At 41.4% G+C, this 72,089-nt stretch overlaps 1 protein-coding gene and 1 pseudogene across 3 annotated transcripts in view; both read left to right on the top strand.

The window, feature by feature from the left end:
- The first annotated feature begins 13,933 nt into the window (after positions 1–13,933).
- Positions 13,934–51,721, top strand: LOC127144148 (uncharacterized; annotated as a pseudogene).
- A 15,895-nt stretch (positions 51,722–67,616) lies between these two features.
- LOC127144288 (uncharacterized) overlaps positions 67,617–72,089 on the top strand; it is a 9,094-nt gene continuing 4,621 nt past the window's right edge. Inside the window, exons 1-2 of one of the 3 annotated variants that reach the window (XR_007815907.1) lie at positions 67,617–68,299; positions 68,399–68,718. Coding sequence is in view for 1 of the 3 variants with exons in the window: in XM_051080020.1 (XP_050935977.1) it covers positions 69,912–70,980 (1,069 nt within the window). In the remaining 2 variants the exon portion in view is untranslated. Of the gene's footprint in view, positions 68,300–68,398; positions 68,719–69,815; positions 70,981–72,089 lie in introns of those variants that run through there. The other 2 variants (XR_007815909.1, XM_051080020.1) reach the window with 2 other exon arrangements.

The following is a 72,089-nucleotide window of genomic DNA, read 5'->3' as shown; positions in this document are numbered from 1 at the left end:
TGCTCTGGACTCAGTTTCCTCGTCTAAGGGTATAAATCAGTCCCCGACGGTTTCTTCCCCTTGCTTCGTATTGCTCATAAGTCTTTCAATCCTCGGGGCTCGTACTACGAGGTATGCAATCCACACTCCTGGCATGCTCCCTAAGATGGTTTTCGAAGGTATTGGTTGGGAAGCGAGCTCGTTGAAGGGAGATCTAAGGTGTGACCCAAAACGGTTCAAAAGATGGCCAATGCTTCCAATGAGTGGCAAACGCTCGTCCGGAGTAAAAAAACCACTTGAGCTCGAGGACTTTCGTTGTTCGTTCCGAGAAAATGCCTGCGAGAATGCCCCATACTCAATTTCCTCCGTTGTTTCTTCCCTTTGCTTCGTATTGGTCATAAGTGTTTCGATCTTCGAGGCTCGTACTTCGAGGACTTCAACCAACACTCCTGGCATGCTCCCTAGCACATTTTTCCAATGTGTCGGGATGCGAGCTCGTTGGAGGGAGAACTAAGGTGTGACCCAAAACGGTCCAAAAGATGGCCAATGCTTCCAACCAGTGGCGAACAATCGTTCGATGTAAGAAACCACTGGAAATGCACTTGCAGCAAAAGAAACGGGCTGAGTTTGAGGACTTTCAGTGTTTGTCCCAGGAAAACGCGAGTGAGAATACCCCGGACTAGGTTTTCTCGTCCTAGGTAAAAAGCGATCCTCCAATGATTTCTTTCCTTTGCTTCGTATTGGTCATAAGTGTTTCGATCTTCGGGGCTCGTACTCCAAGGACTTCAACCCACACTCCAGGCATTGTCTCTTACACGTTTTCTCAAGGTATAGGTTGTGAAGCTAGCTCGTTGGAGGGAGAACTAAGGTGCGACCCAAAACGTTCCAAAAGATGGCCAATGCTTCTAACGAGTGGTGAACGCTCGTCCGGTGTTAGAAACCACTGGAAATGCACTTGCAGCGAAGGAGACGGGCTAAGCTCGAGGACTTCTAGTGTTTGTCCAAAGAAAATGCGAGCGAGAATGCCCCAGACTCAGGTTTCTCTTCCTGGGGTAAAAAGCGGTCCCCCGACTGTTTCTTCCTTTCGCTTCGTATTGGTCATAAGTCTTTCGATCTATGGGGTCATACTCTGAGGACTTTAACCCACACTCCTTGCAAGCTCCCTGACACGTTTTCTCAAGGTATAGGTCGGGAAGCGAGCTCGTTGAAGGGAGAACTAACGTGCAACCCAAAACTGTCCAAAAGATGGCCAATGCTTCCAGCGAGTGGCGAACCCTCGTCCGATCAGAAAGCATTGGAAATGCACTTGCAGCGAAGGAAACGGGCTGAGCTCGAGGACTTTCAGTGTTCGTCCCAAGAAAACGCGAGCAAGAATGCTCTGAACTCAGTTTTCTCGTCTTGGGTAAAAAGTGATCCTCCAATGATCTCTTCCCTTTGATTCGTATTGGTCATAAGTATTTTGATCTTCGGGGCTCGTACTCCGAGTACTCCAACCCACACTTCTGGCACGCTCCCTGACACGTTTTCTCAAGGTATAGGTTAGGAAGCGAGCCCATTGGAGGGAGAACTAAGGTGCGACCAAAAACAGTCCAAAAGATGGCCAATGCTTCCAACAAGTGGCGAACGCTCGTCCTGTGTCAGAAACCACTAGAAATGCATTTGCAATGAAGGAAACGCGCCGCGCTCGACGACTTCCGGTGTTCGTCCAAAGAAAATGCGAGCGAGAATGTCCTGGACTCTGTTTTCTCTTCCTGGGGTAAAAATCGGTCCCCCGAATGTTTCTTCCCTTCGCTTCATATTGGTCATAAGTCTTTCGATCCTTGGGGCTCGTACTCCAAGGACTTTAACCCACACTCCTGGCAAGCTCATTGAAACGTTTTCCTAAGGTATAGGTCTGGAAGCGAGCTCGTTGGAGGGAGAACTAAGGTACGACCTAAAACGGTCTAAAAGATGGCCAATGCTTCCAACGAGTGGCGAACGCTCGTTCGGTGTCAAAAACCACTGGAAATGCACATGCAGCGAAGGAAACAAGTTGAGCTCAAGGACTTCCGGTGTTCATCCCATAAAAATGCGAGTGAGAATGTCCCGGACTCAGTTTTTTCGTCCTGGGGTAAAAAGCGGTCCCATGACGATTTCTTCCCTTTGCTTCGTATTGGTCATAAGTTTTTCGATCTTTGGTGCTCATACTCCAAGGACTTCAATCCACACTCCTCACATGCTCCCCGACACGTTTTCCAAAGGTATAGGTTGGGAAGCGAGCTCGTTGGAGGGAGAACTAAGGTGCGACACAAAACGGTCCAAAAGATTACCAATGCTTCCAACGAGTGGCCAACGCTCGTCCGGTGTCAGAAACCACTAGAAATGCATTTGCAGCAAAGGAAATGGGCAGCGCTCGAGGACTTCTGAAGTTCTTCACAAGAAAATGCGAGCGAGAATGCCCCTGACTCAGTTTTCTCGTCCTAGGGTACAAAGCGATCCTCCGACGGTTTCTTCCCTTTGCTTCGTATTGGTCATAAGTTTTTCGATCTTCAGTGCTCATACTCCGAGGATTTCAATCCATACTCCTCGCATGCTCCCCGACATGTTTTCCCAAGGTATAGGTCGGGAAGCGAGCTCGTTGGAGCGAGAACCAAGGTGCGACCCAAAACGGTCCAATAGATGGCCAATGATTCTAACGAGTGGTGAATGCTCGTCCAGTGTAAGAAACCACTACAAAAGGCACTTGCAGCGAAGGATTCGGGCTAAGCTCGAGGACTTCCGGTGTTCGGCCCAAGAAAACGCAAGCGAGAATGTCCCGGACTCAATTTTCTCGTCCTGGGGTGAAAAGCGATCCTCGACAGTTTCTTCCTTTTACATCGTATCGGTCATAAGTCTTTTGATCTTCGTGGCTCATACTCCGAGCACTTCAACCCACACTTCAGACATGCTCCCGAACATGTTTTCCCAAAGTATAGGTTGGGAAGCGAGCTCGTTGAAGGGAGAACCAAGGTGCGACCCAAAACAGTCTAAAAGATGGAAAATGCTTCCAACGAGTAGTGAACGCTCGTCCGATGTCAGAAACCACAAGAAATGCACTTGTAGCGAAGGAAACGGGCTGAGGTCGAGGACTTCTGATTTTCGTCTAAAGAAAATGCCAGCGATAATGCCCCGGACTCAGTTTTCTCATCTTAGAGTAAAAAGCAGTCTCCGAACGGTTTCATCTCTTTGCTTTCTTATTGGTCATAAGTCTGTCGATCTTCTGGGCTTGTACTCCGAGAACTTCAACCCACACTCCTGGAATGATCCCTAACATGTTTACCCAAGGTATCGGTCGGAAGCGAGCTCATTGTAGGGAGAACTAAGGTGCGACCCAAAACGGTAAAAAATATGGCCAATGCTTCCAACAAGTCGCGAACGCTCCTTCGGTGTCTGAAACCACTGAAAATATACTCGTAGTGAAGGAAACGAGCTTAGCTCGAGGACATCCGGTGTTCGCCCCAAGAAAATGCGAACGACAATGTCTCGAACTCCATTTTCCCGTCGTGACGTAGAAAGCGGTCCCCCGACGGTTTCTTCAATTTGCATCGTATCGATCATAAGTCATTCGATCTTTGGGGCTCATATGCCAAGGACTTCAACCCACACTCCTGGCATGCTCTCTGACACGTTTTGCTATGGTATAGGTCGAGAAGCGAGCTCATTGGGGGGAGAACTAAGGTGTGATCCACAATGGTCTAAAAGATGGCTAACGCTTCCAACGAGTGGCAAACGCTCGTTGGTGTTAGAAACCACTGGAAATGCACTTGCAGCAAAGGAAACGGTCTGAGCTCGAGGACTTCTGGTGTTCGTCCTAAGAAAATGCAAGCGATAATGCCCCAGACTCATTTTCCCATCATGGGGTAAAAAGTAGTCCCTCCGACGGTTTCTTCCCTTTTCATCGTATCGGTCATAAATCTTTCGATCTTCGGGGCTCGTACTTCAAGGACTCCAACCGAAACTCCTGGCATGCTCCCTGTGACGTTTTCCCAAGGTTTCTTACATTTGCTTCGTATTGGTCATAAGTCTTTTGATCATCAGGACTCATACTATGAGGACTCCAACCCACACTCCTAACATGCTCCCTTACATGTTTTAGGTGGTATAGGTCGGAAAGAGAGCTCGTAGGAGGGAGAAATAATATGGGACCCAAAACGGTCCAAAAGATGGCCAATGCTTCCAACGAGTGGCGAACGCTCGTCCAGTGTCAGAAACCACTGGAAATGCACTTTTAACGAAAGAAACAGGCTGAGCTCGAAAACTTCTGGTGTTCATCCCATTAAAATGCGAGCGAGAATGCCCCGCCTTCAGTTTTCCCATCATGGGGTAAAAAGCGGTCCCCCCGACGGTTTCTTCCCTTTGCATCTTATCGGTCATAAATCTCTCGATCTTCGGGGCTCGTACTCCGAGGACTTCAACCAACACTCCTGACATGCTCCCAGACACATTTTTCCAAGATATAGGTCGAAAAGTGAGCTCGTTGGACGAAGACTAAGGTGCGATCCAAAACAGTCCAAAAGTTGGGCAATGCATCCAAAGACCAGCGAACGTACGTCCGGTGTCAAAAACCACTAAAATGCACTTGCAGCAAAGGAAACGGGCCGAGCTTGAGGACTTCCCATGTTCGTCCCAAGAAAACGCGAGTGAGAATGCCTCGAACTCAGTTTCCTCGTCCTGGGTGTTTAGCAGTACCCCGACAATTTCTTCCCTTTGCTTCGTACTGGTCATAAGTCTTCCGATCTTCGGGACTCTAACTCCCAGGACTTCAACCCACACTTTTGGCATGCTTCCTGACATGTTTTCCCAAGGTATAGGTCAAAAAGTGAGCTCGTTGGAGGGAGAACTAAGTTGCGACCTAAAACGGTTCAAAAGATGGCCAATGCTTCCTTAGAGTGGCGAACGCTCGTCCGGTGTCAGAAACCACTAGAAATGCACTTGCAGCGAAGGAAACGGGCTTAGCTCAAGGACTTCAATTCTTTGCTCTAAGAAAATGCAAGCGAGAATGCCCCAGACTCAGTTTCCTCGTTCTGGGGTAAAAAGCAATCTCCCGATGGTTTTTTTCGCTTTGCTTCGTATTGGTCATAAGTCTGTAGATCTTCAGGGCTCGTACTCCAAGGACTCAACCAACACTAGTAGCATGCTTCCTGACACATTTTCCCAAGGTATAGGTCGGGAAGCGAGCTCGTTGGAGGGAGAACTAAGATGCGTCCTGAAACGATCCAAAAGATGGCCAATGCTTCCAACGAGTGGCGAACGCTCGTTCGGTGTTAGAAACCACTGAAAATTCACTTGCAGTAAAGGAAACAAGATAAGCTCGAGGACTTTTAGTCTTTGTCCCACGAAAATGCGAGCGAGAATGCCCTGGATTCAGTTTTCTCGTTCTGGGGTAAAAAGCAGTCTCCCGACGGTTTCTTCCCTTCGCTTCGTATTGGTCGTAAGTCTTTCGATCTCAAGGGCTCGTACTCCGAAGACTTCAACCCATGCTACTGACATGCTCCCTGACATGTTTTCCCAAGGTATAGGTTGGGAAGAGAGCTCGTTGGAGGAAGAACTAAGTTGCGACCCAAAAAGGTCCAAAAGTTGGCCAATGTTTCCAATGAGTGGTGAACGCTCGTCCGATGTCAGAAACCACTAGAAATGTACTTGCACGAGGAAACGGGCTGAGCTCGAGGACTTCCGGTGTTCGTCCCAAGAAAATGCATGTGAGAATGCCTCAGGCTCAGTTTTCTCGTCCTAGGGTGAAAAGCAGTCCTCCGGCGGTTTCTTCCCTTTGCTTCGTATTGGTCATAAGTCATTCGATCTTTGGGGCTCGTACTCCGAGGACTTCAACCCACTCTTTTGGCATGCTACCTAACACGTTGTCCCAAGGTATAGGTTGGGAAGCAAACTCGTTTGAGGGAGAACTAAGGTGCGACTAAAAATAATCTAAAAGTTGGCCAATGCTTCCAACGACTGGTGAATGCTCGTCCGGTTTTAGAAACCACTAGAAATGCACTTCCAGCGAAGAAACGGGCTGAGCTCAAAGACTTCCCTTTGCTTCACATTGGTCACAAGTCTTTCGATCTTTAGGGCTCGTACTCCGAGGACATCAACCCACACTCCTAACATTCTCCCTGACACGTTTTTCGAAGGTATAGGTCGGGAAGCGAGCTCATTGGAGGGAGGACTAAGGTGCGACCCAAAACGTTCCAAAAGGTGGCCAATGCTTCCAACTAGTGGCGAACGCTCGTTCGATGTCAGAAACCACTGGAAATGCACTTGCAGCGAAGGAAACGGGCTGAGCTTGAGGACTTCCAGTGTTCATCCCAAGAAAACGCGAGCGAGAATGCCCCGGACTCAGTTTTCTCGTCTTGGGGTAAAAAGCGGTCCCCCGACGGTTTCTTCCCTATGCTTCGTATTGGTATAAGTCTTTCGATCTTCGAGGCTCGTACTCTGAGCACTTCAACCCACACTCCTGGCAGGCTCCTTGACACATTTTCCCAAGGTTTTGGTTGGAAAGCGAGCTCGTTGGAGGGAGAACTAAAGTGCCACCAAAAACGGTCCAAAAGATGGTCAATGCTTCCAACGAGTGGTGAACGCTCGTCCGGTGTCAGAAACCATTGGAAATGAACTTGCTGCAAAGGAAACGAGCTGAGCTCAAGGACATCTGCTGTTGGTCCCAAGAAAACGCGAGCGAGATGGCCCTGGACTCAGTTTCCTCGTCCGGGGGTAAAAAGCGATCCCCCGACGGTTTCTTCCTTTTGCTTCGTATTGGTCATACGTCTTTCGATCTTCAAGACTCGTACTCTGAGGACTTCAACCCACACTTCTGTCATGCTCCCTGACACGTTTTCACAAGGTATAGCTTAGGATGCGAGCTTGTTCGAGGAGAACTAAGGTGCGACCCAAAAGGGTCTAAAAGATGGCCAATACTTCCAACGAGTGGCGAACACTCGTCCTGTGTTTGAAACAACTGGAAATACACTTGCAACGAAGGAAACAGGCTAAGCTCGAGGACTTTTGGTGTTAGTTCCAACAAAACAGGAGCGAGAATTCCTCGGACTCTGTTTTCTCGTCCTGGGTAAAAAGCGCTCCCCCGACATTTTCATCGCTTTGCTTCGTATTGGTCATAAGTTTTTCTATCTTCGAGGCTCGTACTCCGAGGACTTCAACCCACACTCATCGCATTCTCCCTGACATGTTTTTCCTAGGTCTAGGTCAGGATGCAAGCTCGTTGGAGGAAGAACTAAGGTGCGACCCCAAACGGTCCAAATAGTGGCCAATACTTTCAACGAGTGGGGAAAGCTCGTTCGGTATCAGAAACCACTGGAAATGCACTTGCAACGAAGGAAAGGGGCTAAGCTCAAGGACTTCCAATGTTCGAACCAACAAAATGCGAGCGAGAAAGACTCAAACTCAGATTCCTCGTTCGAAGCTAAAAAGCGGTCCTGCGAGGGTTTCTTTCCTTTGCTTCGTATTGGTCATAAGTCTTTCGATGTTCGAGGCTCGTACTCCAAGGAGTTCAACCTACACTCCATGCATGCTCCCTGTCACGTTTTCCCAAGGTATAGCTATGGATTCCATCTTGTTGGAGGGAGAACTAAGGTGCGACCGAAAACAGTCCAAAAGATGGCCAATACTTCCAACAAGTGGCGAACGCTCGTCGGGTGTCAGAAACCACTGAAAATGCACTTGAAACGAAGGAAACGAGCTAAGCTCGAGGACTTCTGGTGTTCGTCCCAAGAAAACGCGAGCGAGAATGCCCCAAACTCAGTTTTCTCGTCCTAGGGTAAAAAGCGATCCTCCGACAGTTTCTTCCCTATGCTTCGTATTGGTCATAAGTCTTTTGATCTTCGGGGCTCGTACTCCAAGGGCATCAACCAACACTTCTGGCATGCTCCTTGACATGTTTTCCCAAGGTATAGGTCGGGATGCGAGCTCGTTAGAGGGAGAACTAAGGTGCGACCCAAAACGGTCCAAAAGATGGCCAATGCTTCCAACGAGTGGCGAACGCTCGTCCGGTGTCAGAAACCACTGGAAATGCACTTGCAATGAAGGAAATGGGCTAAGCTCGAGGACTTCCGATGTTTGTCCCATGAAAACTTGACCTAGAATGTCCCAGACTCAATTTCCTCGTCTGGGGGTAAAAAGCGGTCTTCCGACGGTTTCTTACCTTTGTTTCATATTGGTCATAAGTCTTTCGATCTTTGAGGCTCGTACTCCGAGGACTTGAACCCACACTTCATGCATGCTCCCTGTCACGTTTTTCCAAGGTATAGGTTAGGATGCGAGCTCGTTGGAGGAAGAACTAAGGTGCGATCCAAAACGGTCCAAAAGATGGCCAATGCTTCGAACGAGTGGCAAACGCTCGTCCGGTGTCAGAAACCACTGGAAGTGCACTTGTGAAAGGATGTAATTTGAGGTAATTCGTTCTTAAAATGACAGGTTTTTATGGATGTAAGTATGCAAAACAAGAATTTATTCCTAGTCTAAAGTAAAAGAATACAAGAATAGAGAAATACTAGATGAAATATGAGGGTTAGGGATTACCTCAATTACCTTTCAAAGTTATCTTTTCAACCCATCGTACCTTTATGGAAATCGAGAGTAGTATGGGGAAGAAGGGTGTCGAACCATAGAGAGCACTTAGGATTCAAAACTTCAAGACTCACAAACAAGGTCGATTAGTAGCTTCATGATCTAAAGGAAAATTAGAAACACAAAAAGGGGGGGTTTGTGGAAGTAATTTTTGAACTATAGTAAAGAACGGGTATTAAGGAATGATTAGCGACAACAAGTAATTCAAGTAAAGTTCTTCTTTCGAGTTTAGTAGAGGGACTTTTTCTTGGGTAATTATCATGTTTCTTATCATTGAAAAAGAAAGAAGATTAATTAATCTTTTCTTGAATTTACAAGAATGGAATTTTTACAAAAAGAAAGTAACCAAATCTCTATTAAAACATGATTAATTTCAGCGACCAAAGCATGTTCAAAACGAGGCAAAATTTATCCTATTCAAGATTTGCTAAGGAGGGGATAACCACTACCCTTAGCAAAATTAATGCCCATTTCAAACTTGTTATGCAAGAATCAATTAGTAGAAAATTAAAGACAATCTCAAAAATTAATTCAACATGACAAACCATTGCAAATCAAAATTTAAGTTCAGCACTTTAAGAATTTGTAAAGAAATTTCAATCAAAAATTGATGGGGAAAACTTATTTGTTTCATTGAAATTTCAAAAGAAATTGCAAAGGGAAACAAATAATCAAATAAAAAATTGAAAAGATATAGAAAGGAATTTAATTCTCAAAGAAAACATGGTAATTTAACCCAAGAAAAAGTCTCAAAAGATTATCTTAGCCCATGAAGATTGATGAAATTCTTGAAGAAATGTTGAGGAAAGAATCCATTTATTTAACAAAAGTAATCTTTATTAATAGAGTTCCAAGAATTTGCTACAAGAATTGAATGAGAAAGAGAGTTTTTTTTTTTTTACTTGGAATTTCTTATCTCCCTCTCAAAAAATATAGAAGGGAAAATGGGAGAAAAAAGTGGAATTAGTTTTAAAAACAGCCAGCCACGTGGCGCGATCTGGTTTGTCAAATTTCTCGGTTTTGCCCTTGAACTTGTTTTTTACCGTTCTTCTTCGTTATAACTCTGATTTAAGTGATTTCAATGCGTTGGACTCGTATCGGGGTGAAGTTTAATATTCTGCATAAAAATGACATTTTACTGAGTAAATGGATAAAGGTTGGGAAAAATTAGTCTAATAATGTTAGGTCTAAAATAGCCCTAACAACTTGCAACGAAGAATATGGGCTAAGCTCGAGGACTTCAAATCTTCATCCCAAGAAAACGCGAGCGAGAATGCTTCAGACTCAGTTTCTATGTTCGGGGGTAAAAAGCGGTCCACCGACAGTTTCTTCCCTTTGCTTCATGTTGGTCATAAGTCTTTCGATCTTTGAGGCTCAAACTCCGAGGACTTTAACCCACACTCCTGGCATGCTCCCTGTCACGTTTTCCCAAGGTATGGGTTGGGATGCGAGCTCGTTGGAGGGAGAACTAAGGGGCAACCCAAAACAGTCCAAAAGATGACTAATGCTTCTAACGAGTGGCGCACGCTCGTCTCGAGTCAGAAACCACTGAAAATGCACTTGTAGCGAAGGAAACGGGCTAAGCTCGAGGACTTCTAGTGTTCTTCCAAAGAAAACGCGAGCGAGAATACCCCAGGCTCGGTTTCCTCGTCCAGGGGTAAAAAGCGTTTCCCGATGGTTTCTTCCCTTTGCTACATACTGGTCATAAGTCTTTCGATCTTCGAGGCTCGTATTCCGAGGACTTCAACCCACACTCCTAGCATGCTCCCTGACACATTTTCCTAAGGTATAGGTCGGGATGCGAGCTCGTTGGATGGAGAACTAAGGTGCGACTCAAAACGGTCCAAAAGATGGCCAATGCTTCCAACGAGTGGCGAACTGTCTCCCGGTGTCAGAAACCACTGAAAATACACTTGTAGCGTAGAAAATGGGATGAGCTCGAGGACATTTAGTGTTCGTCCCAAGAAAATGCGAGCGAGAATGTCCCGGACTCAATTTCCTCGTCTCGGGTAAAAAGCGGTCCCCCGACGGTTTCTTACCTTTTCTTCGTATTGGTGATCAGTCTTTCAATCTTTGAGGCTCGTACTCCAAGAACTTCAACCCACACTCCATGCATGCTCCCTATCACGTTTTCCTAAGGTATAGGTTGGGATGCGAGCTCGTTGGAGGGAGAATTAAGGTGTGATCCAACACGGTCCAAAAGATGGCCAATGCTTTGAACGAGTGGCGAACGCTCGTCCGGTGTCAGAAACCACTGGAAATGCACTTGCAGCGAAGGAAATGGGTTGAGCTCGAGGACTTCCAGTATTCGTCCCAAGAAAATGCGTGATTGAATGCCACGACTCAATTTTCACGTCCTGGGGTAAAAAGCGGTCCCCCAACGTTTTCTTCCCTTTGCTTCGTACTGGTCATAAGTCTTTCGATCTTTGGGGCTTGTACTCCGAGGACTTTAACCCACACTCCTGGTATGCTCCCTGACACATTTTCCCAAGGTATAGGTCGAGAAGCGAGCTCGTTTGAGGGAGAACTTAGGTGCGACAAAAAACGATAAAAAAGATGGCCAATGCTTCCAAGAGTGGCGGACGCCCGTTCGGTGTCAGAAACCACTGGAAATGCACTTGCAGCGAAGGAAACGAGCTGAGCTCGAGGATTTCCTGTGTTCGTCCCAAGAAAAAGCGATCGAGAATGACCCAGACTCCATTTTCTTGTCCTAGGTAAAAAGCGGGTCCCCAACGATTCACTACTACAAAACTGGGTTTACTTGACGCTTTTACAATTGATATACTTGACAGCTTTAAGAAAAACTGTCAAATAACATAAAAGAGCGTCAAGAATAAGAGAGATTGAAAAAACCCAAATTTTTTGTCATTTTCTTTTAAATACTTGATAGGTTAAAATTGTCAAGATTATTTTTAATTACTTGACATATAAAAAATTGTCAAGTAATATATTTTTTTTTTCAATTAAAAGTTTTCCTCTTCTAATTTTTACTTTCCCAACCTTTTTCCCTCAATTTTGTAAAAAAATTAAACCCTAACAATTAATTTTTCCTTTTCTAATTTTACTTTCCCAAAATTTTCCCCCAATTTTGTAAAAAGATTAAACCCTAACAATTAATTTTTCCTCTTCTAATTTTACTTTCCCAAATTTTTTCCCCAATTTTGTAAAACAATTAAACCCTAACAATTTTCCCTCTTCTAATTTTACATTCTCAAAAATTTTCCCCCAAATTTTGTAAAAGGAATTAACCTAACTTTTTCCCCCTCCCAATTTTTCTATCTCCCTTATGCAAGAAGGCTCCCCCAAAGCTACTACCACCGCTCGCAAACTGCCGGTCGTCTGCCGTCGATTGTCTGAAGGTTCGTCTACCGCCCACGTACAACGTAACTCACCGAGCGTTGAAGGTTCGTCTGCCACCCCACAATGCAACCCGCTCGTTTGTCGCTCCACAACGCAACTCACTCGTCTAACGCTTCGTCTGCTGCTGCCGCTACACGCTTGTTCTTCCACAACCCGCTGTCGCAACAAGCCGCTACACCTTTCGTCTTCCGTAACACGCCGCCGCAACCCGCCCTGCTGCAACACAAAATCGTCGCCGTCAAATTCTTCATTGTTTTCCTCCTAATTTTATCGATAAGTCATTGTAATTAGATGATTTGTTTTGATGTCATTTATTTTTTTCATTTTTTATTTAGTTTCATGGTAATTTTTGCATCTATTTATTATTTGTTTTTTATTTTGTTTGGTGTTGGAGATTGAGAGGATATGAAGTTTCTTGATGTTGGAGATTTAGTGTTTACTTTACCCCACTGTGTGTATTGGCCAATACGACTTTGTTATTGTATTATTTTCAATTAAGTTTATAAAGGAAATCATGGACCACCAAGCTTTTCTATTTGGGAGATCATTGAAGTTATCTTATAGGGGAAATCATGGACCACCAAGCTTTTCTATTTGGATGGATATTGAAGTTATCTTATATTGAAGTACTCACTAGAAACGTTTTAGAAAACCTAAAAAACCAATCAAAATAAGCACTTATAGTATGTATTTTGATATTCCTTTATGAAGAAGGTAGAGTATCTATTTAGAATTTGTTTTAATAATTGCATTTGTTTGCATGCAAGTTCTTATTCCTTTGTATTTTGATTGTTGGATTTTAATGTTATAGATTTGGTTATTATAGATTTGGTTATGGCCTATAGTAACTTGTATTTTTTTTGTTAGTAGGAGTTGCTAAAATCTTGTATTTCTTGTATTCTTTCATATCATGAATTTCTTGTATTCTTTCATATATTATAATTCAAATTGATAATCATTACTCAATAAATTCTCTTAGGACTTACACTTATGGATAGATCATGGATGTACAAGAGTAGGTTATCCAAAGATTAGGAATTGGGTGTAGAAAACTTCATAAGTTTTGGATTTTCTAATAAAAAAGATGCCTCTATTCGTTGTCCTTGTTTGAAATGTGGGAATTGTTAAAAGCAAAGTCGTACTACTATTAGAGATCGCTTATATGTCAATGGAATAAATGAAAGTTATAAAATTTGGTTTTGGCATGGCTAACAACTACCTGAGTCACCCTTATACGAGGAATCTTCTAAGTTTGACACTCATATGTATGAAGAGAATGATGTTGGAAGTATAAATGAAATGATTGAAGTTGCTCATGAGGAGTATTCAAAAAAACCAAATGAATTTGAGAAATTGCTTAATGATGCCGAAAAACCACTATATGAAGGATGCAAAAAATTTACCAAGTTGTCCACATTAGTGAAGTTGTATAATTTAAAAGTTAGGTATGGATGGAGTGATATTAGCTTTTCGGAATTACTGAAAACTTTAAAGGAAATTTTGCCTACTTCCAATGAGATCCCAACATCCATGTATGAAGCGAAGAAAACTTTAGGTGCATTAGAAATGAGTTATGGAAAGATTCATGTATGCCCTAATTATTGTTGTTTGTATAGAAAAGAACACGCTAATGCAACTGAATGTCCTAAATGTGGTGAATCAAGGTGGAAGTATGCTAATAATGAAAACAGATGGAAAAACAGATTCCTGGAAAAGTTGTATGGTATTTTCCAGCGATTCCACTTTTCAAAAGATTGTTTCGAAGTACTGACAATGCTAAAAATTTGATTTGGCATTCTAATGAACGAGTAATTGATGGAAAATTACGACATCCTGCAGACTCTCTAGCTTGGAAATTAATAGATTTGAAGTGGCCAGACTTTGGTTTTGAACCTAGGAATATTTGTTTAGCATTGTCAACGGATGGAATCAACCCACACGGTGAAATGAGTTCTAAATATAGTTGTTGGCCTGTAGTGATAGTTATTTATAATTTTCCACCATGGTTGTGTATGAAAAGAAAGTTCATGATGTTATCAATGTTGATATCGGGTCCAAGGTAACCAGGGGATGACATTGGTACGTACTTAGCACCACTCATCGAGGATTTAAAACTCTTATGGGAAAGTGGTGTTGAATGTTATGATGCTAATCAAGAAGAAATATTCAATTTAAGGGTTGTTTTGTTATGGACAATAAATGATTTTCCTGCATATGGAAATCTTAGTGGATTTAGTGTGAAAGGGTATAAGGCATGCCCAATTTGTGGAGATAATACACCCGCTATATGACCAAAATATGGGAAGAAAATGGCATACCTTAGACATCGAAGATTTCTAGCATGAAACCATCCATACCGGCGTAAAAAAAAGTCATTTAATGGTGAAAAGGAGCTTAAAACAATTTCAGAACCTTTGTCTGGAGAGGCTATATGTTCAAGAATAAAAGACCTTGAATTTCCAAAAGGAAAGAAGAAGACAAAAAAACAACCTATAAAAGGAAGTGCAAGAAGTTGTTGGAACAGAGTGTCTTCGTTTTTTGAGCTACCATATTGGAAAGATCTTCATGTTAGACATTGTCTAGATGTGATGCACATTGAAAAAAATATATTTATGATTATATTGGGTACGCTTCTTGATATTCCTGGAAAAAGTAAGGACGACTTGAATGGTAGACGTGATTTAGACCATTTGAAAATTCGATCAGAGCTTGCACCTATAAACGGTGAAAAAAAATTATTCATTCCTCCTGCTTGTTATACTTTTACAAAGGAAGAAAAACGTTGTGTTCTGAAGACATTGTCAGAAGTAAAGGTACCAGAAGGTTATTCTTTCAATATTAAAAACCTTATGTCGATGAATGATTTAAAACTTAATGGTTTAAAATCTCATGACTGTCACGTGCTCTTACAACAATTATTTCCTATTGCAATAAGATCTATGCTCCCAAAACATGTTTGGTATGCCATCATTCGGTTGTGTATATTTTTCAATCTGATATGTAATAAAGTCGTCGATGTGCAACAATTGGAAAAGTTGGAAGAAGATATTGTGGTGACTATGTGTTTGCTAGAGAAATACTTTCCTCCTTCATTTTTCACCATTATGATGCATCTCACTGTACACATTGTTAGAGAAGTCAAACTTTGTGGGCCTGTATATCTTAGATGGATGTATCCCTTCAAAAGATACATGAAAGTTCTAAAAAACTATGTGAGAAATAGACTTCGTCCAGAGGGTTGTATTGCGAAAGTTATATAGTAGAAGAAGCTATTGAGTTTTGTTCAGACTTCTTATCTGGGGTTAATCCTATTGGGCTAGGCATTGATAGATTATATGCATCTTTAGACAATTCAAGCTTTGGTTGACCATTATCAGCAGGAGTTTCCTTCAAACCTGAACAAGATCTTCTATACCAAGCTCATCGGTATGTTTTGGCTAATACAATTGATGTGCAATCATATATAGAGTAAGTTAAAGTTTCAATTACCTTGTCTTTAGTTTTTTATTTAATTAATGACATAAACTTAACTATATATTACAATGTTTCAATGCTCAACTAAACACGTGGAGGTACCACAATTGAAATACCCAAATAAGGTTCATCAAAAATGGATTCAAGAAGAACACAATCGAACTTTTATATCTTGGTTCAGAGAAGAGGTAAAATTTTAAACTTACTTACTGATATTTTTTTGTGATGGATTTTGTAATTACGTTAAGATACTTGTCTTGGTAGGTTTCATCTGAGATTGGGATGGGAAATGTTGAAATTTCAGATAACTTAAGATGGATTGCTCATGGCCCTCATCCATTTGTCATTAAGTATAATAGTTATGCCATTAATGGATGTCGCTATCACACGGAGTCTTATGGTAAGAATCGAAGTGTTCAAAATAGTGGAGTTAGTTTAGTGGCCAAAACAATGCAAGTGTCTAGTTCGAATGATAAAAATTCCATCATTGGAGATATGTCCTTTTATTGAGTGATTCAAGACATATGGGAACTTAATTACAATATGTTCAATGTTGCAGTGTTTAGATGCGATTGGGTTGAGAACAATGATGGTATGAAGATTGATGACCTTGGTTTTTTCTTAGTTGATTTAAAAAGAATAGGTCATAAGTCTGATTCATTTATAATGGCAACCCAAGCAAGACAAGTTTTTTACGTTGAAGATCCAGGTGATGCTAGATGATCAATTGTGCTTACTCCACCACAGAGAGATTGTGAAGATCAATCAAATGACGATGAACTTGGAGATATCATGTTACATTTTCAAGGAGTACCTAGTGATATGCCACATATCGATGGAGGTAACGATTTGGATGAGAATATGTCAACATATGTACGATCAGACTGTGAAGGCACATGGATTCCTAAATAACACATTGTGGGTGGGTTTGTACTTATTATGTACGTATATGCTATGTTTGGTTTGTATATGCCTAGTATGCCTAATATAATCTTCATCTTTCTTTGACAGGATATTCTCTTTACACATTGAGCCAACGATAGTAAGAGACGATCAAGATAAGGAGGTCGGTGGAGGTAAGATTGATGGATTAGTTATTGGAGTGGTTGATGGATATGTAGAAAAACCTAAACAACAAAGAAAGTGGGGACCAACGATTATGTTTGATGTGACACATGTTTGAATCGAAGGTGAGAGAAAATTGGTTGAATACAACGAAGATGGCGTACCCATAGGAGAAAATAGGGCGAAGCTTAACTCCTTTATCAGGTTGTGTGTACACTACCACATCTCCATTATCTATGCAACATGGATAGATGTGCCTGCAGAATTGAAGGAAAAGATATATACCATAGTTGAGGTAAATTTAATTATAGTTTTTGTACAAGTTTATTTAAATTGGCAATATGACACTAACTGGCTTTTAATCTCATGCTGCATTTATAATCGACAGTAGATCTAAGAAGAGCATTCTTAAGACTGCGGGAACAACATTCTGTCAATTTAAGCATTGGTTGACGAAGAAGTATATCTTTCCTTTCAAGAATGAACCTGAACTCTTGAAACGACCACCATACATGTATTCTTATATTGACCAAAAATAGTGGAAAGAATTTGTTAGATTTAGACTATGTCCACATTTTGAGGTATCATTGATTTATATTTTTTGTATTAAATATTTGTTAAGAAACTTTATAAAACTCCAAAACAATGTTATATTGTGTAGGACAAAAGAAAACTTCAACAAGAGAGACGAAAGAAGAATAAGTATAACCATAGACTTTCAAGAAAAGGTTATGCTAATCTTCGAGAGGAATTGGTAAGAAATAGTTTATGTTTGCATTAGTCGTAAAAGCTTCTTAATCAATGTAATGAATGTATATGTTGAAATGTAGAAAAATATACCTTCAAAAGAAAGTGAGCTTGACCGAGCTAGCATGTGGAAGAAGGCTCGTGTAGATAAGAAGGGACAATACGACAATGAAGATGTCCAAGAAGTTGTGAATCGTATAGTAAGACACATTACAATTTTACATTCTTTAAAGTTTTAAAGTTTTATGAAATTAAATTATATTTTTGTGCATTTTTAGGATGAGATCTCCAAAACTTGTGCTGATAAAGAGCCGTTTTCGAATGATGTTTTGACACAAGCTTTGGGTACACGAGAGAGTAGTGGACGTGTATGTGGAGTTGGCGGGTTTGTCACCCCAACTACTTATTTTCACACAGCAAAACGCTCAAAGAAATGGTATGAAGAAATTGAGAAGCTTAGTGAAGAGAATGAAAAGCTTAGTTTGAGAGTTCAAGAATTAGAGAATATTCACATATCAACAAAATTTACATCGACGTCTACACATGGATCTTGCTCCAGACCAAGATTGGAATACGATATTCAATGTAAAAAAAATCTGGAAAAGGAGGTAGTTAAAGAGGAGGTGAATGTACATGTGATTATTTTGAATGATCTACAAGAGGATGCTATAAAGGTAATTAGTTATGTTTTGGCACAACTTGATGCATGAGTTTCTATAAGTCTTATTAAGTTTATTAATGTTGGATTTATGTCTTTCTTAGGTTCGTAATGAAAAAGAATTTGTATGTGAGTCCAATATCAAGATGCCACTACCATCGAAGACAATACTCAGATTTGCTGAAAAGGTAATGGACAAAGATTCAGGGATTCGTTACCAACTACCATTCTCGTTGTTTGGTATTGGTAGGAAGACGTGTGTTCTTCGAGAAGATATTATTGATTTTTGTAACATGCGAGAAGTGAAGACTTTGACATTGGTTGCATATATGGCATAAGTACTCATTCATCCACTTCAATCTTTTTATATAAATACTTGTTTATTGATTTCTTTATCTTTCTTAGGTATTTGCATTCACAAGATGAACTTTCAAATTACATCTTCGTTGATCCATCCCTTATATCTATTGGACACAACACCCAAGAAGTTAGAGCTCGCAATCTTTGCAGTAGATTAAATGGCTTCAAAACCAAACCAACTCGTTCTGGCTCCATTCAATCCAGGGTAAGTAATTACTATACTAATTAATGAATTATATGAAGACAATCTTGTGGTGGTGGCAGTGGGGGGGGGGGATATGAAATTAAGTTATACGAAAACAATCTACTTTATTCTTTCTATATAGTGGTCATTGGGCACTTCTAGCTATTAACGCATACGATGAGACAATCTATTATCTTGACTCACTTCGAACAACATTAAGAGTAGATATTAGATATGTCACTGACACGTAAGTAAGCTTTCTTCATATATGATGTTTTCCATCTTAAAGTTTACTTCATTATAACGTCTAGTTGTTTCTTGGTATTAGGGCTATTACTATCTTCCGATCTCATAAGAATATTCAAACAAGCCGTAAACAACCAATATGGAAAACAGTGAAGGTAAGTGTACACATATTTCTTGGCAATATGCATTATATTGGGTAGTATGTGAATATTTCTTGACAATATGCACTATATTGGATACTATGTAATTGTTTCTTGGCAATATGAATACTATGTGGTTGTTTCTTGGCAATATACATTATATTGGGTAGTATGTGATTGTTTCTTGACAATATGCACTATTTTGGATACTATGTAATTGTTTCTTGGCAATATGAATACTATGTGGTTGTTTCTTGGCAATATGCATTATATTGGGTAGTATGTGATTGTTTCTTGACAACATGCACTATTTTGGATACTATGTAATTGTTTCTTGGCAATATGAATACCATGTGGTTGTTTCTTGGCAATATGCACTATATTGGGTACTATGTGTGGTTTCTTGGCAATATGCATTATATTGGGTACTATATGTATTTACAATGTCCTTTGCAAGTTGGAGTAGTTGAATTTGGATACTATGTGATCAGATACATGAGAGATATAATAATGACCAATGGGAGCATAGTAGTCACAGATTTGGTAAGTTGTGTTTAAATGATTGTTTGAATTATTTTATATATTAAATTCAAGTAATCAAAGTATTAACTTCAATATTTTGGGTTTTATATCAGATTGATACTAGGACCTCATACAGTCAACTCGAGTTGGACGAAGTACGAATGGAGCTTGCTGATTTTTTGGGTGACCACATGTGAAATGGTCCTAACTAAGTTCTTTTTGGGTTAGATAGACAAATTTTGTTGATACTGGATATAAGTGAACTAGTTTTATTGTTATTTTGTTGATACTGAATATAGGTGAACTAGTTTTGTTGATATTTTGTTAATAATGGGATATAGGTGAACTAGTTTTGTTGATATTTTGTTGATAGTGGGATATAGGTGAACTATTTTTGATATGGTAACGACACCTTTAGGCTACATATATATTTTGTTTATATATCGACACATTGATGGAAAGTTTAGCCTATTGTTAGAAGTTTGGGCTACACACATATATATATATGTCGCAATTAACTATGTAATCACCAACTTATATATGTGGTTTATTGATATATATATATGCAATTTCTTTGATGAAAGGTTTGAGTTGATTTCAAATTTTCAATTGATGTGTATTTTAATATTGTCGGACTTCAAAATAGGTGAATGATGAAATATATGGATATTTCAAAATATATAATTTTTTATTTGAACAAACCTTATATACTTGATACCTATAAACTGTCAAGTATAATTTCACTTGACGTGTAAAACATGTAAAAAATAAAACCCTATTATTCTTGAGACAGGATTATTTGACACATAAACATTGTCAAGTATAATTCTATAACTGACGTATTTTAAATGTCAAGTATAATTATACTTGACACTTCGAAACTGTAAAAAATAAACCCCTTATTCTTGACACTGGATTAGTTGATGCATAAAAGCTGTCCAGTAAACCTTCCTTATTCTTGACACTGGATAGTTGACACATTGAAAAGCGTCAAGTAAACCAATACTTGATAGTTCAAAAGCATCAACTAACCACAGTTTGTAGTAGTGATTTCTTTGCTTTGCTTTATATTGGTCATAAGTCTTTCAATCTTCGGGACTCGTACTGCGACGACTTGAACGCATACTCCTGGAATGCTCCCTGACAAATAAGGTATAGATCGGGAAGAGAGCTCGTTGGAGGGAGAACTAAGGTGCGACCCAAAAGCTCTAGAAGATAGCCAATGCTTCCAACGAGTGGCGAACGCTCGCCCGATGTCAGAAACAACTAGAAATGCACTTACAGAAAAGGAAATGGGATGAGCTCGAGGACTTCTTGTGTTCGTCTCAAGAAAACGCAAGCGAGAATGCCTGGACTTAGTTTTCTCGTCCTAGGGTCAAAAGTAGTCCCCCGACGGTTTCTTCCCTTTGCTCCGTATTGGTCATAAGTCTTTCAATCTTCGAAGCTCGTACTCTGAGGACTTCAACCCATACTTCTAGCATGCTCCCTTGCACGTTTTCCCAAGGTATAGGTCAGGAAGTGAGCTTGCAGGAGGGAGAACTAAAGTGCGACCTAAAACGATCCAAAAAGTATCCAATGCTTCGAACGAGTTATGAACGCTCGTCAGGAGTCAGAAATCATTGAAAATGCACTCTCAACAAAGAAAAGGGGCTAAGCTCGAGGACTTTCGGTGTTCGTCCCAAGAAAATGCGAGCAAGAATGCCCCGGACTTAGTTTTCTCGTCTTGGATTAAAAGCATTCCCCCGACGGTTTCTTCCCTTTGCTTCGTATTGGTCATAAGTCTTTCGATCTTCGGGGCTCGTACTCTAAGGACTTCAACCCACACTCCTAGCATGCTCCCAGACATGTTTTCCCAAGGTATAGGTTGGGAAGCGAGCTCGTTCGAGGAGAACTAAGGTGCAACCCAAAACGGTCCAAATGATTGCCAATGCTTTCAACGAGTGGCGAATGCTCGTCTGGGTGTGAAACCACTGGAAATGCACTTGCAGCGAAGGAAACAGGCTGAGCTCAAGGACTTTCGGTGATCGTCCTAAGAAAACGCGAGCGGGAATGGCCCGAACTCAGTTGCGTCATCCTGGGGTAAAAAGCGGTCCCTAACGGTTTCTTCCCTTTGATTCGTATTGGTCATAATTCTTTCGATCTTTAGGGCTCGTACTCCGAGGACTTCAACCCACACTCCTGGAATTCTCCCTCACACGTTTTTCCATGGTATAGGTTGGGAAGCGAGCTCGTTGGAGGGAGAAATAAGGTGCGACCCAAAACGGTCCAAAAGGTGGTCAATGCTTTTTACGAGTGGAGAACGCTCGTACGGTGTCAAAAACTACTGGAAAAGTGCTTGCAGCGAAGGAAACAGGTTGAGCTCGAAGACTTCTAGTGTTCGTCTCAAGAAAACACGAGCGATAATGGCCTGGACTCAGTTTTCTCGTCCTATGGAAAAGGAGGTCCCTCGATGTTTCTTCCCTTTGCTTCGTATTTGTCATAAGCCTTTCGATCTTCGGGGCTTCTACTCTGAGGACTTCAACCCACACTTCTAGCATGCTCCCTGACACGTTTTCACAAGGATCAGGTTATGAAGCGAGCTCGTTGGAGTGAGAACTAAGGTGCGACCCAAAACGGTTCAAAAGATGGCCAATGCTTCCAACGAGTTGTGAACGCTCGTCCGCTGTCAGAAACAACTGGAAATGCACTTGCAGCGAAGGAAATGGGCTGATCTCGAGGACTTCTGGTGTTCGTTCAAAGAAAACACGAGTGCGAATGGCACGGACTCAGTTGCCTCGTCCTAGGGTAAAAAGCGGTTCCCCAACGGATTCTTCCCTTTGCTTCATATTGGTCATCAATCTTTCGATCTTCAGGGTTCATACTCCGAGGACTTCAGCCCACACTCCTGGCACGCTTCCTGACACGTTTTCCCAAAGTATAGGTCAAGAAGCAAGCTCATTGGACGGAGAACTAAGGTGCGACCCAAAACAGTCCAAACAATGGCCAATGCTTCCAACGAGTGGTGAACGCTCATCCGGTGTAAGAAACCACAGAAAATGCGAAGGAAATAGGCAGAGCTCGAGCACCTCCGGTGTTCGTTTCAAGAAAACGCGAGCAGGAATGGCACAGACTCAGTTTCCTCGTCCTGGGGTAAAAAGTTATCCCCCGATGGTTTCTTCCATTTGCTTTGTATTGTTCATAAATCTTTCGATCTTTGGGGCTCGTACTTGGAGGACTTCAACCCACAGTCCTAGAATTCTCGCTGGCATCTTTTACCATGGTATAGGTAGGGAAGCGAGCTTGTTGGAGGGAGAACTAAGGTGCAACCCAAAACTGTCCAAAAGATGGTCAATGCTTCCAACGAGTGGAGAACGCTCGTTCGATGTCAGAAACTTCTGGAAATGTGCTTGCAGTGAAGGAAACGGGCTGAGCTCGTGGGCTTCCGTTGTTTATCCCAAGAAAACGCGAGCGAGAATGGCTCAGACTCAGTTTTCTCGTCCTAGGGAAAAAAGAGATCCCTCGACGTTTCTTCCCTTTGCTTCTGGTAATAAGTCTTTCGATCTTTGGGACTCCTACTCCGAGGACTTCAACCTACACTTCTGGCATGCTCCCTGATATGTTTTCTCAAGGTATAGGTAGGGAAGTGAGCTCGTTGAAGGAAGAACTAAGGTGCGACCAAAAATAGTCCAAAAGATGGCCAATGCTTCCAACGAGTGGCGAAGACTCGTCCGATGTCATAAACCACAGGAAATGCGAAGGAAACAGGCAGAGCTTGAGGACCTACGGTGTTCGTTTCAAGAAAACGCGAGCGAGAATGGCCGAGACTCAGTTTTCTCGTCTTGGAGTAAAAAGCCGTCCCCCGACAGTTTTTTCCCTTTGCTTCGTATTGGTCATAAGTCTTTCGATCTTCTCTGAGGAGATCAACCCACACTCCTGGAATGCTCCCTGACATCTTTTCCCATGGTATAGGGAGGGAAGCGAGCTTGTTGGAGGGAGAATGAAGGTGCGACCCAAAACTGTCCAAAAGATGGCCAATGCTTCCAACGAGTGGAGAACGCTCATCCGATGTCATAAACTTCTAGAAATGTTCTTGGAGTGAAGGAAACGGGCTGAGATCGTGGATTTACGTTGTTTGTCCCAAGAAAATGCGAGCGAGAATGGCCCGGACTTAGTTTTCTCGTCCTCGGGAGAAAAGAGGTCCCTCGACGTTTCTTCCCTTTATTTCGTATTGGTCATAAGTCTTTCGATCTTCGAGACTCCTACTCCGAGGGCTTCAACCCACACTTTTGGCATGCTCCCTGATACGTTTTCCCAAGGTATAGGTAGGGAAGCGAGCTCGTTGGAGGGAGAACTAAGGTGCGACTCAAAACGGTCGAAACGATGGCCAATGCTTCAAACGAGTGGTGAACGCTCGTCCGGTGTCAGAAACAACTGGAAATGCACTTGCAGCGAAGGAAACTCACTGAGCTTGAGGACATTCGGTGTTCGCTCCAAAGAAAACGCGAGTGGGAATGGCTCGGACTCAGTTTCCTCGTCCTGGGGTAAAAAGTGGTCCTCCGACGGATTCTTCCATTTGCTTCGTATTGGTCATCAGTCTTTTGATCTTCGGGGCTCGTACTCCGAGGACTTCAACCCAAACTCCTGGCATGCTCCCGAACACGTTTTCTCAAGGTATAGGTCGGGAATCGAGCTCGTTAGAGGGAGAACTAAGGTGCGACACAAAATAGTCCAAAAGATGGCCAATGCTTCCAACGAGTGGGAAACACTTGGCTTGTGTCAGAAACCACTAAAAATGTGCTTACAGTGAAGAAGACGGGCTGAGATCGAGGACTTCCGGTGTCCATCCCATGAAAGCACGAGGTAGAATGCCCCGGACTCCATTTTCTCATCCTGGGAAAAAAACGGTCCCCCGACGGTTTCTTCCCTTTACACCGTATTGGTCATAAGTCTTTCAATCTTTAGATATCGTACTCCAAGCACTTCAACCCACACTTCTGGAATACTCTATGACACGTTTTCCCAAGGTATAGGTCGGGAAGCAAGCTCGTTGGAGGGAGAACTAAGGTGCGACAAAAAACGGTCCAAAAGATGCCCAACCTTCCAACGAGTGGCGAACGCTCGTTTGGTGTCAGAAACCACAATGAATGCACTTTCAACGAAGGCAATAGGCTGAGCTTGAGGACTTCCAGTGTTCAACCCAAGAAAATGCGACCGAGAATGGCTCGGACTCAATTTCCTCGTCCTGGGGTAAAAAGCGGTCCCCCGACGGTTTATTCCCTTTGCTTCATATTGGTCATACTCTTTCGATCTTCTAGGCTCCTACTCTGAGGACTTCAACCCACGCTCCTGGAATGCTCCCTGACACGTTTTCCCATGGTATAGTTTAGGAAGCAAGCTCTTTGGAGGGAGAACTAAGGTGTGAACAAAAATGGTCCAAAAGGTGGCCAATGCTTCCAATGAGTGGCGAACGCTCGTTGGTGTCAGACACCACTGGAAATGTACTTGTAGCGAAGGAAATGGGCTAAACTTTAGGAATTCCGGTGTTCTTCCTAAGAAAACGCGAGCGAGAGTGCCCCAAACTCAGTTTTCTCGTCCTAGAGTAAAAGGCGTTCCCCCGACGGTTTCTTCCCTTTGCTTCGTATCGGTCATAAGTCTTTCGATCTTCGGGGCTCGTACTCCGAGGACTTCAACCCACACTCTTGAAATGCTCCCTGATACGTTTTCCCATGGTATAGGTTAGGAAGCGAGCTCGTTCGAGGGAGAATTAAGGTGCGACCCAAAACGGTCCAAAAGATGGCCAATGCTTCCAACGACTGACGAATGCTCGTCCGATGTGCTTGCAGTGAAGGAAATGGGCTGAGCTCGAAGACTTGTGTTCGTCCCAAGAAAACGCGAGCGAGAATGGCCCGAACTCAGTTTTCTCGTCTTGGGGAAAAAATAGGTCCCCCGACGTTTCTTCCCTTTGCTTCGTATTGGTCATAAGTCTTTCGATCTTCAGAGCTCCTACTTGGAGGACTTCAACCCACACTTCTGGCATGTTTCCTGACACGTTTTCCCAAGGTATAGGTCGAGAAGCGAGTTCGTTGGATGGAGAACTAATGTGCAACCCAAAACGGTACAAAAAATGGCCAACACTTCCAACGAGTGGTGAACGCTCGTCTGGTGTCAGAAACCAGTGGAAATGCACTTGTAGCAAAGGAAACGGGCTAAACTCGAGGACTTCTGGTGTTCTTCCCAAGAAAACGTGAGCGAGAATGCCCCAGACTCAGTTTTCTCTTCCTAGGGTAAAAAGCAGTCGCCCGACGGTTTCTTCCCTTTGCTTCGTATTGGTCATAAGTCTTTTAATCTTCGGGGCTCGTACTCCGAGGACTTTAACCCACACTCTTGGGATGCTTCTTGACACGTTTTCCCATGGTATAGGTGAGGAAGCGAGCTCGTTCGAGGGAGAATTAAAGTGCGACCCAAAACGGTCCAAAAGATGGCCAATGCTTCCAACGAGTGGCGAACGCTTGTCTGGTGTCAAAAACCACTGGACATGTGCTTGTAGCGAAGGAGATGGGCTGAGCTCGAGGATTTCTAGTGTTCGTCCCAATAAAACGCGAGCAAGAATGCCCCGGACTCAGTTTTCTCGTTCTGGGGTAAAAAGTGATCCTCCGACGATTTCTTCCATTTGCTTCGTATTGGTCATAAGTCTTTCGTGTTGGGTTTTATGTCCTAAAACTCGTAGATAGTAAATATAATCAATTGACTGTCATTAATAAAGTGTTTTATTATTATAATTTCAATAAGTTCTATTGATTACATTATTAGTTTTGTCTTAATAACCTAAATCCAATAAACTAACATCCTAAGTTGTTTGATGAGTCTTGAACAGTATGTAAAGACATACGGGGATCAATGTTCAAGATCAGCTTAAAGGGTCTATAGTATAGGGTTAAGATTGGGTACCTTATCCTGTTAACACTATGGATACGGCTCACTTTGTATTTGATACAAACACATTGATCCAATGTGTTAATGTATGCGACATGCGAGTGAGGGTATCCTATGCAATGAGTTTGCATAAGAATGGACCACGGAATAGTAATCACTAGATGTAACTACGTTAACTAGTTGGATTTCTATTTCATTAGGATGACCTAGGTGACTTAGTCTTAATCCTGAGTGTATTATGAACTCCTATTTGCGAAGGATTGTCCTTTGATTTGTACGGGTGAGAGTGGCTAAATTGTCGACTCAATATGCTTATCATTTTTGGGACAAGACCGAGTGGGAGCAGAGAACATAATCACACAAGATGAAATTCACTTCTTTCGTAGAGAAAAATTCCCTTATTCCAATTTTGGTTCCCACAAACCATATCAATCAGAGAATAGGAAGGTTTCCAAGTGGTGGTACCCAAATTGGTGATTGGTAGATTCAGAGTCGTCAACGAGCCTACGTTTTCTTCTCTGTATTTTTCTTCGAAGCATGTTTAAATATCAAAATTGTTTCTATAATTTCTGCCAATGTATTGGTAATTTTAAGGTTCCAATTAAAATTGAGTTTCTTTAATTCTTCCACTGTAAAAGGTTTTCATCCCTTCATTTTGATCTTTGGGGCTTGTACTCCGAGCACTTCAACCATACTCCTAGAATGCTCTCATAAACATTTTCCTAAGGTATAGCTCAGGAAGCGAGCTCGTTGGAGGGAGAACTAAGGTGCGACCCAAAACGGTCCAAAAGATGGCCAATGCTTCCAACGAGTGGCGAACGCTCGTCCAATGTCAGAAACCACTAGAAATGAAATTGGAGTGAAGGAAACGGGTTGAGCTCGAGGACTTCCGATGTTCGTCCCAAGAAAACACAAGCAGGAATGGCCCAGACTAAGTTTTCTCGTCCTAGTGTAAAAAGCAATCCTCCGACGGTTTCTTCCCTTTGCTTCGTAATGGTCATAAGTCTTTAAACCTTTCGGGCTCGTACTCCGAATACTTCAACCCACACTCCTGGAATGCTCTCTAACACATTTTCCCATGGTATAGTTCGAGAAGGAATCTTGTTGGAGGAAGAACTAAGGTGCGACCAAAAACGGTCCAAAATATGTCCAATGCTTCCAACGAGTGGGGAATGCTCGTCTGGTGTCAGAAACCACTGGAAATGTGCTTGCAGTGAAGGTCCGTTCGATGTCAGAAACTACTGCATTGCAGCGAAGGAAATGGGTTGAGCTCGAGGACTGTCGGTGTTTATCCTAAGAAAACGAGAGCGAGAATGGCCCGGACTCAATTTTCTCGTCCTGTGGTAAAAAGCGGTCCCCAGACGGTGTCTTTCCTTTGCTTCGTGTTGGTCATAAGTCTTTCGATCTTTAGGGCTCGTACATTGAGGAGTTCAACCAACACTCTTAGCATGCTCCCTGACACATTTTTCCAACGTATAGGTCAAGAAGCGAACTCGTTGGAGAGAGAACTAAGGTGTGACCCAAAACCGTCCAAAAGATGGCCAATGCTTCCAACGAGTGGCGAACGCTCGTCCGGTGTTATAAACAACTGGAAATTTACTTGAAGCGAAGGAAACAGGCTGAGCTCGAGGACTTCCGTTAATCGTCTCAAGAAAACACAAGCGAGACTACGCGGGACTCAGTTTTTTCGTCCTGGGGTAAAAAGAGGTCCCCCAACGATTTATTCCCTTTGCTTCGTATTGGCCATAAGTCTTTCGATCTTTGGGGCTCGTACTCCAAGGACTTCAACCCACACTTCGAACATGCTCTCTGACACCTTTTTCCAAGGTATAGGTCGGAAAGCGAGCTCGTTGGAGGAAGAACTAAGTTACGACCCAAAACGGTCGAAAAGATGGCCAATGCTTCCAACGAGTGGCGAACGGTCGTTCAATGTCATAAACCACAGAAAATTCTCTTACAGCGAAGATGCTCATTCAATGCTTCCGATGTTCGTCCTAAGAAAACACAAGCGAGAATGCCCCAGACTCAGTTTTCTCGTCTTGGGGTAAAAAGCGATCCCCCGACGGTTTCTTCCCTTTGCTTCGTGTTGGTCAAAAGTCTTTCGATCTTCTGGGCTCCTACTCTGAGGTCTTCAACCCACACTCCTGGCATGCTCCCTGACACGTTTTCCCAAGGTATAGGTCGGGAAGCGAGCTTGTTGGAGGGAGAACTAAGTTGCGACCTAAAATGATACAAAAGATGCCAATTCTTCCAATGAGCGGCGAACGCTCGTTCGGTGTCAGAAACCACTGGATTGCAGCAAACAAAATGGGCTGAGCTCGAGGACTTCCGGTGTTCATCCAAAGAGAACGCGATCGAGAACGGCCTGGACTCAGTTTTCTCGTCTTGGGGTAAAAAGCGGTCCCCCGACGGTTTCTTCCATTTGCTTCGTATTGGTTATAAGTCGTTCGATCTTTGGGGCTCGTACTTCGAGGAGTTTAACCCACACTCCTTGCATGCTTCCTGATATGTTTTCTCAAGGTATAGGTCGAAAAGTGAACTCTTAGGAGAGAGAAATGAGGTGCGACCCAAAACGGTCCAAAAGATGAACTATTCTTCCAACGAGTGGCAAACGCTCGTCAGGTGTCAGAACCACTGGATTGCAGCGTAGGAAATGGGCCAAGCTTGAGGACTTCCAGTGTTCATCCCTAGAAAACAAGAGCGAGAATGGCCTGGACTCAGTTTTCTCGTACTGTTGTAAAAAGTGGTATCGCGACGGTTTCATCCCTTTGCTTTGTATTGGTCATAAGTCTTTCGATCTTTAGGGTTTGTACTTCGAGGAGTTCAACTCACACTCCTAGCATGCTCCTTGACATGTTTTACCAAGGTATAGGTCGGGAAGCAAGCTCGTTGGAGGGAGAACTAAGGTGGGACACAAAACGGTCCAAAAGATGGCCAATGCTTCCAACAAGTGGCGAACGCTCGTCCGATGATAGAAACCACTGGAAATGCACTTCCAATGAAGGAAATGGCTGAGCTCGAGGACTTACGGTGTTCGTCTCAGGAAAAGGCAAGCGAGAATGCCCTGGACTAAGTTTTCTCGTCCTGGGGTAAAAAGCGGTCCCCCGACGGTTTCTTCTCTTTGCTTCGTATTGGTCATAAGTTTGTCGATCTTCAAGGCTCATACTCTGAGGACTTCAACCAACACTCCTGGCATGCTCCCTAACACGTTTTTCCCAAGGTATAGGTCGGGAAGCGAGCTCGGTGGAGGGAGAACTAAGGTGTGACCCAAATCTGTTCAAAAGATGGCCAATGCTTTTTATGAGTGGAAAACGCTCGTCCGGTGCCAGAAACCACGTTAAATGCACATCCATTAAAGTACACGGGCTGGGCTTGAGGTCTTCTAGTGTTTGTCCAAAGAAAATGCGAGCGATAATCCCCTGAGGTATTCGTCATAAGTCTTTCGATCTTTGGGGTTCGTACTCCAAGGACTTCGACCCACACTCCTAGCATGCTCCTTTATAGGTTTTCCCAAGCTATAGGTCGGGAAGCGAGCTCGTTGGAGGGAGAACTAATGTGCGATCCAAAACGGTCCAAAAGATGGCCAATGCTTCCACCGAGTGGCAAATGCTCGTTCGGTGCCATAAACCACCGGAAATGCACTTGCAGCGAAGGAAACGGCTTGAGCTTGAGGACTTCCAATGTTCGTCCCAAGAAAACACAAGCGAGAATGCCCCAGACTCCGTTTTCTTGTCTTGGGGTAAAAAGCGATCCCCCCACGGTTTCTTTCCTTTTCTTCGTATTGGTCATAAGTCTTTCGATCTTCGGGGCTCCTACTCCGAGGTCTTCAACCCACATTCCTGGCATGCTCCTTGACACATTTTACCAAGGTATCGGTTGGGAAGTGAGCTTGTTAGAGTGAGAACTAAGATGCGATCCAAAACGGTCCAAAAGAAGCCAATTCTTCCAACGAGTGGCGAACGCTCGTTCGGTGTCAGAAACCACTGGATTGCAGCGAAGGAAATGGGTCGAGCTCGAGGAATTTCGGTGTTCATCCAAGGACAATGCGAGCGAGAATGGCCCGAACTCAGTTTTCTCATCTAGGGGTTAAAAGCGATCCCTCGACGGTTTCTTCGCTTTGTATCTTATTGGTCATAAGTCTTTCGATCTTTGTGGCTCATACTTCGAGGAGTTCAACCCACGCTCCTAGCATGCTCCTTGACACATTTTCCAAAGGTATAGGTTGGGATGCGAGCTCGTTGAAGGGAAAACTAAGGAGCGACCCAAGACGGTATAAAAGATGGCTAATGCTTCCAACGAGGTATGAACGCTCGTCCGGTGTCAGAAACCACTGGAAATGCTCTTGAAGCGAAGGAAACGGGCTGAGCTCGAGAACTTCCGGTGTTTATCCCAAGAAAATGCGTGTGAGAATGCCATGGTCTCAGTTTTCTCGTGTTGGGATAAAAAGCGATCCCTCGACGGTTTCATCCCTTTGCTTCGTATTGGTCATAAGTCTTTCGATCTTTGTGGCTCATAATCTAAGGATTTTAACCCACACTCTTGGCATGCTCCTTGACACATTTTCCCAACGTATAGGTCAGGAAGCGAGCTCGTTGGAAGAAGAACTAAGGTGCGATCGAAAACGGTCTAAAAGATGGCCAATGCTTTTAACGAGTGGCAAATCCTCGTCCGGTGTTAGAAACAACGTGAAATACACTTGCAGGGAAGGAAACGGGCTAGGCTCGAGATCTTCCGTTGTTCGTCCCAAGAAAACGCGAGTAAAAAAACACTTCTAGCATGCTCTCTGACACGTTTTCTCAAGGAATAGGTCGGGAAGCGAGCTCGTTGGAGGGAGAACTAAGGTGCGACCCCAAACGGTCCAAAAGATGGCCATTGCTTCCAACGAGTGGCGAACACTCGTCAGGTATCGGAAACCGCTGGAAATGCACTTGCAGCGAAGCAAACGGGTTGAGCTCTAGGATTTCTTGTGTTAGTCACAAGAAAACACGAGCGAGAATACCCCAGACTCAATTTTTTCGTCCTACGGTGAAAAGTGGTCCCAGACGGTTTCTTCCCTTTACTTTGTATTAGTTATAAGTCTATCGATCTTTGGGGCTCGTATTCTGAGAACTTCAACCCACACTCTTTGCATGCTCCCTGACACGTTTTCCCATGGTATAGGTCCAAAAGTGAGCTCGTTGGAAGGAGAAATAAGGTGCGACCCAAAACGGTCCAAAAGATTGCCAATGCATCTAACGAGTGACGATCGGTCGTTCAGTGTCAAAAACCATTGGAAATACACTTGCAACGAATCAAACGGGCTGAGCTCGAGAACTTCCAATGTTCGCCCAAGAAAACGCCATCGAGAATACCCCAGACTCAGTTTTCTCATCCTGGGGTAAAATGCGGTCCCTCGACGGTTTCTTTTTTTTTTGCTTCGTATTGGTCATAAATCTTTCGATCTTTACGGCTCATACTCCGAGGACTTCAACCCACACTACTGACATGCTCCTTGTTTTCCCAATGTATAGGTCGGGAAGTGGGCTCGTTGGAGGCAGAACTAAGGTACGACCCAAAATGGTCCAAAAGATGGCCAACGCTTCCAACGAGTGGCGAACGCTCGTTAGGTGTCAGAAACAACTGAAAATGCACTTGCAACAAAGAAAATGGGCTGAGCTCGAGGACTTCCAATGTTCATCCAAGAAAACACGAGCGAGAATGTCCCGGACTCAATTTTCTCGTCTTGGTTTTGTTGGGTTTTATGTCCTAAAACTCGTAGATAGTAAATATAATCAATTGACTGCCATTAATAAAGTGTTTTATTATTATAGTTTCTAGAAGTGTTACTGATTATATTATTAATTTTGTCTTAATAACTTAGATCCAATAAACTAACATCCTAAAATGTTTGATGAGTCTTGAACAGTATGTAGAGACATACGGGGATTAATGTTCAAGATCAGCTTAAAGGGTCTATAGTATAGGGTTAATGTTTGGTACTTTATCCTGTTAACACTATGGATACGACTCACTTTGTATTTGATAAAAATACATTGATCCAATTTGTTCATGTATGCGACATGCGAGTGAGGGTATCCTATGCAATGAGTTTGCATAAGACTGGACCACGAAATAATAATCACTAGATGTAACTCCGTTAACTAGTTGGATTTCTATTTCATTAGGATGACCTAGGTGACCTAGTCTTAATCCTGAGTGTATTATGAACTTCTGTTTACGAGGAATTGTTCTTTGATTTGTACGGGTGAGAGTGGCCAAATTCCCAACTTAATATGCTTATCATTTTGAGGACAAGACCGAGTGGAGAGTTGGGAACGTAATCACACAAGATGGAATTCACTCCTTCCCACCTTTAGGCTAAGTAGATAAGTGTTCTCTTAAATTGTGTCTCCGGGACTTGAACAAAGGGCCCTACCCTCTCTATGGAACAAGAGGGTTTTCTATTTAGTGGTTGGACCATAAACAAGTTGTTCATTAGAGGAGCACTGGTATTTAAGGACTAGAGATAACCCAGGAGTAAAACGGTAATTTGACCCAGCTGGTGTTGCTAACACTTGTGAAAGACTAACTTACTGGTATTGGTCTATATCCATGGACACAGAAATATATCTACAGTGAGAAGAGTTCAGTTGTGAGTCTTTAGTGGAGTGTACACACAGTTAACGAATATTGATTAATGTAGTTAATGAGTTTAGCTAATTAATCTCATATCGTTGTAGCTTCTAATCTATAGGTCCATTAGGTCCACTTTCTAGCTCATAAAGAGTAATGAGATTTATTTATATTGGTTGTAATTTGAAATGTTCAAATTTACTTTGGGAATTAATATAATGTATATTGATACATTATAATATAAAGTTTATTAGACTTTATTATATAAATTTAATTTTGGATATGATTCAAAATTAAATTACGAGAGAATAAAATATTTGAATAAGTTTAAATATTAGTTTAATTTGACTTAGATTCATATTAAAACTATAAGTTAAAATTTAATGTGTGTATGATACATATTAAAACTATAGGTTATGAGAGAAATTTATATTTGAATATGATTCAAATTATGAATTAAATTAAATATAAGATATTTAATTTAGAAATTAATTAATTGGTGAATTAATTAATAGTTTAGTTTAATTTGATTTAATTAAATTAAATTAAATTTAATTAATTAAATTAAAACTATAAGTTATGCGAGAGTTATTCATTTAAATATGATTTAAATGAAAATATTAATTAAATATGATTTAATTAATTATTAAATTAATTGATTAATTTAATATATATATTAATTTAATAATTATTATTAAGTTAACAGGGAACGTGGGTGGTTTTCCCACGTTTCCATTTATTATCTCCAACTTCCCACTTCTTTCGTCAGAAGAAGTGGGAATTCTTTGCATAACAATCATAACAGTGAGTTCTGCGAAGAAGACTCTTCATTCTCTCTGAAAAAATTCTCTCCATTACCTTATTCCAATTTTGGTTCCCACAAACCATCTCAATCAGAGAATAGGAAGGTTGCCAAGTGGTGGTGTCCCAGAATTTGGTGTTTGGTAGATTCAGAGTTGTCAACGAGCGTAAGTTTTTTCTTCTCTGTATTTTTTCAAAGCATGTTCAACCATAAAAATTGTTTTTCTATTTTTTGCCAATGTATTGGTATTTTTAAGGTTCCAATTAAAATTGAGTTTCTGTAATTTTTCCGCTGTAAAGGGTTTTTCATCCCTTGAGGTTTGAAAAGCGGTCCCCAGACGGTCTCTTCCCTTTGCTTTGTATTAGTCAAAAGTCTTTGGATCTCAGGGGCTCGTAGTCCGAGGACTCCAACCCACACTCCTGGCATGCTCCCTGACACGTTTTCCCAACGTATAGGTCAGGAAGCGGGCTCGTTGGATGGAGAAATAAGGTGCGACCCAAAATGGTCCGGTGTAAGAAACCACTGGAAATGCACTTCCAGCCAAGGAAACGGGTTGAGGTTGACGACTTCTAATGTTTGACCCAAGAAAATGCGAGCAAGAATGTCCCAGACTCAGTTTTCTTGTCGTGGAGTAAAAAGCGGTACCCCGATGGTTCCTTCCCTTTTCTGCGTATTGGTCATAAGTCTTTCGATCTTCGAGGCTCGTACTTCAAGGATTTCACCCCACACTCTTGGCATGCTCCCGGACACGTTTTCCCAAGGTATAGGTCGGGAAGCGAGCTCGTTGGAGGGAGAACTGAGGTGCAACCCAAAACTGTCCAAAAGATGCCAATGTTTCCAACGAGTCGCGAACGCTCATACGATATCAGAAACCACTTGAAATGCATTTGCAGCAAAGGAAACGAGCTGAGCTCAACGACTTCCAGTGTTCGTCCCAAGAAAATACGAGCGAGAATGCCCCGGACTTAGTTTTCTCGTCCTGAGGTAAAAAGCGGTCCCCTGAGGGTTTCTTCCCTTTGCTTCGTATTGGTCATATGTTTTTTGATCTTCGGGGCTCGTACTCCGAGGACTTCAACCTATACTCCTGGCATGTTTCCTGACACATTTTCCCAATGTATATGTCGGGAAGCGTGCTCTTTGGAGGGAGAACTATGGTGCGACACAAAACAGTCCTAAATATGGCCAATGCTTCTAACGAGTGGCGAACGCTGATCCAGTCTCAGAAACCACTGAAAATGCACTTGCAGCGAAGGAAACAAGCTGGGCTAGAGGACTTCTGGTGTTCGTCCTAAGAAAACGCGAGCGAGAATTCCCCAAACTCAGTTTTCTTGTCCTTGGGTAAAAAGCAGTCCCCACTGGTTTCTTCACTTTGCTTCGTATTGGTCGGAAGTCTTTCGATCTTTGGGGCTCGTACTCTGAGGACTTCAACCCATACTCCTGGCATGCTTCCTGACACTTTTTTCCAAAGTATAGGTCGAGAAGCGAGCTGGTTGGAGGGAGAACTAAGGTGCAACCCAAAACGGTCCAAAAGATGGCCAATGCTTCTAACGAGTGGTGAACGCTCGTGCGGTGTCAGAAACCACTTGAAATGAATTTACACCGAAGGAAACGGGCTGAGCTCGAGGACTTCTGATGATTGTCCCATGAAAACGTGATCGAGGATGCCCCAAACTCAGTTTTCCCGTCTTGGGGTAAAAGCGGTCCCTCCGACGGTTTCTTCCCTTTGCATTGTATCAGTCATAAGTCTTTCGATCTTCGAGGCTAGTACTCCGAGGACTTCAACCCGCACTCCTGGCATGCTTCCTGACATGTTTTCCCAAGGTATAGGTTGGGAAGCGAGCTCGTTGGAGGGAGAACTAAGGTGCGACCCAGAACGGTTCAAAAGATGGCCAATGCTTCCAATGAGTGGTTAACGCTCGTCTGGTGTCAGAAACCACTGAAAATGAACTTGAATCGAAGGAAATAGGTTGAGCTCGATGACTTTTGGTGTTCGTCCCTTGAAAACGCGAGCGAGAATTCCTCGGACTCAGTTTTCTCGTCCTATGGTAAAAAGCGATCCCCCAACGGTTTCTTCCCTTTGCTTTGTAGTAGTCATAAGTCTTTCGATCTCCCGGTCTCGAAATCTGAGGACGTTAACCCACACTCTTGGCATGCTTCATGACACATTTTCCAAAGGTAAAGGTCGAAAAGCGAGCTCGTAGGAGAGAGATCTAATGTACGACACAAAACGGACCAAAAGATGGCCAATGCATCCAACGAGTGGTGAACGCTTATCAGGTTTTAGAAACCACCGGAAATGCACTTGCAGTGAAGCAAATATGCAGAGCTCGAGGATTTCCAGTGTTCGTCCCAAGAAAGCGCAAGGAAGAATGCCCCACACTCAGTTTTCTCGTCTTGGGGTAAAAAGCAGTCCCCCGATGGTTTCTTCCATTTGTTTTGTATTTGTCATAAGTCTTTCGATCTTCGGGGCTCGTACTCTGAAGACTTCATCCCACACTCCTGGCATGCTCCCTGACACATTTTCTCAAGGAATAGGTCGGGAAGCGAGATCGTTGGAGAGAGAACTAAGGTCGACCCAAAACGGTCCAAAAGATGGCCAATGCTTCCAACGAGTGGCGAACGCTCGTCTAGTGTCAGAAACCACTGAAAATGCACTTGCACCGAAGGAAACGAGCTGAGATTGAGGATTCCGGTGTTTTGCCCTGGACTCAATTTTCTCGTCGTGGGGTAAAAAGCGGTCCCCCGACGGTTTCTTCCTTTTACTTCATATTGGTCATAAGTCTTTCGATCTTTGGGGCTCGTACTCCGAGGACTTCAACCCACACTCCTGGCATGCTCCCTAATACGTTTTCCTAAAGTATAGGTCGGGAAGAGAGCCCGTTCTAGGAAGAACTAAGGTACGACCCAAAACGGTCCAAAAGATGGTCAATGCTTCCAACGAGTGGCGAACGCTCGTGCGGTGTCAGAAACCACTGGAAATGCACTTGCAGCGAAGGAAACGGGCTGAGCTCGAGGACTTCCAGTGTTCGTCCCAAGAAAATGCGAGCGAGAATGTCCCGGACTCAGTTTTCTCGTCTTGGGGTAAAAAGCAGTCCCCCGACGATTTCTTCCCTCTGCTTCGTTGCAGTCATAAGTCTTTTGATCTGTAGTGCTCGTACTCCGAGGACTTCAATCCACGCTCCTGGCATGGTCCTTGACACGTTTTTGCAAGGTATATATCGGGAAGCGACCTTGTTGGAGAGGGAACTATGGTGCGATCCAAAATGGTCCAAAAGATGCACTTGGAACAAGGGAAACGGGCTGAGCTCGCAGACTTCCGATGTTCATCCCAAGAAAACGCGAGCGAGACTGCCCACTCAGTTTTCTTGTCCTGCGGTAAAAAACGGTCCCCCGACAGTTTCTTCCCTTTGCTTCGTATTGGTCATAAGTCTTTCAATCTTCGGGGCTCTTACTCCGAGGACTTCAACCCACACTCCTGGCATGCTCCCTGACACATTTTCCCAAGGTATAGGTCACGAAGTGAGCTCGTTGGAGGTAGAACTAAGATGCGACCCAAAACGATCCAAAAGATGGCCAATCCTTCTAACGGGCTGAGCTTGAGGACTTCCCGTGTTCATCCAAAGAAAACACAAGCGAGAATGCCCCGGATTCTGTTTTTTCATTCTGGGGTGAAAAGCAGTCCCCCGACGGTTACTTCCTTTTGCTTTGTATTGGTCATAAGTGTTTCGACCTTCGAGGCTCATACACCGAGGACTTCAACCCATACTTCTTGCATGCTTCTTGATACTTTTTCCCAAAGTATAGGTCGAGAAGCGAGCTCGTTGGAGGGAGAACTAAGGTGCGACCCAAAACAGTCCAAAATATGGCCAATGCTTCTAACGAGTGATGAACGCTCGTGCGGTGTCAGAAACCACTTGAAATGCACTTGCAGTGAAGGAAACGGGCTGAGCTCTAGGAATTCCGATGTTTTTCCCATGAAAACGCAATCGAGGATTCCCAAAACTCAGTTTTCCCGTCTTGGGGTAAAAGCGGTCCCCCTGACGGTTTCTTCCCTTGGATCGTATCGGTTATAAGTCTTTCGATCTTTGAGGCTCGTACTCCGAGGACTTCAACCCGCACTCATAGCATGCTCTCTGACATGTTTTCCCAAGGTATAGGTTGGGAAGCGAGCTCGTTGGAGGGAGAACTAAGGTGCGATCCAGAACGGTCCAAAAGATGGTCAATGCAACCAACGAGTGGCGAACGCTCGTCCGGTGTCAGACACAACTTAAAATGCACTTGCAGCGAAGGAAACGAGCTAAGGTCGAGGACTTCCAGTGTTCGTCCCAAGAAAACGCGAGCAAGAATGCCCCGGACTCAATTTTCTCGTCTTAGGGTGAAAAGGGATCCCCCGACGGTTTCTTCCCTTTGCTTCGTATTGGTCATAAAACTTTTGATCTTTAGGGCTTGTACTCCTAGGACTTCAACCCACACTCCTGGCATGCTCCCTGACACGTTTTCCAAAGGTATAGGTCGGAAGGGAGCTCGTTGGACGGAGAACTATGGTGCGACCACAAATGGTCCAGAAGATGGCCAATGCTTCCAACAAGTGGCAAACGTTCGTCCGGTGTCAGAAACCACTGAAAATGGACTTGCAGCGAAGGAAACGGGCTGAGCTCAAGGACTTCCAATGTTCGTCCCAAGAAAAGGCGAGCAAAAATGCCACAGACTCATTTTTTCATCCTAGGGTGGAACGCGGTTCCCCGACGGTTTCTTTCCTTTGCTCCGTATTGGTCATACGTTTTTCAATCTCCGGGGCTTGTACTCTGAGGACTTGAACACACTCTTCTAGCATGCTTCCTGACACATTTTTCCTAAGGTATAGAGCGGGAAGCGAACTCGTTGGAGGGAGAACTAAGATCGATAAAAAACGGTCCAAAAGATGGCCAATACTTCCAACGAGTGGCGAACGCTCGTTCGGTGTCTGAAACCACATGAAATGCACTTGCAGCGAGAGAAACAGCCTGAGCTTGCGGACTACCAATTTTCGTCCCAAGAAAACTCGAGCGAGAATGCCCCGGACTCAAATTTCTCGTCTTGGGGAAAAAAGTGGTCCCCCCACGGTTTCTTTCCTTTGCATCGTATCGGTCATAAGTCTTTCGATCTTCTGTGCTCGTACTTCAAGGACTTCAACTTGCACTCTGGGCATGCTCCCTGACACATTGTCCCATGGTATAGGTCGGGAAGTTAGCTCGTTGGAGGTAGAACTAAGCTGCGACCCAAAACGGTCCAAAAGATGGCCAATGCTTCCAACGAGTGACGAACGCTCGTCTGGTGTTAGAAACCACTTGCAATTTATTTGTAGCGAAGGAAACGGGCTGAGCATGAGAACTTCCAGTATTCATCCCATGAAAACGCGAACGAGAATGCCCCAGATTTAGTTTTCTTATCCTTGGGTGAAAAGTAGTCCCCCAACGGTTTCTTTCCTTTGTTTCATATTAGTCATAAATCTTTTGATCTTCTGAGCACGTACTCCAAGGATATCAACACACACTCCTAGCATGCTCCCTAACATGTTTTCCCATGGTATAGGTCGGGAAGCAAACTCGTTGGAAGGAGAACTAAGGTGCGACCCAAAACAGTCCAAAAGATGGCCAATGCTTCCAACGAGTGACGAAAGCTCGTCCGATGTTAGAAACAACTAGAAATGCACTTAGAGCAAAGGAAACGAGCTGAGCTCGAGGACTTCCAGTGTTCATCCAGAGAAAACGCGAGCAAGAATGCCCGGGACTCAGTTTTCTCGTCCTAGAGTGAAAAGTAGTCCCCCGGTGGTTTCTTATCTTTGCTTCATATTTTTGATAAGTCTTTCGATCTTTGGGGCTCGTACTTCGAGGACTTCAACCCACACTCCTGGTATGCTACCTAACACGTTTTTCCAAGGTATAGGTTGGGAAGCGAACTCGTTGGAGGGACAACTAAGATGCGACTCAAAACGATTATAAAGGTGGCCAAGGCTTCCAACGAGTGGCAAACGCTCCTCTGGTCTCAGAAACCACTAAAAATGCACTTGCAGCGAAGAAAAAGGGCTGAGCTTAAGGACTTCCTGTGTTCGTCCAATGAAAACACGAGCGAGAATGCCCCGGATTCAGTTTTTTCATCCTGGGGTGAAAAGCAGTCCCCCGACGGTTTCTTCCCTTTGCTTTGTATTAGTCATAAGTCTTTCGACCTTCGAGGCTCGTACTACGAGGACTTCAACCCATACTCCTCGCATGCTCCCTGACACGTTTTCCAAAAGTATAGATCAGGAAGCGAGCTCGTTGGAGGGAGAAGTAAGATGCGACCCAAAACGGTCCAAAAGTTGGCCTATGCTTCCAACGAATGGCGAACGCTCGTCCGGTGTCAGAAACCACTTGAAATGCACTTGCAACAATGGAAATGAGCTGAGCTCGAGAACTTCTAGTGTTCGTCCCAAAAAAACGCGATCGAGAATGCCCCAAACTTAGTTTTCCCGTCCTGGGGTAAAAGCAGTCCCCCTGACGGTTTCTTCCCTTTGCATCGTATCGGTCATAACTCTTTGGATCTTCGAGGCTCATACTCCGAGGACTTCAACTTGCACTCCTGGCATGCTCCCTAACATTTTTTCCCAAGGTAAAGTTCGGGAAGGAAGCTCGTTGGAGGGAGAACTAAGGTGCGACCCAAAAATTCAAGAAGATGGCCAATGCTTCCAACGACTGGCGAACGCTCGTCCAGTTTCAGAAATCACTGGAAATCAACTGGCAACGAAGGAAACGGGCTGCGCTCAAGGACTTCCAATGTTCGTCCGAAAAAACGCAAGGAGACAATGCCCCAGACTCATTTTTCTTGTCTTGCGGTAAGAAGCGATCCCCCGACGTTTCCTCTCTTCTCTTCGTATTGGTCTTAAGTCTTTCGTTGTTCCAGACTCGTACTCCGAGGACTTCAACCCACACTAATGGCATGCTCCCTGACACGTTTTCCCAAGGTATAGGTTGGGAAGCGAGGTCGTTGGAGAGAGAACTAAGGTGCAACCAAAAATGGGCCAAAAGATGGCCAATGCTTCCGACGAGTGGCGACGATCGTTGGGTGTCAGAAACAACTTCAAATGCACTTGCAGCGAAGGAAACGAGATGAGCTTAAGAAATTCCAGTGTTCGTCCCAAGAAAACAAGAGCGAGAAATCCCCGGACTGAGTTTTCTCGCCTTGGGGTAAAAAGCGGTGCCCCAACGGTTTGTTCCCTTTGCATCGTATAGGTCATAAGTCTGTCGATCTTCGAGGCTCGTACTCCAAGAACTTCAACCCACACTTCTGGCATGGTCCCTGACATGTTTTCCCAAGGTATAGGTCGGAAAGTTAGCTCGTTGTTGGGAGAACTAAGGTGCGACCCAAAACGGTCCAAAAGATGGCCAATGCTTCCAACGAGTTGCGAATGCTCGTTCAGTGTTAGAAACCACTAGAAATGCACTTGAAGTGAAGGAAACGGGCTGAGCTCGAGGACTTCCGGTGTTCGTCCTAAGAAAACGCAAGCGAGAATGGCCCAGAGTCAGTTTTCTCGTCCAGGGTTAAAAAGCGGTCCCCTTACGGTTTCTTCCCTTTGCTTCGTATTGGTCATAAGTCTTTCGATCTTTGGGGCTCGTACTCCGATGATTTCAGCACACACTCCTGGCATTCTCCCTGACCCATTCTCCCAAGGTATAGATCGGAAAGCCAGCTCGTCGGAGGGAAAACTAAGGTGTGACCCAAAACGGTCCAAAAGATGGCCAATGCTTACAACGAGTGGCGAACGCTCGTTCGGTGTCAGAACCACTGGAAATGCACTTGCAACGAAGGAAACAAGTTGAGCTCGAAGACTTTCGGTGTTTGTCCCAAGAAAATTCAAGCGAGAATGCCCCGGACTCAGTTTTCTCGTCCTGGAGTAAAAAATGGTCTCCTGATGGTTTATTCCCTTTGTTTCGTATTGGTAATAAGTCTTTCGATCTTCGGGGCTCGTACTCCAAGGAGTTCAACCCATACTCCTAGCATGCTCTCTCACACGTTTTCCAAAGTTATAGGTCGGGAAGCAAGGTCATTGGAGGGAGAACTAATATGCGACCCAAATTGGTCCAAAAGATGGTCAATGCTTCCAACGAGTGGTGAACGCTCATCCGGTGTCAGAAACCACTGGAAATGCACTTGCAGCAAAGGAAACATGATGAGCTCAAGGAATTCCGGTGTTCGTCTCAAGGAAACGCGAGCGAGAATGCCCCGGACTCAATTTTCTTGTCCTCGGGTAAAAAGTGGTCCCCCGACGATTTCTTTCCTTTGGGTCGTATTGGTCACAAGTCTTTTGATCTTTGGGGCTCGTACTCAGAGGAGTTCAACCCACACTCATGGTATGATCTCTGAAAGTGAGCTCATTGTTGGGAGAACTAAGGTGCAACCCAAAACGGTCTAAAAGATGGCCAATGCTTCCAACGAGTGGCGAACGCTCATCCGATTTCAGAAATCACTAGAAATTCACTTGCAGCGAAGGAAATGGGCTGAGCTTGAGGATTTTCGGTGTTCACCCCGAAAAAACGAGAGCGAAAATGCTCCGGACTCCGTTTTCTCATCGTGGTGTAAAAAGCGGTCCCCTGACGTTTTCTTCCCTTTGCTTCGTATTGGTCATAAGTATTTTGATCTTCGAGGCTCGTACAGCGAGGACTTCAACGCACACTCCTGGCACACTCCCTGATACATTTTCCAAAGGTATAGGTCGGGAAGTCAGCTCGTTCGAGGGAGAACTAATGTGCGACCCAAATTTGTCCAAAAGATGGTCAATGCTTCCAACGAGTGGCGAACGCTTGTTCGGTGTCCAAAACCACTTGAAATGCACTTGCAGTGTAGGAAACGGGATGAGCTCAAGGAATTCTGGTGTTCGTCTCAAGGAAGTGTGAGCGAGAATGCCCAAGACTCAGTTTTCTCATCCTGCGGTAAAAAGCGATCCCCCGACGGTTTCTTCCTTTTGCATCGTATTCGTCCTAAGTCTTTCGATCCTCAGGGCTCATACTCCGAGGACTTCAACCCACATTCCTGGCATAATCCCTGACATGTTTTCCCAGGTATAGGTCAGAAAGTGAGCTCGTTGTTGGGAGAACTAAGGTGCGACCCAAAACGGTCCAAAAGATGGCCAATGCTTCCAACGAGTGGCGAACGCTCGTCCGGTTTCAGAAATCCCTGGAAATCCACTTGCAGGAAAGGAAACGGGCTGAGGTCGAGGACTTCTGATGTTCGTCTCAATAAAATGCGAGCGACAATACCCCAGACTCAGTTTTTTCATCTTGGGGTAAAAAGGGGTCCCCCAACGGTTTCCTCCCTTCACTTTGTATTCATCATAAATCTTTCGTTGTTCGGGGCTCGTATTCTGAGGACTTCAACCCACACTCCTAGCATGCTCCCTGACACATTTTCCGGAGGTATAGGTCGGGAAGCAAACTCATTGGAGGGAGAATTACGATGCAACCTAAAACGGTCCAAAAGATGGCCAATGCTTCCAACGAGTGGCGAACTTCAAATACACTTGCAGCGAAAGAAACGGGATGAGCTCGAGGAGAACTAAGGTGCGATCCAAAATGGGTCAAATGATGGTCAATGCTTCCAACGAGTGGCGAACGGTCGTTCGGTGTCAGAAACCACTTCAAATATACTTGTAGCGAATGAAAGGGATGAACTCGAGGAATTCCAGTGTTCGTCCCAAGAAAATAAGAGCAAGAATGCCTCAGACTGAGTTTTCTCATCCTTGAGTAAAAAGCGGTTCCCCAATGGTTTGTTCCCTTTGCGTCGTATTGGTCATAAGTCCTTCGATCTTCGAGGCTCGTACTTCGAGAACTTCAACCACACTTCTGACATGGTCCCTGACACGTTTTCCCAAGGTATAGGTCAGAAAGTTAGCTTGTTGTTGGGAGAATTAAGGTGCAACCCAAAACGGTCCAAAAGATGGCCAATGCTTCCAACAAATGGTGAATAGTCGTACGGTGTCAAAAACCACTGGAAATGCACTTACAGTGAAGGAAACGGGCTAAGCTCAAGGACTTCTAGTGTTTGTCCCAAGAAAACGCGAGCCAAAATGGCCCGGACTCAGTTTTCTCCTCCTGGGATATAAAGCAGTCCCCCAACGATTTCTTCCCTTTGCATCGTATTGGTCATAAGTCTTTCGATCTTTGGAGCTCATACTCCAAGGACTTCAACCCACACTTTTGGCATGCTCCCTGACACGTTTTCCCAAGGTATAGGTCGAAAAGTGGGCTCGTTGTTGGGAGAACTAAGGTGCGACGCAAAACGGTCCAAAAGATGGCCAATGCTTCCAACGAGTGGCGAATGCACGTCCGGTGTCAAAAACCACTAGAAATGCGCTTGCAGTAAAGGAAACGGGCTGAGCTTGAGAACTTCTTATGTTCGTATCATGAAAACGCTAGCCAAAATTATTCGGACTCAGTTCTCTCCTTCTAAGGTAAAAAACGGTACCCCGACGGTTTTTTCCTTTGCTTTGTATTGGTCATAAGTATTTTGATCTTCGGGGCTTGTACTCTGAGGAGTTCATCCCGCACTCCTGGCATGCTCCATGACACCTTTTTTCAAGGTATAAGTCAGAAAACGAGCTCGTTGGAGGGAGAACTTATGTGCGACCCAAATTGGTCCAAAAGATGGCCAATGCTTCCAACGAGTGATGAATGCTCGTCTGATGTCAGAAACCACTGAAAATGCACTTGCAGCGAAGGAAATGGGATGAGCTCGAGGAATTCTAGTGTTCGTCCTAAGGAAACGTGAGCGTGAATGCCCCAGACTCAGTTTTCTCGTCTTGGGGTAAAAAGCAGTCCCCCGACGGTTTCTTCCATTTGCGTTGTATTGGTCACAAGTCTTTCGATATCCGGGGCTCATACTCTGGAGACTTCAAGCCACACTTCCGGTACACTCCCTGACACGTTTTTCCAAGGTCTAGATTGGAAAGCGAGCTCGTTGGAGGGAGAACTAATGTGCGACCCAAAACGGTCCAAAAGATGTCCAATGCTTCCAACGAGTGGCGAATGCTTGTCCGATGTCAGAAACCACTGGAAATGTACTTGCAACAAAGGAAACGGGATGAGCTCGAGGAATTCTGGTGTTTGTCTCAAGAAAATGCGAGCGAGAATGCCCCGGACTCAGTTTTCTCGTCCTGGTGTAAAAAGGGGTCCCCCGACGGTTTGTTCCCTTTGCATCGTATTGGTCATAAGTCTTTCGATCTTCGGGAATCGTACTCCGAGGACTTCAACCCCACTCCCGGCATGCTCCCTGACATGTTTTCCCAAGGTATAGGTCTAAAAGTGAGCTCGTTGGAGGGAGAACTAATGTGTGACCCAAAACGATCTAAAAGATGGTCAATGCTTCCAACGAGTGGCGAACGCTCGTCCGATGTCAGAAACCACTGAAATTGCACTTGCAGCGAAGGAAACTGGATGAGCTTAAGGAATTCTGGTGTTCGTCCCAAGAAAACGTGAGCGAGAATGCCCCGAACTCAATTTTCTCGTCCTAGGGTAAAAAGCGGTCCCCCGACGGTTTCTTCCCTTTGCGAGTTATTTGTCACAAGTCTTTCGATCTTTGGGGCACATACTCCAAGAACTTCAACCCACACTTCTGGTATAGTCCTTGACACGTTTTCCCAAGGTATAGGTCGAAAAGTTAGCTCATTCACCGGAGAACTAAGGTGCGACCTAAAATTGTCCAAAAGATGGTCAATGCTTCTAATGAGTGGCGAATGCTTGTCTGGTGTTAGAAACCACTAGAAATGTCATTTTTATACATAATATGAAACTTCACCCCGATACGAGTCCAATGCCACTGAAATCACTTAAATCGAAGTTATAACGAAGAAGAATGGTCAAAAACAAGTTCAAAAGAAAAACCGCGAAATTAGACGAACCAGATCGTACCATGTGGCATCACCAGATCACGCCACGCGTCGGTCGTGAAGTCACGAGTTCGAACCCCAGGTGCGCCTCTATTTTTCCTTTCATTTTCCACGCGACCTGAAATCCAACCTGGTAACCCGATCCGTGAACCGGTTCGCGACCCACGCGCCCAGCACGAATCTCTCCCTCGTCCGCACGCGCCTCTCCCCCGTTGTGAGTTCGAATCTCAACAGTTGCATTTATATTTTTTTATTTTTTTCTCTTCAATTGGGCCAACCCAAGACCCGATCCAAACCCATTTGTGACCCAGTTCATCATTTTCCCCAAAATAAACTGCAAAATGGCAGTTTTTAAAACTAATTCCACTTTTTTCTCTCATTTTCCCTTCTATAAAATCCCTCATATTTTTTGGGAGAGAGATAAGAAATTCCAAGTAAAAAAAAACTCACTTTGTCATCCAATTCTTGTAGCAAATTCTTAAAACTCTGTCAATAAAGATTACTTTTGTTAAATAAATGAATTCTTTCCTCAACATTTTTTCAAGAATTTCATCAATCTTCATGGGCTAAGGTAATCTTTGGAGACTTTTTCTTGGGTTAAATTACCATGTTTTCTTTTCGAATTAAATTCCTCTCTATATCTTTTCAATTTTTTATTTGATTGCTTGTTTCACTTTGCAATTTCTTTTGAAATTTCAATAAAACAAATAAGTTTTTCCCATCAATTTTTCATTGAAATTTCTTTACAAATTCTTAAAGTATTGAACTTAAATTTCGATTTGCAATGGTTTGTTATGATGAATTAATTGTTGAGATTGTCTTTAATTTTCTACTAATTGATTCTTGCATAACAAGTTTGAAATGGGCATTAATTTTGCTAAGGGTAGTGGCTATCCCCTCCTTAGAAAATCTTGAATAGGATAAATTTTGCCTCAGTTTGAATATGCTTTGGTCGCTGAGATTAATCATGTTTTAATAGAGATTTGGTTACTTTCTTTTTGTAAAAATTTCATTCTTGTAAATTCAAGAAAAGATTAATTAATCTTCTTTCTTTTTCAATGATAAGAAACATGATAATTACCCAAGAAAAAGTCCCTCTACTAAACTCGAAAGAAGAACTTTACTTGAATTACTTGTTGTCACTAATCATTCCTTAATACTCGTTCTTTACTATAGTTCAAAAATTACTTCCACAAACCCCCCCCCCCCCCACTTTTTTGTGTTTCTAATTTTGTTTTAGATCTTGAAGCTACTAATCGACCTTGTTTGTGAATCTTGATGTTTTGAATCTTAAGTGCTCTCTAGGGTTCGACACCCTTCTTCCCCATACTACTCTCGATTTCCACAAAGGTAAGAAGGGTTAAAAAGATAACTTTGAAAGGTAATTGAAGTAATCCCTAACCCTCATATTTCATCTAGTCTTTCTCTATTTTTGTATTCTTTTATTTTAGACTAGGAATAGATTCTTGTTTTGCATACTTACATCCATAACAACCTATCATTTTGATAACGACTTACCTCAAATAACATCCTTTCAAAAATGGCGCCATTGCTGGGGAACACGGTGTAGTTTTCAAGACTTTTTTATTTCAAACTTTCTTTTAGAGCTTCTTGATTCTTATATTCATTTTGTAATAAAAAAATAAAAATATATATATAAGTATAAAGAGATCGTTTAGAATTTTTTTCTCTTGCATGACCCGTTCTTCAAATTTAGAATGTTCTTACTTTGAAGATTTAAATAGGGAGGTTCGAAGAATTAGAAGTGAAAGGAGAGAAGAGAATAGCATCCCCAATCTTTCTAACCAAGAACCTTTAAGAGGTTTAGAACCTAGCCTAGATTCTCGTTTAGATCCAAACCTTGGTAGAGGAAATATGGGTGAAGTTAGAGAAAAGACCCTTAGAGAGCTTGTCGAGCCCGATGAAGACCAAAGACCTCTTTCTATAGTCATACCCCAATCACTCAACCTTTTGAATTAAAACCGGGACTTATCCATCTTTTTCCCATCCTAAAGGAAGTTCCAGAGAGAACCCACACAAACATCTTAAGAATTTTCATATGGTTTGTGATTCCATGAGGCCTCACGGCATCTCGGAAGAGCAACTAAATTTACGAGCCTTTCCTTTTTCCCTTACGAATGTAGCAAAGAGATGGCTCTACTACATAGAACCGGGTTCCATAACGACTTGGGGTAGTCTAAAAAAGAAATTCTTAGAGAAAATTTTCCCCGCCTCTAGAGCAAACAGTATAAGGAAAGAAATTTATGCGATAAGACAACCCTAGGAGAATCCCTCTCGGAATACTGGGAAGGATTCAAAGAGCTTTGTGCTAGCTTTTCTCACCATCATATTTTCGACCCTTCTTTAGTTCAATATTTTTACTCTGGTCTTTTGTCTTCCGACAGAAATACGGTAGATACGGCGGCGGAAGGAGCTCTAGCCGACAAGACCCCCACCGAAGCACAGGAGCTCATTTCAATAATGGCGGAAAATTCTCAAAGCTTTGGGAATAGAGCATCGGAGCTTGACAATTCTCTAACAAAAGAGGTAAGTGAATTAAAATCACAAATGTTAAATATGACTACTATTCTTACTTCTTTTGTACAATGTACTCCTCTTAAAGTAACCAAGTGTGGAGTTTGTGGCTTGGTTGGTCATCCAAATGACAAATGTCCCGAGGTGAAACAACAAATGACTCAACTTGCTACCGCCATAAGCAAAATGGATGGGAAAGGCAAACTTCCAGCTCAATCTAACCATGCTAATGTAAGTGCCATTTCACCTAAGGAGTGGTAGGATTCTTGACACTCCCATCACCAAAGAGAAAAAGGTAACTTCCAAACCTTTACCTCTTAATAGTAAGAATGAGTCCAAGGAAGAAAAGGTTGAAACAAACCCCTCACCATCTAATTCTAAAAATGATAAATCTCCTCTTAATGATTTTACTCCTTACATACCTAAACCTCATTTTCCCTCTAGGTTGGATCCAAAAAAGAAGGAAACACCCAAGGAGGAAGAACTCTTGGAGATGTTTAGAAAGGTGCAAATCAACTTGCCCCTTCTCGATGCAATCCAACAAGTCCCGAGGCATGCAAAGTTTCTAAAGGAGTTGTGTACCAACAAGAGGAAAACAAAAGAAAGACCAATGGTAAGTCAAAATGTTTCGACTCTTCTTAAGAGTAATATTCCGGAATAATGCAATGATCCCGGTATGTTTTCTCTACCTTGTGTAATAAGAAATAGGCTAATTTCTTATGCAATGCTTGACTTAGGAGCATCCATAAATGTAATGCAATACAACATCTTTAAAGATCTAGAACTCAATAATTTTCAAAAAACTAGTGTATGCATACAACTAGCGGATAGATCTTTTATTTCACCATTGGGAATAGTTGAAGATGTCCTTGTGAAAATTGACAAACTAATTTTTTCGGCGGATTTTTACATACTAGAAATTAATGAAGCATGCCTAAAGCCGTCTCACTCTATTTTATTAGGAAGACCTTTTTTTAAAACTGCAAAAGTCATTATAAATGTTGATAAAGGTTCCTTGAGTGTAGAGTTTGATGGAGACATTGTCACATTCAATATTTTTGAATCCATGAGATATCCGGATGAATGCTTGTCTTTATGTTCATTATAATTGCATGATGAAGTTGATGAATTGTCTATACATGATGAATTTTTTTAACAAGAAATGGTTGAAAATAAAGAATTGTTAGAACCCAATGTTGACTATGCTTTAGAAAAAATAATTGTGATAATCTTTTCTTTTCTCCACAGAAACTAGGGATTGAGCTCAAAACTCTCCCACCACACTTGAAATACATATTCTTAGGAAAAAAGAATATGTTTCCCATAATCATCTCAAGGGAACTAAACCAAAAACAAGAAGAAAGACTTATCGAAGTCTTGAAGAAGAAAAAGCAAGCCATTGGTTGGACTCTTGACGACATCAAGGGCATATCTCCCACTTTTTGCATGCACCGTATTATCTTGGAGGAGGGAGCAAAAGAAAAAATCCAACCACAAAGGAGGGTTAACCCAACATTGAAGGAAGTTGTCATGAAAGAGGTACTAAAGCTAAAAGATGCCGGAATTATCTACCCTGTCCCGAATAGTTCATGGGTAAGTCCAATTCATGTGGTCCCAAAGAAGATCGGGATGACCGTTATGAAGAACGACAAAGGTGAGATTGTTCCGATGCAAATGAAAAATGGTTGGAGAATGTGCATAGATTACCGAAAACTCAATGAGGTAACAAAAAAGGATCATTTGCCCTTACCTTTTCTTGATCAAATGATAGAACGTTTAGCGGGTATATCATATTTTTGTTTCTTAGATGGATTTTTTGGTTTTTACCAAATTCCTATAGCATGTGAAGACTAAAAGAAAACAACTTTTACTTGTGATTATGGAACTTATGCATTTAGGCGCATGTCATTTGGTCTTTGTAATGCACTGAGCAAATTCCAACGTTGCATGATGAGCATATTTTTTGACTTTATTGAAAAATGCATTGAAGTTTTCATGTATGATTTCACAGTTTATGGTGATAGTTTTGATGCATGTTTAGCCAGTCTTGAATTAATTCTAAATAGATGCATAGAAACTAACCTTGTCTTGAATTAAGAAAAGTGTCATTTCATGGTGTCTCATGGTATAGTTTTAGGATGGTATAGTTTTAGGACACTTAGTGTCTTCCAAAGGAATAGAGGTAGATAAAGCAAAATTGACGTTATACAAAAATTGCCATATCCAACATGTTTAAAAGATGTTAGATCATTCCTTGGTAGTGTCGGCTTTTATAGATGATTTATAAAAGATTTTCTAAAATTGCTTTGCCTCTAACTAATCTCTTGCAAAAAGATTTACCATTTCTGATTGATGACAATTGTAAGAAGGCATTTGATGATCTCAAACAAAGGTTAGTCTCTATCTTTATCCTTCAATCTCCTAATTGGAATTTACCTTTCGAAATAATGTGTGATGCAAGCAACTTAGCATTAGGAGCTGTTTTAGGACAAATGATAGATAAGAAATTGCATGCTATATACTATGCATCTAGGACCCTTAACCAAGCACAATCTAGCTACACCACAACTGAAAAAGAATTTCTTGCTATCGTTTTTGCTTTAGATAAGTTTAGAAGCTATATTATTGGCTCCCCAGTAATTGTTTACACTGATCATGCAGCGGTTAGGTATCTTGTATAAAAAAAAGAATCTAAATCATGGCTTGTTCGATGGGTTTTACTTTTGCAAGAATTCAACCTAACCATCAAGGATAGAAAAGGAGTCAACAATTCTGTAGCCGACCATCTTAGTCGAATTGTACAAAAGCAAGAAAGTATGCCAATTCGAGAAGACTTCTCCGATGAACATCTCTTTCAAAAAAATCTTCAAGCACCATGGTACGCCGATATTGTAAACTACTTAGTCACGGGGCAATCATTAGCGATCAAGGAACACACTTTTGCAATCGGACCGTTGAAGCCTTGATGAGAAAATATGGTGTTCAACATCGTAGTTCTACATCATACTATCCTCAAACGAACGGACAAGCCGAATCTTCTAATCGAGAGATAAAAAATATCCTAGAGAAAACCGTCAACACAAAAAAAAAATGGATTGGAGCCTCCGCCTCAACAATGCACTTTGGGCGTACCGAACGGCCTATAAAACTCCAATTGGTACATCTCCGTTCAAGCTTATGTACAGTAAGCCTTGTCATTTCTCTGTAGAAATAGAACATAAAGCATGTTGGGCTATTAGGCAATGCAATTTATCTCTCTTAGAAGCCAATGAGAAAAGATTCCTAGATTTGCTAGAATTAGAAGAATTAAGATTAGAAGCATATGAAAATTCTAAGATTTACAAAGAAAAGACTAAATTTTTGCATGATAAAAAAAATCTTAAGAAAAGAATTTGAAATAGGGCAAAAAGTTCTTTTATATAATTCTTCTATTAAACTCATGCCCGGAAAGTTAAAATCTAAATGGCTTGGTCCTTTTGTTGTGATCAATTTCTCTACTTTTGGTGTAGTTTCCATAAAAAGTCTTGACACAGGAAAAATTTTCAAAGTAAATGGGCATAGACTGAAAATATTCCATGAAGGGCAATCCGTACAACAATGTTCCATAGAAACAGTTTCTCTCCCCCTCTACACATAAAGTCGAAGCAGCCAAGCGTAAAAAATTTTATCGCTTTCTGTCTTTACTTTTCTTTAATTTCCAACTTTTTAATTTTTCCTAGATTAGTTTTGCATTGAATAAAATTGAGAGAAATCCCTATTTTAATATGTAGGGCAACTTTACTTGAAGAAATTAAAGAATCATAAAAGGAAACAACCACTTTGGTTTAAAGCATGCTTTAAAATCAAAGTCCTCAAATCTAGGGGAGTTTTCTGTTCCTCGGTATTTCCATACATTTTTTACATAAATATGCTTTAAGGACAAAGCAAAGTTTTCAAGTTGGGGGTGGGTAACTAGTTGTTAAACTAGGTTGCTAATTTTTTTCTTTTAAGCATTTGCATGACTTGGGTAGATTAAAATTGACCAACATTTTTTTTAGTATTATTCTGAATGCATGAATGACATAAATGTTGTTTGCTTGAATGAATGCTTGCAAAAGAAAATGCATGGATGCTAACTTTTTTGCAAAGTTTCTTATGATGATTGCCTATGATACACCTCTCTTATCAATTTTTGCTTTGATTTTAAATAAGATAAAGAACCATTTATGAAATTGAGGTTGATTTTTAAACTTTTCATCCCTTTGACTCATGAACTAGAAAAAACCCTTTTGTCGAGCCATGACGAACCTAGAACTCTTTAGAAAAGGATAGAATGCTTAAATTTGCTTGTTGTCACCTCGAAAGAACGGTCAATCATAGAACCTAATAGATTAAATCCAAGATTAGAGTGAGCCAAGTCGGAGCTAAGCAAAAAGCTTGCTACCAAAAATAGAAAAAAAAGTAGCAAAATGCATACTTTTAGCAAAATACTTCTATAAAAAAAAACTACGATTAAGTCGAACGTTAGGATTTTTTCTGTGATCAGTTAGGATTACCCAAGGTATGAATCCCCGGAAAAAGCCTATCCTTTCCCTTAGTAAAACCCGTACAATTCTATCTTAGAATTTTTCTAGCTAGTTTAAATGTTTTGACCGAGGGCCGAGTTTAAGGAGGGATCCTTCCCACTTCAGAGTAGAGGGAAAACAAGCCTAGGGCATTTTTTAATTCTTTCGAAGCATGTCTAGTGAATCGAAATAGCAAAACTTAGATGTTTTATCCAAACATGATTTCAATAAATGAACTTTATTAAAAATCAACCTCAAATTAACTACTTGCTTCTCTTGAATATTTAATTGATAATAAAAAATTACTTTGTTGAATTGTTAAGGCATGAGTAACATCCTTTGCATATTTGTCTGAAAACATCATAAAAAATTTTGCATGATTGTTTGAGTTCAATTCTTGCAAAATAATGTGTGAATCCCTTACATGATGAATGACTGAATGTTAGCACATTTTTAATTTTCTTGCTCGGGACGAACAAGTCTTAACTTGGGGGTATTTTGTTAGGGCTATTTTAGACCTAACATTATTAGACTAATTTTTCAAAACCTTTATCCATTTATTCACTAAAATGTCATTTTTATGCAGAATTTGATAACTTCACCCTGATACGAGTCCAACGCCACTGAAATAACTTAAATCGGAGTTATAACGAAGAAGAACGGTCAAAACAAGTTCAAAGGCAAAACTAGGAAATTGGACGAACCAGATCATGCCACGCGTCCGCCGCGTAGTCACGAGTTCAAACCCCAGGCATGCCTCTATTTTTCCTTTCATTTTCCACGCGACCCGAAATCTGACCTGGCAACCCAATCCGCGAATCGGTTCGCGACCCATGCGCACGCCACGAGCCGCTCCCTCGTCCGTGCGCACCTCTTTCCCGTCGTGAGTTCGAATCTCAGCACCTACAATTTCTTTTTTTACTTTTTTCTCTTCAATTGGGCCAACCCAAGACCCGATCAAAACCCATTTGTGACCCAGTTCATCATTTCTCCAAAATAAACTGCAAAATGGCAGTTTTTAAAACTAATTCTACTTTTTTCTCCAATTTTTCCTTCTATAAAATCCCTCATATTTTTTGGGAGAGAGAGAAGCAATTCCAAGTAAAAATAAAAACTCTCTTTCTCATTCAATTCTTGTAACAAATTCTTGAAACTCTATCAATAAAGATTACTTTTGTTAAATAAATGGATTCTTTCCTCAACATTTTTTCAAGAATTTCATCAATCTTCATGGTCTAAGGTAATCTTTGGAGACTTTTTCTTGGGTTAAATTACCATGTTTTCTTTGAGAATTAAATTCCTTTCTATATCTTTTCAATTTTTTATTTGATTGCTTGTTTCCCTTTGCAATTTCTTTTGAAATTTCAATAAAACAAATAAGTTTTTCCCATCAATTTTTCGTTGAAATTTCTTTACAAATTCTTAAAGTGTTGAACTTAAATTTCGATTTGCAATGGTTTGTTATGATGAATTAATTGTTGAGATTGTCTTTAATTTTCTACTAATTGATTCTTGCATAACAAGTTTGAAATGGGCATTAATTTTGCTAAGGGTAGTGGCAAATCTTGAATAGGATAAATTTTGCCTCGGTTTGAACATGCTTTGGTCGCTGAGATTAATCATGTTTTAATAGAGATTTGGTTACTTTCTTTTTGTAAAAATTCCATTCTTGTAAATTCAAGAAAATATTAATTAATCTTCTTTCTTTTTAATGATAAGAAACATGATAATTACCCAAGAAAAAGTCTCTCTACTAAACTCGAAAGAAAAACTTTACTTGAATTACTTGTTGTCACTAATCATTCCTTAGTACTCATTTTTTACTATAGTTCAAAAATTACTTCCACAAACCCTCCCCTTTTTTGTGTTTCTAATTTTCTTTTAGATCTTGAAGCTACTAATCGACCTTGTTTGTGAATCTTGAAGTTTTGAATCTTAAGTGCTCTCTAGGGTTCGACACCCTTCTTCCCCATACTACTGTCAATTTCTACAAAGGTAAGAAGGGTTAAAAAGATAACTTTGAAAGGTAATTGAGGTAATCCCTAACCCTCATATTTCATCTAGTCTTTCTCTATTTTTGTATTCTTTTATTTTAGACTAGGAATAAATTCTTGTTTTGCATACTTACATCCATAACAACCTATCATTTTGATAACGACTTACCTCAAATAACATCCTTTCACTATACTTTTTCTCTCTCCCAAAATCTCAAACCCTAAAATTCCTTCTCCAATTTCCATCCATCTTTCTTTATTTTCTTCGTTGAACGGGTCCCACAACCCGATTCTAATCCCGGAGTATAGCGAGCCAACTCTAGTGGTGGTCCAATTTGAGTTCGGGAGAAGATTTGGAGCTTCGGGAAGCTACAAAGGTAAGTGTTTTATCTTAACCCTAATTAGTGTAATTAGGACTTTTTGTCTTAAAAATGTTAACATCTAAATTAGTTTGGATGCATCTAGGATAAAATTCCGATCCTGTTTTCCTTTGCGTTCATATGCTTTCCATCATTTTTTCCTTTAGTATCTTTTAATTTGTGTATATTAGGCATGTCTTTGGTTCTTATTAAGATAATATACAATTTTTCTATACAAACTTACGATATACATCTTAGTTGTTGACTGCCGAGAGGTGAGCAACATCTTAGTTGTTGAGCAACTTGTACACGACGATGACTTAGAAGTATGTGAGGAATAGAAACATTGAGAGCATTTTACATACAATGATCATGTCTAAACGCATAATGAAGAGTTTCATAAGGAGCATTTTGCATGCAGTGATCTTGAATCAATGATACATTATGAACAATGAAACATACACATACAATACACCAACATAAGCAACAACACTATTTTCAAGTTTCATCATCAATGTTGCTTAGAATAAAGATAATGTATGCATGATGCTGCATTTTACCTCACTAAGTCCATATAGTTAACCTACTAGATCAAGTTGTAGGCACGGTGAGTGGGATTAACTCCCAACAAGCATTGACTCCACAAACACACAATCCTATCTCAAGTTCATGATGATTCACGCTATGAACCGTTCGCCCATCCAACACTATTCAAAATAGTCAAAAGTGGGCTTGGTGATTCTTGCTCTAATATAAGGATATATGTCCACGCCTTCACTTTCTATGAAGGACCCTTATGGAGCTGGTTCCTTCGAGACGAACTATTGGAACTATAGAATACCATAATCTTGAATCTAATAAACTAAGGTCCCGAGGCTATTTAGTGTAGACTTGGACTTTAGGTAGAGACATAAACATGGATCAAGTTCGAGTGTATAGCTCAAATGGTCAATAGAGTATGAATAAGGTTGAGCGTCTTATTCTTGGGACATTATGGATGCTGCCCACTTTGTAGTTAGTACAAATGGTGTGATCCTAAATCGTTCATATAGAGACATGAAAGTAGAGGCATCCTATTTAAAGAGTTTACATAAGACTAAAACCATGAAATAGTCACTTTTAAGTTATAACACCGTTAACTGTAAAAAAAAATTGACTATTTCGATTATTGATGACCTAGGTAACTTAATCTTAATCCTCAGTTAACTATGAACTTCTATTCAAAGGAAATTATCCTTAGAACTGCATAGATAAGGGCAGCTCAATAGCCCTTGCCGAATAAGCCTCCCATTTCAGGGGTAAAATTGGGTGGATGGCTATGAACATAGGGTGCAAGATGGAATCCACTCCTACCCGCTTTAGACTTAGTAGATAGGTTGTTCTCTTAAGGACTGAATACATGTCTTGAACAAGGGGCCACCCTTTTATTGGCTCGAGAGGGATTCAGTTTATAGGTTGGACCTTTAACCAATTGTTCAATAAGGGGTCAGTTGGACTTAAGGAGGAAGATGTAATTTTGGGGGTAAAACGGTATTTTGACCCAGCCGAGGTTACGAACAACTTGTGAAAGATTAACTTACTGATCATGATTATATCATATGGACAGAAATATATCTATAATGAGGGGAGCGCAACTACAAAATTTTAGTGGAATGAGCCGTTAGTTAATTAATGTTGATTAGCTCTGTCTAAAAGGGTTTATTAGTCAGTTAATCTCGGATCATTGGAGTCCATGATCTACAGGCTCATTAGGCTACCCTGCTAGCTCATATGGAATTAACTTAGAACAATATAGTTAAATAATTTAAATTGTTTGAATTAGGTAAAGAGAGAGAAACCGACAAATATATGTGATATAATGTCGGTTATCAATTTGAGGGTAAGCTAAAAAATATCCATTTGGGATAGAGCTAACTTAGAACGCCTACTTCAAAATACTTAGTTCCGAAAATCCTTTTTAATCAAAACTCTTTAAACAGGACCCTTCTATTTCGGACATAAGCCTCACATTAAATACATTAGTTATCTTTAGATACACTAAAAATATCTAACCAAACATCCCTCAATTAACCACAATAAAGTTCAAAATTGTAAAATTACAAATCCACCTTTAGGCAATTTAAATGTTTTATAATAAGAGCATCAATATACTCGTGATCAAACCATTAATGTTTCATAATATCACCTCATTCATTAGCATCACTTAAACGTGAGTAATTGATTAACTTTAATATGATTTTTACAAGATTTACTAACTTGACTACCTGGGTGACTACCAAAATATTCATAACATAGATATCATAAAGTTTTAGAGAGATTTAAGGTAGACAAATACTCTTCAAATATAGTTCTAATTTAGAAGAACGATAAGAGTCGTAAAATGTTATATGTAGAGACAATTAAAATAGATAATAGTTGCAATTAATATAACTATCAATTCAATATTCTTTTTCAACACACTTGTTGACCCATTTTTTTATTATTATTTCTTGTACAGGATGAGGGTGAGTTAGAATATAGTAACAACACTTGTATTAAAAGTAGTAACAAGTATTCCAAATTAAGGGGATTATGATGAAAATTGGAGTGGATGAGGTACTCATAATGGCATGCACCTTTCAAATCGAAGAAGATAGAGGTGTAGGTGTTGTAGGATAAATCCCAAAATTAGACTGACATTCTTTCTTTCAAATAATGGAAGGAGCATGCAAATGCATTGGAGGAGGTGGATAGTAGTCTGAATTTCGTTTACTTGGTCCAGATGGAGGAATACGCACGCCCTTTGGTAATATTCCATATTTGATTCTAGATTCCTTGATGGAGTGAAAATTTGACAAGGGAGGTGGAGGGTCTGAAGTTCTTCGACTTGGTCCAGACGGAGGAATACGCACGCCTTTCGGTAATATACCAAAATTAACCATAGATTCTTTATGTAAAATGATGGGTGCCACATGTGGTGAGGGTGGATTGTTCGAGGTTCCCTGACTTAGCCCAGACGGTGGAGTACGTATGCCTTTTGATAGTATTCCCAAGCTGAAAGGTGGAGCTAAGTCAGGTATTTTCTTCGGTTTAGGCCATGAGAAATGGGCAACCTTTTTCGGATGATTTATAATGTCACCTCTTAATACATTTTCTAAACTGGAGTTGTCTTCATCGACTACAAAACTTCTTTTTGCATTTGTTAGATAGATTTCAAAGTGCAACCCAAGAAATATTAGAGCACAAGCTCTGAAAAATATATTGGTACCAACCGACACCATTTTCACTTTGCGTTTTCCAATCGTCTTCTAATGCCTCATCTTTATATAGCATATGTTTCTCAATTGGAATTAAGTTAATATTCTACCTAAAACCTAAAAATAAAATTTTAGTTTTAAACAAACGAATAAACACAAAATTTGTTAGAAATCTTATGGTTAATAATTTTATGGACTACAACTAACAAACCAAAATTGACATTTCTTTTTTTAAGTTTGTAGATGATGCTTTCAAAGTTTTCCAACCAAACGTGTTGACTCAACTATAATTTCTGTTTTTGATTTTTTTAAAACAAAAGAAATTGAACATTGTTAACCACTCATTGAATGCTGTAAGACCAACGTGTGGTTAAAAGGTGATTTTGAACAAATACTTCTATTATAATCAACTTCGTAAAAAATGCAAAGCAATTAAACATATTTTCCCTCGCATTCTCGCATAGTAGTCTGTAAACAAAGTCTAATACAATTTCACTATAGTTTGCTTTCGCTGACGCTTAAAACCACCGTTAACAGAGTGTTTGGTCCATGGGTTTGAAATTAGGGGAGTTTGGCATTTGAAACCATACCATGTTTGGACCATTGGAATAAAAATCATGGAATTAAGAAATTAAACCCATGGTTTTGGAATTTTTTTTTTTTTATTGAATGTCATATGTTTTAGAAAAATTTTCACTTCAACCTCTTACCATTAATCATTGATGACCGTTGACATTAAACGTTAGTCATCTTGACTATAATGCCCCAAAATTTGAGGAATTTAATTTTATTATAAGTGTAATTTTGATGGGTGTTATTTAAATGTTGAAGTATTTTACTCAATGGAGATTTGATTTTATTGGATATTTGACAAATATCTAATTGTTGTTAAGTTGGAATTTATGTTTGTTTTGGTTGGTTAAATTAGTGAAGATTAATTACATTGATTGTATAATTAATTGTTAAGAGAAGGATGAGATAATTATATTATGGGTAATAAAATTATTTAAGATTTGTTTATTTCATTTTTTCAAAAAAAAATAATAATAACAAAAAGGTGATGTGATTGGTTAAGGACAGAGAAAATTGATTTATTTTTAGTAAAAGATAATGGTGATATTTTATTTGGGAAAAGATATAGGAAAGTGGAAAAGAGGAGAAGGAAGGAAAAAAATACCCTTTTTGTATTTAAGTGGTCTTGAAACCTGTGAGGCATTAATTGCATCTTCTTCCTCATCACAAACCCTAAAGGAACCCTAGGAAGTCTTCACAAGGAAACCCTCTCCGCCGCCACCGTCGACAACCGTTTCCTCGTCGGTCGCTGTCCTCCGTCGCAAGCTGCCATAACCGTCGTGCGGTCGCCGCGCGCCGCTTTTGTGAGTCGAGCCGTTCGCGTGAATCCAAGCGTCATCAACCATCCAAAAGCCACTGAACCGATCATCTTCACGCCGTGCTCGCTAGCCCTTCATGTGGAGCCCCGCCGCATCGTCTCGTCAAGAAGCAGCCGTCGAGGATCAACTAGTCGCTGTCGTTGTCGAACGTACAGCGCAAGCTGCGTCAACCACAGACGCGCCGCCTCTACACGTGTCCGAGCAAAGTCGCCCTCCAAGCCGCTGACGTCATCTCTCCATTCAAGCCACACGAGCCACCTTCGCTTTTCGAGCCGCGACCTAGCCGGACCCTGGTACCCGAGCTGTGCATGAGCCACCTCTGTTTTTCCAAGCCGCGCCTAAGCCGTCCCCTGTTTTCCAATCCGTTTGAGCTGCCAAGGTCAATTTTTGGCCTTTTTCCCTAATTTTGGTAGGTATTTAATGGATTTTGGTTATTTCCCCACCAAGGACTAATTTGGATCTTAAATAACTTAATTTTGGATTACTCATTCGTGAAGGCTCAGCTAACTTTAATTTGAAGGAACTGAGAACCTTGTTTCCTCATCAGTTAGGGTTGAATTGAAATTCAACCTCAGTCTTGGGTAAGTTGAAATTAATGGGATTTGCGATCCTTAAACCACAGTTTATTTAGTTACTAAATTTAGTATTTCCCTTTACTTTTAGGACTTCATTATTCGTAAAAGCTCGATTACCGCTACCGGGATTAAACCTCCTTATTTAGGCTAATCTCCAGGTAAGATATTCTACTACTAGACCCTCGAGTTTAATTTAAAGAGACTGCATGTATGAATGGTTATGTACTGATGATGGCTAGCTACAGAACTTAAGGTTACAAATAGAAACTGATATTGTAAATATGACTGCTGGATGACTTTGTGGTTAGAGCTGATAATGCATTGATGTTATCACCTGCGTTTTAATGATACAGTATTGTGATTGAGGATGATATTGACATGATATGATATGATAGTATAGGATAGGATAGGATATGTATGGTATGACATGTTATGGTATGGTATGTTATATGATTTGATTTGATGATGTGTTATGTGCATGTTATGGATAGGGTGTATGTTAGCTTTACCTATTAGAGTCGTACCCATATGAGTGTCCTTCGGGATCACCACTCTTTTTTATGACTGTGTAGTCCAATGGGATCACCAGTATGACATTGACATTGGCATAGACATGATTTGAGAGATCTGACGGGATCACTCACACTTATGACTGCGTAGTCCGACGGGACCACCAGTCTGACATTGACATTGACATAGACATGATTTGAGTGATTCAACGGGATCACTCGCAGCCCGATCATCTTAGGTGTTCCTTTGGGTTCACTAAAGACCAGCTTGTTCCTACGGGATCACAGATTGCACGTATTCGGGAACGTGCCAGTTCAGGGGTACCACTCTTCAGGACTCTAATAGGAAGTTAACAGGCACCTAGCGGGACTAGTAGTGGGTCCCTTATAGAGTATATTTTTATACTCACTCTTTCTATTTCTATTTTTCAGGCAGAGGTAGAGATAAGAGCAAAGGCAAGCTGGCAAATGACCAGAAGTGACAGTGGCGAGCCGTAAGGACACGTTTGCTTCCGCTTACGTCATGTGTCAGATTTCAGTGTCAATATTCTTTTCATTTTATTTTATTCTATTTATTTCCATGTTTTTCCCTTTAAAACTAGTAGGGCCCGAGATAGGAATTCTGTTTTAATTTATTTCCATACATTCTATTTATAATTTTAACGACAATTTGCAATTTTGTTTTATTTTTTATTTACTTTAAATAAATTTTAATTCTTTTCTTTTAAAGTAAAGTACACAACTTAGTATAAGAGGTTGGGTATTTACATTGACGATCAACCATAATGACCATCGACGGTCACAACAATCGATCATGACCGATCGTTAATCATGACCAATCAATGGTCACAACGATCGATCATTTTAATGTTGACTCCAGATCATCTTAATTATCGTCTTCAAATCGTATTAACGATCGACTATCGGTCATCGGTAACTAATCATTTTGATCGTTGATGACCTACAACTTTGGACATTTTTTTCGTCAGGTGAACATCTTGATTGACGACGACCAATCGTTATCGTTAATATATTGGTAATATGATAGAAATTTTAAATATATATCACATGTACCATGATTTATTTTTAGTATTAATTTTTCATTTATTTATTTATTTATTTATTTATTTTTGATCAATTTAACTAAAGAATTAGAACTTATTGGGACTTAAGAGAAGAATGTATAAAAAAACTCATTTTTATTTAAACTCTTTTGATAGAAGTGGTTTAAAATACGTTGCATGTGCATCATAGGAAACACAACGTCCATAACTATAGCTAAAGGTAACTGTACTTGACTTTCGCTTTTGCATGATTCTTTTGGTTATGCTTATTTTGAAACCTATTAGACCTTTTTAATGTTGCTCAACTAAAACTTTTGAATTCAACTTATTATATTTATGAATGGTTTGTAATATTCATAATTATACCATTCATGTTAATGCAAGTTTAATCAAAATTATTGTTATTGAATATTAAAATTTTTTCATTTTTACATTATTGTCATGAAAAATCAATAGAGTTAAGAAATTCAATGAGTACTACAAAATATGAAAAAAAAAACAATTAAAATTTTGATACATGATACATTTAGAATGTAAAATTCATAAAAAAAAAAAAAACTAAACTAAACCAATTAGCTTAACTCAGGAATTCAAAACCAACATCCAAGTATAGGCATCAGAAATTTAGATTTCCAAATATTGTACTCGGCATTCAATTTCCAGGAATTTGATTCTGAATCTGCACGCCAAACGTTACATAAAGATTCCTTTGGATGATATTTTAAAACTAACCTAGTTTATCCATTAACTGTGAATTTTTTCAATTTTTCCTAAAAATAGGAGTGTTTCCTCCAAAACCTCATCGTTTTGCATGATTTGTGATTTTATTTTGGAGCTGTAACACAGATGTTCTTGCAGTTCGTGTAATTTAAGCAATAATTGATGTGAAGTTGACGATTGGGTTGATAATAGGTTATATTTTGGCCAATCAAACAGAAATTGGAGCTTCCAAATTGAAAGAAGATTAACCCAATAAGACAACATTTAAAGGCTACCTATAAGGGGTATAAATAGGTTGGGTTGGAGAACATTTCCAACCCAACCCATATTTTAAACTAATCTATTTTAACCTTTATAATATGGGTTGGGTAGTTCGGGTTGTCGAGTTATTCAGGTTATTCTTATACCCCTACTACCTATCGCATTCAAAGATCGATTTCTTTACAAGTCAATTCAGTTGTTGATGGCACCATAAAAGTGCTATGTTTTCTAGGTTAAAATATTCGAGATAGACATACTTATCCATCAATTTCCTTATTTATCCAATTGAACAAAAGCGACTCATTTTTTAGCCAAACAATAAAAAAGAGGCCAAATGAAGAAAAAGGATAAAATGATAATTTCAACTTCACCGACACCGTGACGCGATGCCTTGGATTCGAGAGCAACATTATTAAGTGTGTGACAACGCTGAAGACAGTTACATGCAGCTCCTCGATGCCCTACTATAACGTTGAGGTGCTACAAACTTTTGCAATCTGTCAATGCACGCACCTTGCACTCCTCTCTCCACTCAAATGTCTTTATAACCATCCGATTTTCTTTGTATTTCTCTCAATTTTGTAAATTTCTCTCTAAATTCATCAATAAAATTCTCTCTCCCCAATTTTTTTTGAAGATGCCTTTTGTGCTGTCCAATTCTCTTATACTTCAAGATCAATGAAGAATTAAAAGGTACCTTCTTCACCATGAGTTCACCAATTTCAATCTTTAGTTAAGTTCTATTCTTGTTTTTTGCACGATTCTGAATAACTTGATCAATCATGAGAACATGAAACTTTGTTTAATCTCTAAGGCGCTAAGCACAAATTTTGGAACATAAGATTGATTGGAAATTCTTGAATTGATTTTCAGTATGTCTTTCCTTTTAATCTTTTTTAATTATCGAATTTGAATTCAATTAATTAATCATTCTTAAAATAAATGTTTTCTTTGCTTTTGATTGTCTCAACATTGAAGTCTTGATGGATTAATCTCAATGCAAACTTAAAAATGCATGAAAATCGCTAAATGAAGTGCATTTAATAAGTTTAGTATAAATTTTGGTGCAATTCTTGTTCATTAGTTGAAGTTAAGTTTTTTGAACTAATTAGTTGTGGATTGATGTTGAATGCAGTGTTCTTATTGATGGAAAGCATACGAACGCAACAGATAAAAGATCGAATTTTTACCCTTATTGCAACTACTTAATTTAGTGTCTAACATGCATTAAACACAACCCTAATTAACATTAAATTAGGGTTAAAAGAAATACTTACCTTTGTAGCTTTCCGAAGCTCTAAATCTTCTCCCGAACTCGAATCGGACCACCAGTAGAGTTGGTCCTCTATTCTCCGAATTTGGAACCGGGTTGTGGGACCCATTCAAAGTAGGAAATTTAAGAAAGAGATTGAATTTGGAGGTAGATTTTGGTGTGAGATTTGGGAGAGAAAAAGGTTTATTTTTGTAATTCAAAATTACAAAAATGACAAAAAATTTCTTCAAAATGAAAATTGCCCCTTAAATAGACTAATTACATGCAAAATTTGCATGTAATTGAATCATCAAAGCCCAACACCTCACAATCCACTAACTATTAGTGGATTGATTCACCATTTCATTTTCTCTTAGTGGGCTTGGTGTCATCACCATGAGCTTTCACATAGCCCACTAAGAGTTAGTGAGATTATCCAAAAAAAATATTGGATTTTCTCACTAACTTTGGTCAAGGGGCAAAATGGTCATTTGACTATTCTAGTCAAAGTCAAAAGTCAACATTTTGACTTTTTACCATTTTTTCCATCCTGACTAATTTCGAACTCCCGAGCATGAATCCACATTCGTTTTTCTAAAATTCAAATCACATTTGAATATAAAGCTGGTCAAAGTTTGACTTTTCAAAGTCAAAAGTCCACATTTGACTTTTCACAACTTTGACCATTTCCATCAATTTTGAGCTTTCAGATATGAATCCATATTCATATTTTTAACATTTAAACCATATTTAAACATAAAGCTCTATAATTGACGGCTATACCACATATATTTGTCGATTTCTCTCTCTACCTAATTCGAACAATTCGAATTATTCCAACATATTGTTCTAAATTAATTCCATATGAGCTAGTAGGGGAACCTAATGGACCTATAGATTGTGAGCTCCAACGATCCGAGATTAACTGGCTAAACCCTTTTAGACAAAGTTAATCAACATTCATTAACTAACGGGTCATTCCACTAAAGTTCTGTAGTTGCATTCCCCTCACTATAGATATATTTGTGTCCATTTGATATAACCATGATCAGTAAGTTAATCCTTCATAGGTTGTTCGTAACCTCAGCTTGGTCAAAATACTGTTTTACCCCCGAGACTACATCTTGTTAAGTCTCACTGATCTACTATTGAACATTTGGTTTAAGGTCTAACTTATAAACCGAATCCCTCTGGAGCCAATGAGAGGGCGGGATCCCTTGTCAAGAATTAGATTCAGTCCTTAAGGGAACAACCTATCTACTAACCCTAAAGCGGGTAGGAGTGAATCCCATCTTGCACCCTATGTCCCTAGCCATCTACCCGATCTTACCCTTGAAATAGGAGGCTTTTTGGACCAGTATCATTGAGCTGTCCTCACCCATGCAAATTTAAGGATAATACTGTTTGAACAGAAGTTTATAGTTAGCTCAGGATTAAGATTAAGTTACCTAGGTCATCATAATCAAAATAGTCAGTTTATATAGTCAATGGTGTTATAACTTAAAAGTGATTATTTCTTGGTTCCAGTATTATGTAAACTCTTTACATATGATGCCCCCACTTTCATGTCTCTACATGAACAATTTAGGATCACTTCGTTTGTACTAACTATAAAGCGGCTCGCATCTATAGCGTTTCCAGAATAAGGCGTCCAACCTTATTCATACACTATAGACCATTTAGGTTATAAAATCGAACTTGATCTACGTTTATGTCTCTACATAAAGTTCAAGTGTACACTAGATAAGTTTAGGACCTTAGTTAATTAGATTTAAGATTATAGTGTTCTATTTTCATTAATAAGTCATAATAACCACTTTATTGAATTGAATATAGTTTTAACTACAAACTACAAGTTTTAGGACATAAATTTCAACACTTATTTGTCAAGGATGTAAAATCTAACTAGAAATACTCAAAATTTGCTTTTAATATTGATCGAGAAACTTTTATCTTTTGTGTCCAAATTAAAATTAATAATAAAAATGTTTTACTTGCCTTTCCTTATTTTCATTTGATTTCATAATCCCCATAATCTTTAATTGTCTGATGAAAGATTTGCTATTCTAAACAAACAAACAAACAAACCAAAAAAGAGAGAGAGAAGGGCTGGACCCTATTTTTCTCGTTGCTAGGTTTGCTAGTTTCTTGATTAAATAAGTTTGGATTTACAAATTATCTTTGTTGGTTTTGTGACAGAGTAATCTTTTAACCCTTTTTACATTCTTTTAATTAATGAAATCGCTCTATTTTATACGTCCAACAAATGTTAGATTGGTTTACTATTATTCCAACACATGAGTTCTGTATTAAAGTGCCTTCCCAAATTGTTTTTCCCACTCAAGTTGATTCTAAGATTAATTTATTTTAATATAACTTCATATGCAAGGTTCTTAAGATAAAACAAGCCTTGGTATCTACCATACTTAATCAACTAACAAGCAAGTTACTGGACAATACCTAGATTCAATTAACTATATTAAAACTCGAGAAGGTACACTCTTTCAATTTTTATTCTTAACATTATACTGACCTAATAGAAAGAAAGTGTTAGTTTTTCACACAGCTAAAGTTAAGCTTTTGTAGTACTGTAAATGCTATCAAGACTTTATAGTTGCTACTTTAGTCATACAAGAACAATCATCAAAGTATTCAATTATTTATAGTTGCATATACCCCTACAACTACTAATCTAGCCTTAAGTTTTGTCAATTAAACAATTTTTTCTTTTTGATATCCACTTGCAGTTATTCGGTTTATTTCTTTTAGAAAGTTCAACTGAATCTCACGTTTGATCTAATCAATGTGAGACTTTGGTCGCATTTCCAAAAATCCTCTCCACGAAAGAAGTTCCAACTAAACCTCTTTTAAAGTTGACATCCATTTATTTAACTCTTATCTAGCTAACTTCTTTTCACTAGAGAATACTGCCTATTTGATAAAGTTCAATTATGGATCACACCCCGACTACTTTCAAGGTTCCATTACACATTTGTTCGACACCTAAAAATTATATCAACATGGTTAAATTAGGGATACGAGTATGATACCACTTATTAGGGACAACATGGGGCATAAGCCCCATACCTTATAAAATATCGCATATTTTATAAAAGTAATTATAATACTTTTCATCTTCAAAAAAATTAATGATCAAACTGTAACGCCCCAGTAGATTAGAGTTCCATTGTTCATCTCAAGAGTATTTTATTTTCTAAAGTGGTTATGAAATGAGATTTATTTTGACTTACACTTAATTAAGGTTAAAATTTTCCTTGGTTGGTTATTTAATTGTTGAGGTTTAAGGGTGAAATAAATTAATTAATTGTGAAGCAACAAATTAATTAATGCCTTGGAAAGGGTCAATGGTGGCTTTAATGAAGAGAGAGAGAGTAGAGTTGCCATTGGACTAAAGTAGAAAAGAAATTAATAATAAAAGAAGAAAAGAAAGTAAATTGGTGTGGGTTTTATTTTATCTTTTTATTATTCTTTTATTCTTTTAAAAAGGGGGCATTGGGAGGCGTGAAACTCATCACCTTCCCAAGAAAACCCTAGCCCCACTTTGCTCCCACCACAGCCGCCGCCACTCTCCGCCGCCGCCGCACGCCGCCGCACGCCAGCTGCAAAATAACCCTCGGAGCCGGCCGTAGTAGAGCCGAACCACCATCCCAGCCGCGCCGCGTCTGCAAGCCGAATCCGGAGCCGCTCCTCATCCGCGCAGCCGAGCGCCGTATCTGCAGCCAGCCACGCCGCGCCGCGTAGATCCGACGCAGCGCAGCCGGAACTCGCCGAGACAGCCGAAGCCAACCAGCCGCGCGCCTGCAAGTCGAAACCGAGCCGCCGCCGAGCTTCCAGCCGCGTCGGAAAAATCGAGCAAGCCGATCTGTGCAGCCGAAGCTCGCCGCGCCGCGTCGATCTGAGAAGTTCAGCCAGCCGCGCCGCTCCGATCGAGCCGAAGGGAGCCGCTTCGATCCGCGCACAGCCGCCTCCCGCAGCCGCCACTCGAAGCCGATCCGCCGCGCGTGCCTCCAGCCGACGAACGAACCCGGAGCCGCTCCACGCCCGCGCGCCCGAAGCCGAAACCGAAGCCGCGCCGCGTCCAGCCCTCTCCGCGTGTGAGCCGCGTCCGCGTGGGAAGCCGCGCCGCGCGTTTCCGCGAAGCCGAGCCGCATCTCCTCCCTGTTGCAAGCCGAGCCGCACGCGTAGCCTCCTGTACCGAGCCGAGCCGCGCCTGCGCCAAGCCGAGCCGATCCCTGTCCTCTTCCAGCCGAGCCGCCAGGACTAATTTGGCTCCTTCCACCTAATTTTTGGTAATTAAATCAATTATTTTGGGCATTATCCAGTAAGATTCAATATTTTGGGCACTAGTTAATTTAATTTGGAATTAAATTAGATCATTTTTCCTTAAGGGACGTCTTGGACCAAGTAAGTGCTGCAGCGCGGGAATTCTTCAGCAGGGGGGCTCGAGCACTGCAACCTCTCTAGGGTAAGTTATTTCAAATGAGTCTTGAACCGATAGTCGTTGGCGACCTAATTACGAATTTTGGCATATTAAACAGTTAGGACCTCGTCGCTTGGAAAGCGTACTGCCTCGCGGTTAGGACTCGTCAAGTAAATCTCCAGGTAAGAGATTCTACTACTAGCTCCATGCTTAGAAATATGAGATGATGTATACTCCAATTTTGCATGTTGAGGATTGGACGGAACGATGCCTGAAATCAATGTTAGTATGATGTAAATGACGGTATGGTTACACTATAGTCTGTTATGTGTGGCGAGAGCTGTTATAGCTATACGACGAATGTCGAGACGGAGAGGGCAGAGATGATTTATATGATATGTTATATGCTGATGCCATGTGTATGTATACTGCCATTAGGGTACCTGTTAGCTTGATCTGTTAGAGTCGTACCTGCATGGGTGTCCTTCGGGATCACCACCTATTGAGGACTGTGTGGTCCGACGGGACGCCAGTCTAGCATGGATATAGATATGACTCGAGTGACTCGACGGGGTCCTCGCATCCCGACTGTCCTAGGTGTCCCCCGGGGCACCGAAGACCAGAGTTACGTTCCTACGGGAGCGCATGATTGCACGTGTTCGGGAACGTGCCAGAGATTGGGTACCAGTTATCAGGACTCTAACAGGAAGTTAACAGGCACCTAGTGGGACTAGTAGTGGGTCCCTTACTGAGTATTTTTATACTCACTCTCTTCGTTTTATGTTTTTAGGTAGAGGACGGGGCAAGGGCAAGGGCAAGCTGGCGAGCGACCCGAAGTGAGACCGTGGAGGGCCATAGGGACTACCGCTTCCGCTTATTCTTATTTCAGATTTTCGCATTTGAATTTGAGTACTTTTCATCACTTACCATCTTTTATGTAGATAGGGCCCGAGTAGGATTTCAGAACGCTTTTACATTTTTGCATGACTACCTTGTTTAAATTTTATAAATAAAATTTCTTAAACCGTATGCGTTTTGAAATTTTTTTATGACTTAAACCACTTGTTCTATATTTGGTAATGACTTCGATTCAGTATAAGGAGTTGGGTCGTTACAGTTGGTATCAGAGCACAGTGTTTTAGGTTCTGTAGACTGACCTACGATGTAAGTCATTTTTTTTGTTTTGGTTTTACTTCACCCTATGGCTATACGGTCCTTCGGCACTCGCCAGGTATGTCTAAAGCCTTGCTAATGTTAAGATTACAATTTTGCCTGAATAGTCTAAGACCTAGATATAGGGTGTTAAGTTCTTGTGGTGAAAAGTTTGTTGGTGAATTTTAGGGAGAATGCCGCCACGTAGGGGTGCACGCCGAGGAGGTGGTAGGGGAGGCAGAGGAGCCGGTCGTGGCCAGCCGGAGGCGCCACCTGTTGCACCGGCAGTCGACCCAAACGCACCGGTCACCCAGGCGGATCTCGCCGCGATGGAGCAGCGTTATCAGGACATGCTGCAAGCTGCTTTGGCGCCTTTCCTTGCCGCCCAGCAGAACCAGGCCGCCCCTGCTCAGGCCCAGGCCGCCCCTGTTCAGGCTCAGGCCGTCGCTCCTCCAGCCCCTGAGGAAGCTCAACCAGTACCAGTTCAACTGTCGGCCGAGGCGAAACACTTACGGGATTTCAGGAAGTATAATCCCAAGACCTTTGACGGATCCATGGACAACCCCACAAAGGCCCAAATGTGGTTGACGTCCATAGAGACTATTTTCCGGTACATGAAGTGCCCAGAAGACCAGAAGGTGCAGTGTGCAGTCTTCTTCTTGGAGGACAGGGGCACCGCCTGGTGGGAGACCGCTGAGAGAATGCTGGGGGGCGATGTCAGCAAAATAACTTGGGAGCAGTTCAAGGAGAACTTCTATGCTAAGTTCTTCTCCGCCAATGTGAAGCACGCCAAGCTGCAAGAGTTCCTAAACTTGGAGCAAGGCGACATGACGGTGGAGCAGTACGACGCCGAGTTCGATATGCTGTCCCGCTTTGCTCCCGATATGGTAAGGGATGAGGCTGCCAGGACGGAGAAATTCGTTAGAGGACTCAGGCTAGACCTTCAGGGCATTGTTAGAGCCCTCCGCCCAGCCACGCATGCTGATGCACTACGTATAGCACTGGATTTGAGCCTGCCTGAGAGAGTCGATCCGTCTAAGGCTGCCGGCAGAGGGTCAGCCTTGGGACAGAAGAGAAAGGTTGAGACGCAGCCTGACGTAGCACCGCAGCGAACACTGAGGTCAGGAGGTGTCTTCCAGAGACACCGACGGGAGCTTGCAGCAGCCGGGAGGACTCTGAGAGAGCTACCCGCTTGTACTACCTGCGGGAGAGTCCACGGAGGTCGTTGCTTAGCTGGAAGTGGAGTCTGCTTCAGATGTAGACAACCGGGGCACACTGCTGATGTGTGTCCTCGGAAACCCTTTGAGACGACACTGCCCCAGCCTTCTGCGTCCCAGCAGGGGAGAGTTTTCGCCACCACCCGGCAGGAGGCCGAGCGAGCTGGCACAGTGGTGACAGGTACGCTCCCAATTTTGGGGCATTATGCTTTTGTGCTATTCGACTCTGGGTCATCCCACTCGTTTATATCCTCCGTTTTCGTTCAGCATGTGGGTTTGGAGGTAGAGCCTTTGGGTAGTGTTTTGTCGGTTTCTACTCCATCTGGGGAGGTTCTGTTGTCCGAAGAACAAATAAAGGCATGTCGGGTAGAGATAGCGAATCGTATGTTAGACGTGACCTTGCTAGTGTTAGACATGCAGGATTTTGATGTGATACTAGGCATGGATTGGCTGTCAGCCAACCATGCAAATATAGACTGTTTTGGCAAGGAAGTTGTCTTTAACCCACCCTCCGAGGCTAGCTTCAAATTCAGGGGGGCAGGCATGGTATGTATACCCAAGGTCATCTCAGCCATGAAGGCTAGTAAACTACTCAGCCAGGGAACTTGGGGCATCTTGGCAAGCGTAGTGGATGTGAGAGAGCCAGAAGTTTCCCTATCTTCCGAACCAGTGGTAAGGGAGTACCCCGACGTTTTCCCAGACGAACTTCCAGGACTTCCGCCTCCCAGAGAAGTAGACTTCGCCATCGAGTTAGAGCCGGGCACTGCCCCTATCTCGAGGGCCCCTTACAGAATGGCCCCAGCCGAGCTAAAGGAGTTGAAGGTCCAGTTACAGGAGTTGCTGGACAAAGGCTTCATCCGGCCCAGTGTGTCGCCTTGGGGAGCCCCAGTATTGTTCGTGAAGAAGAAGGATGGGTCGATGCGCCTTTGTATTGACTACCGAGAGCTGAACAAGGTGACAGTAAAAAACCGCTACCCCTTGCCCAGGATTGACGACCTGTTCGATCAGTTGCAGGGAGCCACTGTCTTTTCCAAGATCGACCTGCGATCAGGCTATCACCAGTTGAGGATTAGGGACGGTGACATTCCCAAGACGGCCTTTCGATCGAGGTACGGACATTACGAATTCGTTGTGATGTCTTTCGGCTTGACTAACGCTCCTGCAGTATTCATGGATTTGATGAACAGGGTGTTTAAGGACTTTCTAGACTCGTTCGTCATAGTCTTCATTGACGACATCCTCATTTACTCAAAAACTGAGGCGGAGCACGAGAAGCACTTACACCAGGTT

The sequence above is a fragment of the Cucumis melo genome, chromosome 12 (genome assembly GCF_025177605.1).
Source record: "Cucumis melo cultivar AY chromosome 12, USDA_Cmelo_AY_1.0, whole genome shotgun sequence".
NCBI lineage: Eukaryota > Viridiplantae > Streptophyta > Magnoliopsida > Cucurbitales > Cucurbitaceae > Cucumis > Cucumis melo.
The sequence above is the reverse complement of the archived record's forward strand: the minus strand, read 5'-3'. Positions and strand labels throughout refer to the sequence as shown.